The 60948-nt window shown below is 52.2% G+C and overlaps 1 protein-coding gene across 5 annotated transcripts; it reads right to left on the bottom strand.

Moving 5' to 3' along the window:
• Positions 1 to 18942: 18942 nt before the first annotated feature.
• Positions 18943 to 59990, bottom strand: SEC14L2 (SEC14 like lipid binding 2). Of its 5 annotated transcripts, XM_073312518.1 has the most exons (13): positions 59766 to 59841; positions 56956 to 57119; positions 47210 to 47285; positions 40350 to 40393; positions 39496 to 39555; positions 39183 to 39371; positions 38336 to 38431; positions 35366 to 35426; positions 34656 to 34739; positions 29256 to 29362; positions 28860 to 28999; positions 28220 to 28389; positions 18943 to 21542 (listed from the first exon to the last, which is right to left on the bottom strand). In XM_073312518.1, exons 2-13 carry the CDS (start codon positions 57031 to 57033, stop codon positions 21388 to 21390), a joined length of 1260 nt encoding a protein of 419 aa, XP_073168619.1. In that variant the 5' UTR covers positions 57034 to 57119; positions 59766 to 59841; the 3' UTR covers positions 18943 to 21387. The 5 variants fall into 5 exon arrangements, with proteins under 5 accessions (XP_073168619.1, XP_073168620.1, XP_073168623.1 ...); XM_073312519.1 differs by lacking the exon at positions 56956 to 57119 and having other exon boundaries at positions 59766 to 59990; XM_073312522.1 differs by lacking the exons at positions 56956 to 57119; positions 59766 to 59841 and adding an exon at positions 59286 to 59402.
• Between the last annotated feature and the right edge of the window lie 958 nt (positions 59991 to 60948).

Below are 60948 nucleotides of genomic sequence, written 5' to 3' on the forward strand. Positions count from 1 at the left end.
ACCCCGATCTGCGCCCCCGGAGGCGAGCCGAGGCCCCAATCTGCGCCCCTCGGAGGGAAGCCGAGACCCCGATCTTAGCCCCTCGGAGGGGAGCCGAGACCCTGATCTGCGCCCCCCGGAGGGGAGCCAAGACCCCAATCTGCACCCCCGGAGGGGAGCAAAGACCCCGATCTGCGCCCCGAAGAGGAGCCAAGGCCCCGATCTGCACCCCCGGAGGGTAGCCTAGGCTCCGATCTGCACCCCTGGAGGGGAGCAAAGACCCTGATCTGCACCTCCGGAGGACAGCCGAGGCCCTGATCTGCACCCCCGGAGGGCAGCCAAGGCCCCAATCTGCACCTCCGGAGGGGAGCAAAGACCGTGATCTGCACCCCCGGAGGGGAGCCAAGGCCCCGATCTGTGCCCCCGGAGGGGAGCCCAGACCCCGATCTGCACCCCCGGAGGAGAGCCAAAGCCCTGATCTGCACCCCCGGAGGGCAGCCGAGGCCCCGATCTGCACCCCCGGAGGGCAGCCGAGGCCCCGATCTGCACCCCCGGAGGGCAGCCGAGGCCCCGATCTGCACCCCCGGAGGGCAGACGAGGCCCCAGTCTGCACCTCCAGAGGGGAGCACAGACCGTGATCTGCACCCCTGGAGGGCAGCCGAGGCCACCATCTGCACCCCCGGAGGGGAGCCAAGACCCCGATCGGCGCCCCGGAGGACAGCCGAGGCCCCGATCTGCACCCCCGGAGGGCAGACGAGGTCCCGATCTGCACCCCCGGAGGGGAGCCGAGGCCCCGATCTGCGCCCCCAGAGGGCAGCCGAGTCCCCGATCTGCACCCCCGGAGGGGAGCCGAGGCCTCGATCTGCACCCCCAGAGGGGAGCCAAGACCCCAATCTGCGCTCCGAAGGTGAGCCGAGGCCCCGATCTGCGCCCCGGAGGGGAGCCGAGGCCCCGATCTGTGCCCCCGCAGGGCAGCCGTGGCCCCAATCTGCACCCCCAGAGGGGAGTCGAGGCCCCGATCTGCACCCCCAGAGGGGAGCCGAGGCCCCGATCTGCGCTCCGAAGGTGAGCCGAGGCTCCGATCTGCTCCCCAGAGGGGAGCCGAGGCCCCGATCTGCTCCCCAGAGGGGAGCCGAGGCCCCAATCTGTGCCCCGGATGGGAGCCGAGGCCCCAATCTGCACCCCCAGAGGTCAGCCGAGGCCCTGATCTGCACCCCCGGAGGTCAGCCGAGGCCCTGATCTGCACCCCCGGAGGGGAGCCGAGGCCCCGATCGGTGCCCCGGAGGACAGCCGAGGCCCTGATCTGCGCCCCCGGAGGGGAGCCGAGGCCCCGATCTGCGCCCCCGGAGGGCAGCCGAGGCCCCGATCTGCGCCCCCGGAGGGCAGCCGAAGCCCCGATTTGCACCCCCGGAGGGCAGCCGAGGCCCCGATCTGCACCCCCGGAGGTCAGCCGAGACCCCGATCTGTGCCCTGAAGGGGAGCCAAGACCCCGATCTGCGCCCCGGAGGACAGCCGAGGCCCCGATCTGCGCCCCGGAGGGGAGCCGAGGCCCCGATCTGCACCCCCGGAGGGGAGCCGAGGCCCCGATCGGCGCCCCCGGAGGGGAGCAAAGACCGTGATCTGCACCCCCGGAGGACAGCCGAGGCACTGATCTGTGCCCTGAAGGGGAGCCAAGACCCCGATCTGCGCCCCCGGAGGGGAGCCGAGGCCCCAATCTGCGCCCCCGGAGGGGAGCCGAGGCCCCGATCTGCACCCCGAAGGGGAGCCGAGGCCCCGATCTGCGCCCCCGGAGGGGAGCCGAGGCCCCGATCTGCGCCCCCGGAGGGGAGCCAAGACCCCAATCTGCGTCCCGGAGGGTAGCCAAGGCCCCAATCTGCACCTCCGGAGGGGAGCAAAGACCCCGATCTGCACCCCCGCAGGGCAGCCAAGGCCCCGATCTGCACCCCTAGAGGGGAGCCGAGGCCCCGCGGTGCACCCCCGGAGGGGAGCCGAGGCCCCGATCTGCGCCCCCGGAGGGGAGCCGAGACCCTGATCTGCACCCCCCGGAGGGGAGCCAAGGCCCCGCGGTGCACCCCCGGAGGGGAGCCGAGGCCCCGATCTGCGCCCCCGGAGGGGAGCAAAGACCCCGATCTGCGCCCCGAAGGGGAGCCAAGGCCCCGATCTGCACCCCCGGAGGGTAGCCTAGGCTCCGATCTGCACCCCTGGAGGGGAGCAAAGACCCTGATCTGCACCTCCGGAGGACAGCCGAGGCCCTGATCTGCACCCCCGGAGGGCAGCCAAGGCCCCAATCTGCACCCCCGGAGGGGAGCCAAGGCCCCGATCTGTGCCCCCGGAGGGGAGCCCAGACCCCGATCTGCACCCCCGGAGGAGAGCCAAAGCCCTGATCTGCACCCCCGGAGGGTAGCCGAGGCCCTGATCTACACCCCCAGAGGGCAGCCGAGGCCCTGATCTGCACCCCCCGGAGGGGAGCAAAGACCCCGATCTGGACCCCCCGGAGGGCAGCCAAGGCCCTGATCTGCACCCCTGGAGGGGAGCTGAGGCCCTGATCTCCACCCCCCAAGGACAGCCAATGCCTTGATCTGTACCCCCGGATGGGAGTCAAGGCCCTGATGTGCACCCCCGGAGGGAAACCGAGGCCCTGATCTGCACCCCCCAGAGGGGAGCCGAGGCCCTGATCTGCACCCCCCGAGGACAGCCAATGCCTTGATCTGCACCCCCGGAGGGGAACCAAGGCCATGATCTGCATCCCACGGAGGGGAGCCAAGGCCCTGATCTGCACCCCCTGGAGCGGGGCGGGGGGGAAGGAGTCCTGTCCGGAGCCAGGGTCCTGCGGGGGGAGCTAAGCACCCCAACAGCCAGGGGTCTCCAGTGGACCCTGAGCCACCCACCTTCCCGCTGCAAGGCCTGGGCCCGCAGCATTGGGTCAGGGCCCTCTCTAGCAGAATCATTGGCAGTAGCCTTCCCTGGGGCTGACCCCACTTTCCAGGCAGGAAAAAATTCGGAAACCACACCTTGACATGTCCTGCCCCAAGGGAGGGTCTTTCCAAAAGTTAAAATCGGGGAGGGGGTTGAGAGCCCTCGTAGCTGAATCTAGACTCTCTGGGTTTATGGCTGTGATTGTGCTAAGACATCAGTGCATTATATAGGGCAGGGGTGAGCAAACTTTTTGGCCCAAGGGCCACACTGGGGTTGCAAAACTGTATGGAGGGCTCGGTAGGGAAGGCTGTGTCTCCCAGCCTGGCCCCTACCCCCTATCTGACCCCTACCACTTCCGGCCCCCTAACTGCCCCCCTCAGAACCCCTGACCCATTGAACCCCCCCTGTTCCTTGTCCCCTAACTGCCCCCTTCTGGGACCCCCGGGACCCCACCCCCATCCAACCACCCCGCTCCCTGTCCCCCCAATCCCCATCCCCTGACCCCCCCTGCGCAGAACCTCTGCCCCATCCAACTGCTTCCTGTCCCCTGACTGCCCCCCTGGGCCCCGGCCCCCTTACCATGCTACTCAGAGCAGCATGTCTAGTGGCCACGCCGCCAGGACAGAGCTAGACACACTGCCGGTCTGCTCGGTAGGAGCTCGCAGCCCCGCCGCCCAAAGCACTGCCCGCTCGGCGGTGTAGCTGAAAGGGTGGGGGGCAGCAGGGGAGGGGCTGAGGGCTAGTCTCCCCGGCCAGGAGTTCAAGGGTCGGGCAGGACGGTCAGCCCATGGGCCGTAGTTTGCCCACCTCTGATATAGGGGGTTGTTCTTATAGACAGAGTGGCCCCATTTCCTTATAATGGTTATTTCTTTGTAATAGAGCTCTGGCCTGCTGGGAATGAATGACAGTGCAGAGCTAGGATGGGGTTGTGAATTACAGGATACCACTGGCATATATGTTATCTTGTGCTCCTCTCTGAATCAGATTGTAATTTCCTTTCCGGAACTCAGCTTCGATCTAGACCACGTGAGTCAGAAAGAGAGGAGTGTGCATGCCAGAGCTGAATGCATTATTGTCAGAAGAATGGCTGGGGCTGGGGCTGGGGCATGGAGCCGTCCCTTCTTAGTTACCTGTGCAAGTACCGCCAGACCAGCAGAAGTCAAAACTTAGTCCCATCTCTAGATGCCAATTTTTAAACAGGGCTCCAGAGGTGACCCCGGCAATTACAGGCCCGTAAGCCTGACTTCAGACCCGGGCAAACTGGTTGAAACTATAGTAAGGAACAAAATTGTCAGACACAGAGATGAACACAATTTGTTGAGGAAGAGTCAACATGGTTTTTGTAAAGGGAAATCATGCCTCACCTATCTGCTAGAATTCTTTGATGGGGTCAACAAGCATGTGGACAAGGGGGAGAGAGGTGAATAGTGGTGTCCCACAGGGGTCTGTACTTGGCCCAGTCCTATTCAACTTATTCATAAACGATCTGGAAAAAGGGGTAAACAGTGAGGTGGCAAAATTTGCAGATGACACAAAACTACTCAAGATAGTTAAGTCCCAGGCAGACTGCAAAGAGCTACGAAAGGATCTCTCAAAACTGGCTGACTGGGCAACAAAATGGCAGACAAAATTCAATGTTGATAAATGCAAAGTAATGCACACTGGAAAGCATAATCCCAACTATACATATAAAATGATGGGATCTAAATTAGCTGTTATCACTCAAGAAAGAGATCTTGGAGTCCTTGTGGATAGTTCTTTGAAAACATCCACTCAATGTGCAGTGGCAGCCAAAAAAGCCAACAGAATGTTGGGAAACATTAAGAAAGGGATAGATCATTGGACAGAAAATATCATATTGCCTCTATATAAATCCATGGTACGCCCACATCTTGAATACTGTGTGCAGATGTGGTCGCCCACTTCAAAAAAGATATATGGGAATTGGAAAAGGTTCAGAAAAGGACAACAAAAATTATTAGGGGTATGGAACGGCTTCCATATGAGGAGCGATTAATAAGACTGGGACTTTTCAGCTTGGAAAAGAGACAACTTGGGGGGGAGGGGAAATAAAATCATGACTGGTGTGGAGAAAGTAAATAAGGAAGTGTTATTTACTCCTCATAACACAAGAACTAGGGGTCACCAAATGAAATTAATAGGCAGCAGATTTAAAACAAACAAAAGGAAGTATTTTTTTTCACACAATGCACCATTAACCTATGGAACTCCTTGCCAAAGGATGTTACAAAGGCAAAAACTATAACAGGGTTCAAAAAAGAACTAGATAAGTTCCTGCAGGATAGGTCCATCAATGGCTATTAGCCAGAATGGGCAGGGAAGGTGTCCCTAGCCTCTATTTACCAGAAGCTGGGAATGTGAAACAGGGGATGGATCACTTGATGATCCTGGGGGTTGCTGTTGCTGTTCTGTTCATTCCCTCTGGGGCACCTGGCATTGGCCACTTTCAGAAGACAGGCTACTGGTCTAGATGGACCTTTGGTCTGACCCAGTGTCACGGAGTCACCGGATTAGTGTTCTGGAATGACTCCATACAAAGCCAGTCAGGGCTCTGGGGGAGCATGCCTCCTCTCTGTGAGCCTATTGTCACCCCTTGTCACCTGGTCACATCCCCCGCCTGGGTCTCAGATTACATATGGGCAGACAGCTGGACAGCCTCACCTGCCCCGAGGGCCTCAGCAAAAATCACACACCCAATTCCCACCACCGAAATCTTGATGCAGTACACAGGGAAATGGAGGTACACACAGTGTTCGTATCGGACAGTAAAACTCACATGCAACGTAACAAGATGAATAAAACCCCACTCATCACATCTCTCCCGTCTCTGAGACCGAACTGAGCGGGGCCACTTTAGCCAGTGACCTGGGGAAGTTACGGCCCAGCACTTGTTTAACCTGGCTAAAAACAGAGATATCATCAATCTATGCCCGGGAAAAATTCTCCATCCCTTTGAATAACTGGTCCACCAGGCGCTGGAAGGTGGCAGGTGCCCAGGGCCATCCCTACCTATACGCAAACTAGGCAGCTGCACCAAATTGCCCCAAATTTCCCAGTGCCCTATGCAGCTGTGTGTTGCATCCAGCTCCAGTGGCCAGCACAATCCCTGGACAGCTGAGCTGGCCCCTTGTGCACTGCACACAGCAGGGCCCAGGAAAGCTGCCTCCCCCCTGGCCCCACCTGTTCCCCTCAGCCCCCGCCCCTGCTCCACCCCCTCCCCTTCCCACCCCTGCTCCGCCCCAGCCCTGCCCCCACTCTGCCCCTCCCCCCATCCCATCCCCTGAGCTATGCATCCCTGGGGATTGCAGCAGGGGTCGGGGCTGCCCGGCACTCACCAGGCAGTGGGAAGTGGAGCGACCTGGCCCCGGCCCCAGCCTGCTAAGCTACACCAGCTCCCAGCCGTGCCGCCAGTGAGTGCTGGGGGGCAGCTCTCCCCTTCCCCAAAGCCTGGGAGCCAGTGGAGCAGAGCGGAGCAGGCTGCGGCCGGGTCACTCCACTTCCCGCCACCCCATGAGTGCGGGATCAGGCCCGACACCTGCTGCCTTCCTGCACTGGCTGCTCCTGCCTCCCAAAGCCCTTGGGCGCAGACCCACCCCCAACCCCTGCAGAGGCCTGGGATGCCCCCCACCTCGGAGGCCTGGAGCCACCGTCCCTCCCACAGGCGGGCTGCGTATAGCACCACAATCTATAGGGACAGCCCTGCAGGTGCCCCTTTTAGGCCAAAAGGTAGGACCAGGAACTCATATAGTCCCAGAGGGATGATAAAAGTAGATTGCAGCCTGGCATCCGGATCCAAAGGTACTTGTCAGTAGCCCTTGGTGAGATCCATAATAGTGAGATAACAAGCCCGCCCTAACTTGTCTAGGAGCTCATCAGGCCTAGGCATGGGGTAGGCATCAAACTTGGTGATGGCATAAAGCTTTTGGTAGGCCACACAAAACCAGATTGACCCATCCTTCTTGGGGACCAACACCAAGAGAGAGGCCCAAGGACTGGATGATGTGACGTGATTGGAATAACAGAGACTTGGTGGGATAACTCACATGACTGGAGTACTGTCATGGATGGTTATAAACTGTTCAGGAAGGACAGGCAGGGCAGAAAAGGTGGGGGATAGCACTGTATGTAAGGGAGCAGTATGACTGCTCAGCGCTCCAGTACGAAACTGCAGAAAAACCTGAGTGTCTCTGGATTAAGTTTAAAAGTGTGAGCAACAAGAGTGATGTAGTGGTGGGAGTCTGCTATAGACCACCGGACCAGGGGGATGAGGCTTTCTTCCGGCAGCTCGCAGAAGCTACTAGATCGCATGCCCTGGTTCTCATGGGTGACTTTAATTTTCCTGATATCTGCTGGGAGAGCAATACAGCGGTGCATAGACAATCCAGGAAGTTTTTGGAAAGCGTAGGGGACAATTTCCTGGTGCAAGTGCTAGAGGACCCAACTAGGGGGGGAGCTTTTCTTGACCTGCTACTCACAAACCGGGAAGAATTAGTAGGGGAAGCAAAAGTGGATGGGAATCTGGGAGGCAGTGACCATGAGTTGGTTGAGTTCAGGATCCTGACACAGGGAAGAAAGGTAAGCAGCAGGATACGGACCCTGGACTTCAGGAAAGCAGACTTCGACTCCCTCAGGGAACGGATGGGTAGGATCCCCTGGGGGACTAACATGAAGGGGAAAGGAGTCCAGGAGAGCTGGCTGTATTTCAAGGAATCCCTGTTGAGGTTATAGGGACAAACCATCCCGATGTGTCGAAAGAATAGTAAATATGGCAGGCGACCAGCTTGGCTTAATGGTGAAATCCTAGCGGACCTTAAACATAAAAAAGAAGCTTACAAGAAGTGAAAGGTTGGACATATGACCAGGGAAGAGTATAAAAATATTGCTCGGGCATGTAGGAATGAAATGAGGAGGGCCAAATCGCACCTGGAGCTGCAGCTAGCGAGAGATGTTAAGAGTAACAAGAAGGGTTTCTTCAGGTATGTTGGCAACAAGAAGAAAGCCAAGGAAAGTGTGGGCCCCTTAATGAATGAGGGAGGCAACCTAGTGACAGAGGATGTGGAAAAAGCTAATGTACTGAATGCTTTTTTTGCCTCTGTCTTCACTAACAAGGTCAGCTCCCAGACTGCTGCGCTGGGCATCACAACATGGGGAGTAGATGGCCAGCCCTCTGTGGAGATAGAGGTGGTTAGGGACTATTTAGAAAAGCTGGACGTGCATAAGTCCATGGGGCCGGACGAGTTGCATCTGAGAGTGCTAAAGGAACTGGCGGCTGTGATTGCAGAGCCACTGGCCATTATCTTTGAAAACTCGTGGCGAACCGGGGAAGTCCCGGATGACTGGAAAAAGGCTAATGTAGTGCCAATCTTTAAAAAAGGGAAGAAGGAGGATCCTGGGAACTACAGGCCAGTCAGCCTCACCTCAGTCCCTGGAAAAATCATGGAGCAGGTCCTCAAAGAATCAATCCTGAAGCACTTGCATGAGAGGAAAGTGATCAGGAACAGCCAGCATGGATTCACCAAGGGAAGGTCATGCCTGACTAATCTAATCGCCTTCTATGACAAGATTACTGGTTCTGTGGACGAAGGGAAAGCAGTGGATGTATTGTTTCTTGACTTTAGCAAAGCTTTTGACACGGTCTCCCACAGTATTCTTGTCAGCAAGTTAAGGAAGTATGGGCTGGATGAATGCACTACAAGGTGGGTAGAAAGTTGGCTAGATTGTCGGGCTCAATGGGTAGTGATCAATCGCTCCATGTCTAGTTGGCAGCCGGTGTCAAGTGGAGTGCCCCAGGGGTCGGTCCTGGGGCCGGTTTTGTTCAACATCTTCATAAACATGATCTGGAGGATGGTGTGGATTGCACTCTCAGCAAATTTGCGGATGATACTAAACTGGGAGGAGTGGTAGATACGCTGGAGGGTAGGGATAGGATACAGAAGGACCTAGACAAATTGGAGGATTGGGCCAAAAGAAATCTGATGAGGTTCAATAAGGATAAGTGCAGGGTCCTGCACTTAGGATGGAAGAACCCAATGCACAGCTACAGAGTAGGGACCGAATGGCTAGGCAGCAGTTCTGCGGAAAAGGACCTAGGGGTGACAGTGGACGAGAAGCTGGATATGAGTCAGCAGTGTGCCCTTGTTGCCAAGAAGGCCAATGGCATTTTGGGATGTATAAGTAGGGGCATAGCGAGCAGATCGAGGGACGTGATTGTCCCCCTCTATTCGACATTGGTGAGGCCTCATCTGGAGTACTGTGTCCAGTTTTGGGCCCCACGCTACAAGAAGGATGTGGATCAATTGGAAAGAGTCCAGCAAAGGACAACAAAAATGATTAGGGGTCTGGAACACATGACTTATGAGGAGAGGCTGAGGGAACTGGGATTGTTTAGTCTGCAGAAGAGAAGAATGAGGGGGGATTTGATAGCTGCTTTCAACTACCTGAGAGGTGGTTCCAGAGAGGATGGTTCTAGACTATTCTCAGTGGTAGAAGAGGACAGGACAAGGAGTAATGGTCTCAAGTTGCAGTGGGGGAGGTTTAGGTTGGATATTAGGAAAAACTTTTTCACTAGGAGGGTGGTGAAACACTGGAATGCGTTGCCTAGGGAGGTGGTGGAATCTCCTTCCTTAGAATTTTTTAAGGTCAGGCTTGACAAAGCCCTGGCTGGGATGATTTAATTGGGGATTGGTCCTGCTTTTGAGCAGGGGGTTGGACTAGATGACCTCCTGAGGTCCCTTCCAACCCTGATATTCTATGATTCTATGTCTGGACCACCCCTAAAGCCAGCATGTCCTTGACCTCTCTCTCCAGTTCCTGGGCTGTTTTCAGGACATTTCTGTCCTACCTTAATCTAGATGGGACAATTCTGTGCTGACTTCATTTTGGTCACCTAGGAATAAAACTAGGGTTCTATTTTCCCGCTGCTTGGAAACCCTGCTTATTAAATTGGATAATGCCATTGATCTAGTTACAGTGTAACAGTGATATAGAGTTAAAACTAACATTAAGACTGATGCCCACTATACATGTAGAACTAAAAAGTGACTTTGTAAAAATGACATGGGTTTCCAACTCTACTATTTCTCCATCAGGGTGGAGCACCTTGTGAGGAGTCTTCACACCAGCTCAAGGTCACAGACTCACGGCTAGCCTATATTAGTTATTTTAAATAATATTTTTGATAATCTGACAATAATTTAAACAGTTATTTCTTTAAAAACTCCCTTGTAAGTTATGGCATATCGAAAACAACTTTCTGGGTCACAAAAAAGAAAACGGAAAGATGAAATAGGATTAGCTGTACAAGCACAGAAGGGTTCTATACTTAAGTTTATACATCATGAAAACAACAAAGTTGATCAAGATCATCAAGTAACTACCAAAGAAAATTTTTATGCAGACAAAGCTCAAGAAACGCAACAACACACAGAACAATCATTTGAAACAGATGCAGATACAAAACAAGAAATTACAACAGTTGAAACTGTACTAGCATGGGATATGGATGCATGGTCGCAATCTTTAAACAACGAATTACGTGCCATTATACTTGAGAAAGGCCCTGTGAAAAGAAAAGGTCTTGAATATCCTAAAGACATTAGAGGTAGGAAATTGACAGAAAACAATTACTACAAAAGACTTTCTAATGGTGAAATTGTCAACAGATGGGGGCTTGTGTACTCTAAATGCAAGGATGCTGTATTTTATTTCCCATGCAAGATTTTCAACAGTTGCAATTTTAAGATAGCAGCCATGGGTATTAATAATTGGCAAAATCTTAGTCACACATTACTGCAACATGAAAAGGCACAACACCACGTTGAAAGTATGCACAAATATTGTGAGCTGAGTGTAAGGTTAAAAAATCAGACAACTCTTGATGCCCAACACCAAAGATTGCTAGGGTCAGAGAAGCAGCATTGGTGTCGTGTTCTTGAACGTCTATGATCTATTGTTGAATAGCTATCAACAAACAATCTTGCTTTCAGAGGAAGCATTGAGAAATTATTCCAGCCCAAAAATGGCAATTTTTGGGGCCTTGTACAACTGCTGGGAAAATTTGACAGAGTGATGAGTGAACATCTCCCAAGAGTAACTGAAAATGAAATACATGACCACTATTTAGAACCAAGAATTCAAAATGAACTCTGTCACGGAGTCACCGGGCGATGCTCCGGAACTACTCCATACGAAGCCAGGCAGGACTCTGGGGGAGCCTCATTTCTGTGAGCAGCCTGTCTCCAGGGCAAGAAGCTTACACAGCTTCGACTTTCCTGGGTCTGACCTCGAAGCATTCAGCATCCCCTTCTCACACTGTGCGCTTCCCACAGCGAGTCCGCACAGACGGGGCTCCTGAGGAAGCCAGCAGTCAGATGTGACTCTCAGCCAGCCAGTAAAACAGAAGGTTTATTAGATGACAGGAACACAGTCTAAAACAGAGCTTGTAGGTACAGGAAACAGGACCCCTCAGTCAGGTCCATCTTGGGGGCCAAGGAGCCCAGAGCCCCATCTGGGCCTCCCTCCATTTCCCCAGCCAGCTCCAAACTGAAACCCTCCCGCCCCTCCTCTGGCCTTTGTCTCTTTCCTGGGCCAGGAGGCCACCCGATCTCTTTGTTCTCCAACACCTTCAGTTGGCACCTTTGCAGAGGTGGGGCCCAGGCCATCATTTGCCAGGAGACAGGGTGTCGGCCATTCTCTGTGCAGCCACCATCACACTGGCCCTCTAGGGCTCTGCAACAATCACACACCCTTATCCCACCACCTCGATACTTAAGAAATGCCTAGGGGAAACTGAGACACCCACACAGTATTGAGAGAGAACATTAAGAACATTCCCACTTCGTCACAAACTCATCATGCTAATGAGTGATAAAGTGAAAGACAAAATTGTTTCATTGGTTACTCCGGGGAAATATTTTTCCATAATTCTAGATTGTACTCTGGACATAAGTCATCAAGAACAGATGTCGTTAGTATCACAGAATCACAGACAGACTATCAGAGTTGGAAGGGACCTCAGGAGGTCATCTAGTCCAACCCCCTGCTCAAAGCAGGACCAATCCCCAATTTTTGCCCCGATCCCTAAATGGCCCCCTCAAGGATTGAACTCACAACCCTGGGTTTAGCAGGCCAATGCGCAAACCACTGAGCTATCCCTCCCCCCAAAGTAGTGAGATTTGTCGACATTAGTGATTAAGCTTACAGTTAGGGAATTGTTTATCACATTTTTAGAAGTAGAGGATACTACAGGTTTTGGACTTCTTCAAGCTCTCCTTGATGAATTAAAATGAATGGGATTGTCCGTAATGGCCATTAGAGGACAAGGCTATAATAATGGTGCCATATGAGAGGATGCATTTCTGGCGTGCAAGCTAGATTGCTGGCATAGAATCCATGAACCTTTTTTGTTCCGTGTGCATGCCACAGCCTTAATTTGATTTTGTGTGATATGGCCAAGTCTTCTGTAGAAGCTATTTCTTTTTTTCGTTTGCTGCAACGCATTTATGTGCTCTTTTCAGCTTCCACTCGATGATGGCAAATATTCAAGGCACATGTCAATGGTATTACCGTTAAGCCTCTGTCTGAGACACGCTGGGAAAGTGGAGTAGAAAGTGCAAAAATGTTGAGCTATCAATCTGAGGAAGTTTACGAAGCACTGGTTACTATTTCGGAAGAAGCCAGAGATCCAAAAGCTAAAAGTGAAGCACAGTCATTGGCCTCTGAAATATCCAGATTCAAGTTTCTAACATCTGTCGTAATCTGGTATGACATTCTAGTTAAAATCTCACGTGTAAGCAAAATAATGCAGAGTCCAATGATGCAGCTTGATTCAACACTTACCTTACTAAACAACACACGAGACTTTTTAGTGAAATACAGAGAAAACGGATTCAAGAGAGTTTGCACAGGCACTCGGTGTAGAACCAAAATTTCTATGTCCAAACATGACAAGAGTTTCAAGGAAAAAATGGCAAGCAGAATATGAAGGAGCAGATGAGCCCATAGAAGATTCAGAAAAAAAATTTTGAGGTTGAATTTTTTAATGTTGTGATGGATAAAGCAATATCTGCCATTGATGAAAGGTTTAATACCTTGCGAGCACACCATGAACAGTTTGGATTTTTGTATGACACAACTAAATTCAATGAAATAGGAAAACAAGAGCAGCTAATGACAAAATGCAAGAACCTAGAGAGCCTCCTGAAGCACGGTGATTGAAGGAGGACTTGTGGCACCTTAGAGACTAACGAATTTATTTGAGCATAAGCTTTCGTGAGCTACAGCTCACTTCATCGGATGCATTCAGTGGAAAATACAGTGGGGAGATTTATATACATAGAGAACATGAAACAATGGGTGTTACCATACACACTGTAACGAGAGTGATCACTTAAGGTGAGCTATTTCCAGCAGGAGAGTGGGGAGAGGAGGAGAAACTTTTGTAGTGATAATCAAGGTGGGCCATTTCCAGCAGTTGACAAGAATGTCTGAGGAACAGTGGGGGGTGGGAGGGAGAAGGGGGAAAGAAACAAGGGGAAATAGTTTTACTTTGTGTAATGACCCATCCACTCCCAGTCTCTATTCAAGCCTAAGTTAATTGTATCCAGTTTGCAAATTAATTCCAATTCAGCAGTCTCTCGTTGGAGTCTGTTTTTGAAGTTTTTTTATTGAAGAATTTCCACTTTTAGGTCTGTAATCGAGTGACCAAAAAGATTGAAGTGTTCTCCAACTGGTTTTTGAATGTTATAATTCTTGACGTCTGATTTGTGTCCATTTATTCTTTTACATAGAGACTGTCCAGTTTGACCAATGTACATGGCAGAGGGGCATTGCTGGCACATGATGGCATATGTCACATTGGTAGATGTGCAGGTGAATGAGCCTCTGATAGTGTGGCTGATGTGATTAGGCCCTATGATGGTGTCCCCTGAATAGATATGTGGACACAGTTGGCAACGGGCTTTGTTGCAAGGATAGGTTCCTAGGTTAGTGGTTCTGTTGTGTGGTGTGTGGTTGCTGGTGAGTATTTGCTTCAGGTTGGGGGGCTGTCTGTAGACAAGGACTGGCCTGTCTCCCAAGATCTGTGAGAGTGATGGGTCGTCCTTCAGGATAGGTTGTAGATCCTTGATGATGCACTCGAGAGGTTTTAGTTGGGGGCTGAAGGTGACGGCTAGTGGCGTTCTGTTATTTTCTTTGTTAGGCCTGTCCTGTAGTAGGTAACTTCTGGGTACTCTTCTGGCTCTATCAATCTGTTTCTTCACTTCAGCAGCTGGGAATTGTAGTTGTAAGAATGCTTGATAGATTTTTTGAATGTGGTGAGCTGTAGCTGTAGCTGCACGAAAGCTCATGCTCAAATAAATTGGTTAGTCTCTAAGGTGCCACAAGTACTCCTTTTCTTCTTACAACTACAATACCCACCTGCAGAAGTGAAGAAACAGATTGATAGAGCCAGAAGAGTTCCGAGAAGTCACCTACTACAGGACAGGCCTAACAAAGAAAACAACAGAACGCCGCTAGCCGTCACCTTCAGCCCCCAACTAAAACCCCTCCAATGCATTATTAAGGATCTACAACCTATCCTGAAGGATGACCCAACACTCTCACAAATCTTGGGAGACAGGCCAGTCCTTGCTTTCAGACAGCCCCCCAACCTGAAGCAAATACTCACCAGCAACCACATACCACACAACAGAACCACTAACCCAGGAACCTATCCTTGCAACAAAGCCTGTTGCCAACTGTGCCCACATATCTATTCAGGGGACACCATCACAGGGCCAAATCACATCAGCCACACTATCAGAGGCTCGTTCACCTGCACATCCACCAATGTGATATATGCCATCATGTGCCAGCAATGCCCCTCTGCCATTTACATTGGTCAAACTGGACAGTCTCTACGTAAAAGAATAAATGGACACAAATCAGATGTCAAGAATTATAACATTCATAAACCAGTCGGAGAACACTTCAATCTCTCTGGTCACCCGATTACAGACATGAAAGTTGCGATATTACAACAAAAAAACTTCAAAACCAGACTCCAGCGAGAGACTGTTGAATTGGAATTCATTTGCAAATTGGATACAATTAATTTAGACTTGAATAGAGACTGGGAGCGGCTAAGTCATTATGAAAGGTAACCTATTTCCCCTTGTTTTTTTCTACCCTCCCCCCCTCCCCCAACGTTCTTGTTAAACCCCGGATTTGTGCTGGAAATGGCCCACCTTGATTATCATACACATTGTAAGGAGAGTGATCACTTTAGATAAGCTATTACCAGCAGGAGTGAGGTGGGGGGAGAGAAAACCTTTTGTAGTGGTAAACACGCATTTTTTCATGCTTTATGTGTGTAAAAAGATCTTCTCTACTTTCCACGGTATGCATCCGATGAAGTGAGCTGTAGCTCACGAAAGCTCATGCTCAAATAAATTGGTTAGTCTCTAAGGTGCCACAAGTCCTCCTTTTCTTAGTGGTAGGTGGATGGAAGAATTTTTCCATCTGCTGCCGTGCTCTAGCTGTGGCCCTGTGGCATGCCAGCTGTCGTGTAGCCCTGCACATGCCACAGCCCCTTAAAGCGGCTAGGGCTGAGCAGAGCGCACACGCATGAGCCCCCCCACAGCCGCCGAGCGTCCCCTCGCGTCAGCCCCGCACAGCCGCCGAGCGTCCCCTCGCAGAGCCTGTGCGAGACCGGACTGCACCGGGGCCCCGGATCATGCTCCCTCCAGCCCACGATGACAGTGGCGCGGAAGCCCTGGCCCTGGCCCGCCTGCTCTGGGCCATGCTGGGTCTGGCGACCACCCTGAAAGCGGGGAGCCCACTGATCCGGTACCGCCAAGCTAGTGGAGGGGGAAGACACCTGATTTCAAAACAGAGGGAACAAATGCTGGGTTGAGGGAGGGAAGGGAACAGACTATGGTGAGGAGTCTGGTGAGAGCGGGACTGGCCAGGCTCGGGCCCTGGAGCCTGGGACTGGCCGGGCTCGGGGCCCGGGCCGTGGGGGTGGAGGAGCTGATGCTGGCCGGGCTCGGGCCCTGGGATATGGGGCTGGGGGAGCTGGGGCTGGCCGGGCTCGGGCCCTGGGATATGGGGCTGGGGGAGCTGGGGCTGGCCGGGCTCGGGGCCTGGGATATGGGGCTGGAGGAGCTGGGGCTGGCCGGGCTCGGGGCCTGGGATATGGGGCTGGGGGAGCTGGGGCTGGCCGGGCTCGGGGCCTGGGATATGGGGCTGGGGGAGCTGGGGCTGGCCGGGCTCGGGGCCTGGGATATGGGGCTGGAGGAGCTGGGGCTGGCCGGGCTCGGGGCCTGGGATATGGGGCTGGGGGAGCTGGGGCTGGCCGGGCTCGGGGCCTGGGATATGGGGCTGGGGGAGCTGGGGTGGCCGGGCTCGGGGCCTGGGATATGGGGCTGGGGGAGCTGGGGCTGGCCGGGCTCGGGGCCTGGGATATGGGGCTGGGGGAGCTGGGGCTGGCCGGGCTCGGGGCCTGGGATATGGGGCTGGGGGAGCTGGGGTGGCCGGGCTCGGGGTGGGGGCGGAGTGGCTGGGGGAGGACACGGGGACCTGGCGAGGAGACAGCGGAGCTGACCGCTGCCCCTGCTGCCCGCCCAGGTAAGGGACAGGAATTTTCAGACGGTCCCTAATTTACCCCCTCCAATCGCTCCCCTGCGGCCCCGCCCATCCCGAGCGTGGGGGACTTCCGGGCGGAAGAAAGCTGCCTGCCGAGAGTTCCGGCCCTGGCAGCCACGTGACGGGGAAACGCGGCGTGGAACGGTCGCGGGCCACCCCGGAAGCGATGCGCCTGATAGTGCGCACGCGCACATATTTTTCCAGCGGGGGGGCTGGTGCAGCGCTGCCCTGGCGCTAGCGCCCCTCCTCCCCCCTGTACTGACCCCCCCTTAAAGACCCCCCCACTGAGGTTGTTTGGAGGGGCCCCAGTTGCACGGAGCCCCTCCCCCCACAGCTCTGGGCCTGCGCGTGCGGGGCCGGGCCGGGCCGGGCAGTGAGTCCGCAGGCTGGCTTGGGAGGGCGGGGCAGTGCCGGGGGGAGGGGGCGCGGGTGCTTGGATGGGGGCGGGGGCGGGGGCGGGGGCTGTGGGGGGGTGGGGGTGAGAGGATGCCATTGTGGGGGGGATGCTGGCTGTGGGGGGGGGGGTGAGAAGATGCCATTGTGGGGGGATGCTGGCTGTGGGGGGGGGTGATTGGATGCCATTGTGGGGGGGATGCTGGCTGTGGGGGGGGTGGGGTGGGGGTGAGAAGATGCCATTGTGGGGGGGGGGGGTGAGAAGATGCCATTGTGGGGGGGATGCTGGCTGTGGGGGGGGGTGATTGGATGCCATTGTGGGGGGGATGCTGGCTGTGGGGGGGGGGTGAGAAGATGCCATTGTGGGGGGGATGCTGGCTGTGGGGGGGGGGTGAGAAGATGCCATTGTGGGGGGGATGCTGGCTGTGGGGGGGTGGGGTGGGGGTGAGAAGATGCCATTGTGGGGGGGATGCTGGCTGTGGGGGGGGTGGGGTGGGGGTGAGAGGATGCCATTGTGGGGGGGATGCTGGCTGTGGGGGGGTGGGGTGGGGGTGAGAAGATGCCATTGTGGGGGGGATGCTGGGTGTGGCGGGAAGTCGGATGTTGCTGCAGTAGTAGCTGGTGCCAACCCCAAACATTCACAATGAGGCCCCCCTAAGCCATGAGATTGGCTTAAACCCCCATGATATTAAACCAACGTGGGGGCTCTCTTGCTGCAGGGAGAGGGGAAGGACTCTCAGCTGGTGCGAGCACAAGGGCCAGGGCTGAAGGCAGGGAGCACAGAAGTCTGGCCACCTTGATCGTTTATGAACCCACACCCCCAAATGAACAGATGAGACAGTGATCTGTTCAGCCATTTACTAATAAAGCCTGTGAACACCGAGAGATAGCACAAAATATATGACAGGTTTCAGAGGAACAGCCGTGTTAGTCTGTATTCGCAAAAAGAAAAGGAGTACTTGTGGCACCTTAGAGACTAACCAATTTATTTGAGCATGAGCTTTCGTGAGCTACAGCTCACTTCATCAGATGTTTACCGTGGAAACTGCAGCAGACTTTATATACACACAGAAATCAATTTATTTCTGTGTGTATATAAAGTCTGCTGCAGTTTCCACGGTAAACATCTGATGAAGTGAGCTGTAGCTCACGAAAGCTCATGCTCAAATAAATTGGTTAGTCTCTAAGGTGCCACAAGTACTCCTTTTCACAAAATATATATTATTCCATCCTATAATTATCCATTGTTATTTCAAACCATCTCACCTTCAATGTTTACCTTGGCACATGAGGATTTGAAAGGGCAGGTGGGCTGGGAGCTAGTGGCTGTGATGGAGGCTCCAGATGGCTCCATCTTTTTCCCTTTCCTATGTGAATTTACTCTCATTGTTCAGAGTAGCAGCCATGTTAGTCTGTATCCACAAAAAGCAAAGGAGGACTTGTGGCACCTTAGACTAACCAATTTATTTGAGCATAAGCTTTCGTGAGCTACAGCTCACTTCATCGGATGCATACTGTGGAAAGTAGAGAAGATCTTTTTATACACACAGAGCATGAAAAAATGGGTGTTTACCACTACAAAAGGTTTTCTCTCCCCCCACCCCACTCTCCTGCTGGTAATAGCTTATCTAAAGTGATCACGCTCCTTACAATGTGTATGACAATCAAGGTGGGCCATTTCCAGCACAAATCCAGGTTTGTAAGGAGAGTGATCACTTTAGATAAGCTATTACCAACAGGAGAATGGGTTTGTGGGGGGGGGGGGGGAGAAGGGGAAGAAAACCTGGATTTGTGCTGGAAATGGCCCAACTTGATTATCATACACATTGTAAGGAGCGTGATCACTTTAGATAAGCTATTACCAGCAGGAGAGTGGGGTGGGGGGAGAGAAAACCTTTTGTAGTGGTAAACACCCATTTTTTCATGCTTTGTGTGTATAAAAAGATCTTCTCTACTTTCCACAGTATGCATCCGATGAAGTGAGGTGTAGCTCACGAAAGCTTATGCTCAAATAAATTGGTTAGTCTCTAAGGTGCCACAAGTCCTCCTTTTCTTTTTACTCTCATTTTGTAACCTTTCTAGCCTGGAGCTTCTGTAAAGGTTGCAGAGCCAGCAGCCTCCAGATAGCCTTGCCACCTGCTAACAATCATGCTATGCTCATCATCCTGTAAACATCCCTTCTAAAGACACACAACCTACAGAGCTAGTCATTCCCTGGAAGAAGAGACCTGGTCCCCCTTTAAGACTAGAGTTCCTATTACCAGTGCAACCTATGTAAGGCACTGATGGGCCGACATAAGCTGGGCTGTATCACCCAGTATGGCCCACCTAGGATGGTCAGAGCCCGAGGCACAGATGGGGTGATACAGTCTAGGCTGCTTAGCCTCATAATGCCCACCCATCACATATTAACTTATTATTTTTCTCTACTGTCCATGATCCAAAGAATAAAAAGTGCCATATCTTTTCCAGCCAACTGAGTGAGTGCTGCAGCCTTCCTTCAAAACTTGGGAGGAATTTGTCCTTCATGAAATCCACCGGTTCCCCCTCTATGGTCAGTGCTTTCCCATATTGACACCATGCTTGGCTGTTCCAGAGATGTCCTCAAAAATCAGAGCTGCGCAGGGACTGTATCCCATCTTTGCTGTCTCTGGGATCTGCTGCACATACAATTTGCACTGGCTGTTTCTCTGTGTTCCAGAACACAGTGCAACTGCATGAGAGACCTCCACTTGCTTGTGGATGCTTGAGCCATCTTGGTTCCAATCTAGAGCTGGCTTTCTGATGTGTCTTCGGCTCAGGCCTTTCCACTTGCTCCATTTGCACCCTAATGCAGTGTACAGTCTGCAGTGTATACCTGCTCCTGGCCTCCCCATGCAGTCTTTTTCCTACCCCACCCCCAGTGCCGCTCCCTTTCCCCCGTGGATGGGGATCAGGTCCCGCAAGCTGAGGGTTGGGAAGTCAGTGAAATGAGCAACAGCTGCATTCAGAACCAATGTCCTCATTGCACGTAACTCTGGGCCAGCTGAGGGGTCAGGAATTCAGTGGCCCTGGATCACCCCACCATCTCTTGATGCTGACCTGGAAAATGAGATTGCTGAAAGCTTTGCTGGGTGTGTCTCTCATGGGAACCTCCCCTCCTAGTGCCCCAGGATGGGCTGGAGGTGGCTTTACCATTGGCAGGGGCTAGGCTTCCTGCTGGGACTGCGGGAGTGAGAGGCCAACCATGAGTTTCCTTCCCACAGGGGGAAGATAGGTCAGGCCACCTTCTAAATGCCTGGGTCCTCCTTAAAGTGCGGTGACGTGTTTATGCCTCAGACCAGCCCTGGGGGCGGGGAGGGGGGCATGAAAGGTGACATTGTCATCTCTGGGATTTGCTCTGTATTATTGATTTTAACATGAAGGGGAAGATGCCCCAAACAAGCCCTTACATCCCACTTTCCCTCCCCCTTTGTCTGTGCTTCCCAGGCCCTGCCCCTTCTCCCCACTGTGATTTGCTTTCTCAAGTTGCCCCACTCCCTTGTAGCTGATTGGTCTTTATGGATCCCTGCCCCTCTAGGGCACACTGGGCTATGGAGCCCAGTGCAAGCCTCACTACAGTGCTATGGGTAGCAATACCCCCTGGGACCGTGGAGCCTGGATCTGCTGGCCCCAGGGAAGCTCCAGCCCTTCGTAAGGTGTGAATGTTAATGAGCAAGGCAGTGAATTACACAAACAAGTGTTGGGGAAGTTTTCAGAGGGGTGGGGAAGAAGGGGCACCCTGTCCTCCTGAAAAGCTCTGCTGGCCTAGATGGCCAGGGCCCTGCCACCAACACCAGCTGCTACCACCCCAAGACTTCGGCTCTCAGCTGTTTCACCTCATTATGCTGTAGGGGACATGCCAAGAAGTGCCCCTTTTCCACCCTGTTTTCAGCTCAGCCCAGGTGGAGGGCAAACCTACTGATAATAGAAGGGGTTTCCCTCCAGAACACCCCATGACCCTCCCACTAGCTCCAGATGCTTAAAGCCTGGAGTTCAGATCAGGGACAGATTAACCTGGCAGATGCTGGCTAGATTGGCAGCCTGAACTGGTGCATGTCAGGGCACAGAGTGCTAGATCCTAGACCCTGGCCATGCTGATATTGACTCCCCAGCTCAGTTATGTTCATTCTCGGCAACTGCAAAGAAGAGATGGGAAACCTTCCACGCTGTAGTATCCATTCCCCTGCCTACAAACACCCCCTCTATGCCCCACGGCCAACCCAGGGCGAGGGAATGCCCGAAAGAACACTCCAGAGAAGCTGCCTGAACGTTCTAATGGCAACTAGCAGAAGTTCTCTGGAGAATGGTTCCACTTTCACTTCCCCATGGGAGCTGGCTGGCTGGGTCTGGGAGAAGCCCTGGGTTTGCTTATGAGAAAGAGCTGGGAGTGGGGCTGGTGATGGGGGTCAGACGACGAGGGGGCTCTAAGAGCTGTCACTGGCGGACATCGTTAAGGTCCAACTCATTCATGGTCTCCTCCAGGTGCTGGATCTGCTCCTCCGACTTCTTGTCTGGCAGCAGAACCTCCACTGTGTAGCTGACTTTCTTGGCATGGAGGTAGCTGTAGGTGTTGTCAAACCGCAGAACGTCTGAAGGAGGAGGGGAGAGAGGTTATTCCACATTCAGTGCGAAGAAGAGATCCATGGGCCCTGCCCCTAGCTGGACAGAACCAGACCTGTGAATGTGTGTAGTTATTTTGCCCATTAGTGGCTGGAGGATACAGATCTGGGAGATATCAACTCCCCAGAAGAAGGTTGCATTAACACCCTGTTGGTAGTAAATATTCATAGAACAGTTTTTAAACTAAGAGCTGGGGGAAAGCCGACAGGTGTGGAGGAGCACATGGTTCGGCCGGAGGTATCCCTTAGGGGAGGATCTATTAATGGAAATTCTCTATGTCCTAGTAAGGAGGAGAGGATGGAATATGATAAAATATGGGTAGGAGCTGATGAGAAACAGTCAAATTAAAAAGATTCCTATTCAACTACATCATGTAATAGCAGACAGCTAAAAAGTGACACGTTTTTAAAGTACTTATATACCAATGCTGGAAATCTAAATAATACGATGGGTGAACTAGAGTGCCTCGTATCAAATGAGGATATTGATATAATAGGCACCACAGACACTTGGTGGAAAGAGGATAATCAATGGGACACAGTAATACCGGGTACAAAATATACCGGAAGGATAGAACAGGTCATGCTGTGGCGGGAGTGGCATTATATGCGAAAGAAAGCGTAGAATCAAATGAAGTAAAAATCTTAAATGAACCCAACTGTACCACAGAATCTCTATTAATAGTAATTCCATGCTCTAATTATAAGAATATAGCAGTAGGGATAGACTACCGACCCCCTGACCTGTATGGTGATAGTGACTGGGACATGCTCAGGGAAATTAGAGATGCTATAAAAATAAAAAAAATAATAATAGGAGATTTCAACTATCCCCCTATTGACTGGGTCCATGTCGCCTCAGGACGGGATGCAGAGATAAAATTTCTTGATGCCTTAAACGGCTGCATCTTGAAGCAGCTAGTTCTGGAACCCACAAGAGGAGAGGCAATTCTTGATTTAGTCGTAAGTGGAGCACAGGATCCGGTCAAGAGGTGACTATAGCTGGACCGCTTGGTAATAGTGACCATAAAATAATTGAATTTAACATCCCTGTGGCGGGGAAAACACCACAGCAGCCCAACATTGTAGCATTTAATTTCAGAAAGGGGAAACTACACAAAAATGAGGAAGTTAGTTAAACAGAAATTAAAAAGATACAGCACCAAAAGTGAAATTCCTGCAAGCTGCATGGAAACTTTAAAGAAACCATAATAGAGCTCAACTGAAATGTATACCCTAAATTAAAAAACTTAGTAAGAGAACCAAAAAAGAGCCACGGTGGCTGAACAACAAAGTAAAGGAAGCAGTGAGAGGCAAAAAGGCGTCCTTTAAAAAGGTTTCAGAGTAGCAGCTGTGTTAGTCTGTATTCGCAAAAAGAAAAGGAGGACTTGTGGCACCTTAGAGACTAACCAATTTATTTGAGCATGAGCTTTCGTGAGCTACAGCTCACTTCATCGGATGCATCGAAAGCTTATGCTCAAATAAATTGATTAGTCTCTAAGGTGCCACAAGTACTGCTATCCTTTAAAAAGTGGAAGCTAAATCCTAGTGAGGAAAATAGAAAGGAGCATAGGCTCTGGCAAATGAAGAAGAAAATATAATTAGAAAGATCAAAGAAGAATATGAAGAACAGCTAGCCAAAGACTCAAAAAGTAATAGCAAAATAAATTTTAAGTACATCAGAAGCAGGAAACCTGCTAAACAACCAGTGGGGCTGTGACGAAGTAGGGAGTGGGGAGGATTGACCTGGGGATTTTGCATGGGAGTTTTGCAGTTACTGTCTGCATTGGTGATGGGATATCAGGATGTGACTTCACTTGGGGGACGATACCTGAGCATGTAACCTGAGCCCAGGAGGGGGATGGGGCCAGGTGACACCTTCTGCCCGGGGAAACTGGACAAAGGCTGGAGGAGGAGCCAGGGTGTGTGGCTGGAGGAGAGGCTGGAGGGGGGTTTTCAGTTTGGAGCTGGCTGGGGAAATGGAGGGAGGCCAGAACTGGGTCTGGCTCCCTACCCCCCAAGATGGACCTGACTGAGGGATCCTGTTGTCTGTACCTACAAGCTCTGTTTTGGACTGTGTTCCTGTCGTCTAATAAACCTTCCGTTTTACTGGCTGGCTGAGAGTCAGGTGGAATCTCAGGAAGTGGGGGAAGTGCAGGGCCCTGTCTCCCCCAAATTTCATGACAGGGGCCACTGGACAATCGAGACGCTAAAGGGGCACTCAAGGATGACAAGGCCATTGCGGAGAAACTAAATGAATTCTTTGCATTGGTCTTCATGGCTGAGGATGTGAGGGAGATTCCCAAACCTGAGCCATTCTTTTTAGGTGACAAATCTGAGGAACTGTCCCAGATTGAGGTGTCATTAGAGGAGGTTTTGGAACAAATTGATAAACTAAACAGTAATAAGTCACCAGGACCAGATGGTATTCACCCAAGAGTTCTGAAGGAACTCAAATGTGAAATTACAGAACTACTAAGTGTAATCTGTAACCTATCATTTAAATCAGCTTCTGTACCAAACGACTGAAGGATAGCTAATTTGATGCCAATTTTTAAAAAGGGATCCAGAGGTGATCCCAGCAATTACAGGCCGGTAAGCCTGACTTCAGTCCCGGGCAAACTGGTTGAAACTATATTAAGGAACAAAATTGTCAGACACATAGATGAACACAATTTGTTGAGGAAGAGTCAACAAGGTTTCTGTAAAGGGAAATCATGCCTCACCAATCTGCTAGAATTCTTTGATGGGACCAACAAGCATGTGGACAAGGGTGATCCAGTGACTACAGTGTACTTAGATTTTCAGAAAGCCTTTGACAAGGTCCCTCACCAAAGGCTCTTAAGCAAAGTAAGCTGTTATGGGATAAGAGAGAAGGTCCTCACATGGATTGGTAACTGGTTCACAGATAGGAAACAAAGGGTAGGAATAAATGGTCAGTTCTCAGAATGGAGAGAGGTGAATAGTGGTGTCCCACAGGGGTTCTTACTGGGCCCAGTCCTATTCAACATATTCATAAATGATCTGGAAAAAGGAATAAGACAGTGAGGTGGCAAAATTTGCAGAGGACACAAAACTACTCAAGATAGTTAAGTCCCAGGCAGACTGCGAAGAGCTATAAAAGGATCTCGCAGAACTGGGTGACTGGGCAACAAAATGGCAGATGAAATTCAATGTTGATAAATGCAAAGTAATGCACATTGGAAAACATAATCCCAACTATACATATAAAATGATGGGGTCTAAATTAGCTGTTACCACTCAAGAGAGATCTTGGAGTCCTTGTGGATAGTTCTTTGAGAACATCCACTCAATGTGCAGCGGCAGCCAAAAAAGCCAACAGAATGTTGGGAATCATTAAGAAAGGGATAGATCATTGGACAGAAAATATCAGATTGCCTCTATATAAATCCATGGTACGCCCACATCTTGAATACTGAGTGCAGATGTGGTTGCCCACTTCAAAAAAGATATATGGGAATTGGAAAAGGTTCAGAAAAGGACAACAAAAATTATTAGGAGTATGGAATGGCTTCCATTTGAGGAGCGATTAATAAGACTGGGACTTTTCAGCTTGGAAAAGAGACAACTTGGGAGGGAAATAAAATCATGACTGGTGTGGAGAAAGTAAATAAGGAAGTGTTATTTACTCCTTCTCATAACACAAGAACTAACAACAACTAAGAAGAAGTGGAAGGTTGGACATATGACCAGGGAAGAGTATAAAAATATTGCTCGGGCATGTAGGAATGAAATCAGGAGGGCCAAATCGCACCTGGAGCTGCAGCTAGCGAGAGATGTCAAGAGTAACAAGAAGGGTTTCTTCAGGTATGTTGGCAACAAGAAGAAAGCCAAGGAATGTGTGGGCCCCTTACTGAATGAGGGAGGCAACCTAGTGACAGAGGATGTGGAAAAAGCTAATGTACTCAATGCTTTTTTTGCCTCTGTTTTCACTAACAAGGTCAGCTCCCAGACTGCTGCGCTGGGCATCACAAAATGGGGAAGAGATGGCCAGCCCTCTGTGGAGATAGAGGTGGTTTGGGACTATTTAGAAAAGCTGGACGTGCACAAGTCCATGGGGCCGGACGAGTTGCATCCGAGAGTGCTGAAGGAATTGGCGGCTGTGATTGCAGAGCCACTGGCCATTATCTTTGAAAACTCGTGGTGAACCGGGGAAGTCCTGGATGACTGGAAAAAGGCTAATGTAGTGCCAATCTTTAAAAAAGGGAAGAAGGAAGATCCTGGGAACTACAGGCCAGTCAGCCTCACCTCAGTCCCTGGAAAAATCATGGAGCAGGTCCTCAAAGAATCAATCCTGAAGCACTTGCATGAGAGGAAAGTGATCAGGAACAGCCAGCATGGATTCACCAAGGGAAGGTCATGCCTGACTAATCTAATCGCCTTTTATGATGAGATTACTGGTTCTGTGGATGAAGGGAAAGCAGTGGATGTATTGTTTCTTGACTTTAGCAAAGCTTTTGACACGGTCTCCCATAGTATTCTTGTCAGCAAGTTAAGGAAGTATGGGCTGGATGAATGCACTATAAGGTGGGTAGGAAGCTGGCTAGATTGTCGGGCTCAACGGGTAGTGATCAATGGCTCCATGTCTAGTTGGCAGCCGGTATCAAGTGGAGTGCCCCAAGGGTCGGTCCTGGGGCCGGTTTTATTCAATATCTTCATAAATGATCTGGAGGATGGTGTGGATTGCACTCTCAGCAAATTTGCGGATGATACTAAACTGGGAGGAGTGGTAGATACGCTGGAGGGGAGGGATAGGATACAGAAGGACCTAGACCAATTGGAAGATTGGGCCAAAAGGAATCTGATGAGGTTCAATAAGGATAAGTGCAGGGTCCTGCACTTAGGACGGAAGAACCCAATGCACAGCTACAGACTAGGGACCGAATGGCTAGGCAGCAGTTCTGCGGAAAAGGACCTAGGGGTGACAGTGGACGAGAAGCTGGATATGAGTCAGCAGTGTGCCCTTGTTGCCAAGAAGGCCAATGGCATTTTGGGATGTATAAGTAGGGGCATAGCGAGCAGATCGAGGGACGTGATCGTTCCCCTCTATTCGACATTGGTGAGGCCTCATCTGGAGTACTGTGTCCAGTTTTGGGCCCCACACTTCAAGAAGGATGTGGATAAATTGGAGAGAGTCCAGCGAAGGGCAACAAAAATGATTAGGGGACTGGAACACATGAGTTATGAGGAGAGGCTGAGGGAGCTGGGATTGTTTAGCCTGCAGAAGAGAAGAATGAGGGGGGATTTGATAGCTGCTTTCAACTACCTGAAAGGGGGTTCCAAAGAGGATGGCTCTAGACTGTTCTCAATGGTAGCAGAGGACAGAACGAGGAGTAATGGTCTCAAGTTGCAGTGGGGGAGGTTTAGATTGGATATTAGGAAAAACTTTTTCACTAAGAGGGTGGTGAAACACTGGAATGCGTTACCTAGGGAGGTGGTAGAATCTCCTTCCTTAGAGGTTTTTAAGGTCAGGCTTGACAAAGCCCTGGCTGGGATGATTTAACTGGGAATTGGTCCTGCTCTGAGCAGGGGGTTGGACTAGATGAACTTCTGGGGTCCCTTCCAACCCTGATATTCTATGATTCTATGATTCTAAGGGTCACCAAATGAAATTAATAGGCAGCAGATTTAAAACAAACAAAAGGAAGTATTTTTTCCATACAACGCACAGTCAACCTGTGGAACTCCTTGACAGAAGATGTTGTGAAGACCAAGACTAGAACAGGAGTCAAAAAAGAACTAGATAAGTTCATGAAGGATTTAAAAAATAACTAAATAAGTTCAATGGCTATTCGCCAGTATAGGCAGCGATGGTGTCCCAAGCCTCTGTTTGCCAGAAATTGGGAATGGATGATGGGATGGATCACTTGATTACCTGTTTTCTTCATTCCCTCTGGGGCACCTGGCATTGGCCAGTGTCGGAAGACAGGATACCTGGCTAGATGGACCTTTGGTCTGACCTAGTATGGCCGTTCTTATATTCTTATTTAAATGGCCACGTATTAAATAGTTCTATATAAAGAGATTAGATACAACTTTGCAGGAGTCTGACTGCTCCTTCTTTGTATTTAATTCAGCAGAATTGGTTCCCAGGGAGAGCCCAGGAAACTCCTCCTGGAAATCCTGCTGAGATACTAGTTTACAGAGTAATCCCAGCAAAGGCTACTTATCACCTGAATGGGTTTCTGGTTGAACTGGCTGATTCTGTTACATGGGTAAGATCAGGCAGACTAATGAGCGAAGCGTTTTATATCTGTGATGCAAGCTGATGTGGCCTTTAGAGTTATTCAGGCTTAAATAGATTCATTTTTCCCACGTCATCCACCCATTCCCCAGCCCACATGAAGTGGTGTCAGTGAGACACCTTGGGCCAGAACAGGGCAGAAACTCGCTCTGAGGGTGGCATTTCCAGCTGGCAGATTAACCTGCAGCTGTAGGGAAGCTCAGAGATTGAGACACTAATTTCAGGGCCAATTACCTGGGGAATTCTCTGTATTTTCTTTCCATAAATGCTGGCAGAGATGGTGCCCCTTAGGTCCCAACTCCTCCCCCCAGCAGATTCAGCATGATCTCTGTGGCCAACAGATGGGGAAGCTCCCAGCAGCAAAGAAGAGGGAGCCACTTACAGATACCGGCCACGGAACAGGTGAGGGAGCCGTCCTCGGGCACCAGGTGGGCATTGTAGCGTTGGTTTGGAAGCACCTCTGTCATCTCGCCAGCTCGCTGCCGCTCCCCGATTCTAGTCTTCAGATAGACCCCAAAGCCCACGTCGGCCCCTTCGGACATGAACTGCCACCTGACGGGATGAGGCCGTAGACACGGGGCTCCCATGACCCTTTCCCCTCATAACCACCCCACCCCAATACAATGAGGCTGGTCTAGACCATGGTACCACCCTGCAGCCTGTGGAGCTGACCCAGACCTTGCCATCCATCCTCTCCTAATACAGTGGGGCTAACCCTTGCTTCAGTAACTACCCCCACGCACACTCAGTGGGCTCACCCTGACCGGAGTGTCATGCCCGGGTAGTTGGTGTGACCCAGAACTCATTAAGCTTAGATAGCTCATCTGACCCAAGCCTTGGTACCTTCCTACCCCACCGCCGTCTGTGTAGGTGGGCTGGCCCAGGTGGCTGGGGTGACCCATGTCTTGGCACTGCCCCCCGCCCCAATTCATCCTCACACCGCCCCTGTTATCTGCTTGCCCCAGGCAGGGCCCATGTGTTGCTGGTAGCTCCGGGGACAGCTCTACACCAGCTCTCCCTACCTGAGGACGCAGCCTGGGAAGAGGATCTCATACTCCACCTGGTGGGAGGAGCCCCGGTTCACTACCACCAAGTGCTCATACTGCTGCTTCAGCTGGTCCCGCACGTAGTACTTCTTGGGGATGTCACCGCCATAGTTAATCTGGAACGAGCAAGAACCAGGCCCTGAGCCACGAGGGCATCGCCCCCGGCATCACCCCCACCCTGGGATCACAGACACAAGATGACCAAGAGGACTCCTGCATTGGAGGCCAGAGGCCTCTCCCCTGCCACGTCTCCCACTGGGGCTCCCCAGCTGGTGGCTGCACTAGAAGAGCTGGGCTGTGACTGGAAGAGCAGTGGCTGACACCCCAGCATGCGAGTGGGGGATGCTGGTGTTCAGGATGGGGTCATTATACCTTGGTCACACACTTGGGGTTCTGGTCTGGATCCCGGAGGGTTCCCCCGTACACCACAGGGATCTCCTCGGGGGCGATGTACTTCTGCAAGACCTCCTTCCAGTTTGCTGGCAGAAGAGAGAGGAGCACAGAGGTTACATCTGCAGGAGCCGTCCTCTGTGGCTAGCGAGCTGGAGTGGGAGTTAGGGGGACCCTCTCCTCTGCTGGGATCACAGGGCGGAAGGGAACACAGGTACCTACAGCACACTGAGCTCCTTGGGGTGGGGGAAACAGAACCAAAGAGGTGAGGGATGGAAAAGATCTGTTTGCGCTTCCAGTCCCTCCCCATGTCTTTCCACCCCAGCATGTGAGCGCTGGGAGTGGTGATGCCATGGAGCTAGGGTGGCACAGTTTCTGGCGTGGTGGAGACTGGCTTGGCGCATAGCAGACCCGCCCCTCAGCCGAGACAAGGAGAGGAGGGGTGGAGACAAGTAACGCTCTCTGCGCTGCAGGAATCCTGCCAAGGAGCTGAGATAACCAAAGGAAATGGAACCAACGTCAGCCTTGTAGTTTGACCATGTCTGGCCAGCTGAGCTGAGAAGTGCAGGGAGCTCAGCACAGAGCACGCGGGGGTTAGGAGCCAAAGGTTAGTCCCTGGCAGCCATCTCCAGTGCCCACATGTGCCCGCAGCACAAGCATGACAATGCTCCCACAGCTGCTCTTAAGGGGGCATTTCTGTGTCAGTGACACACAGAACTAAAGGCCAGAACAGTGATGGCTGCCGAGCTTGTCCCTGCTCCAGAACAGGCCAGGCCTGACCCAAACGTTTGGCTCCACTCTCCGCCTCGTGTCATCAAGTTACAGCCTGGGTCCAGAGCCAGCCTGGGCTAGCAGAAATCGAACACCATCCTCATGGCCAATGGCTGGAGCGAGCTGGCGGCTCTCAGCCCAGCCCCGTCTGACACAGGTGTGTGTATAGTCCTGTGACAGTGGGGACAGATCAGAGGCACTGGCCAAGGTGCCTTATTAGCATAGGACGGTGTTACCCCAACAGTGCCTGGCTCTGGCTCTCTGTCTCTGCCTGGACCCCTGCCTAACCCAGCCTGCCGGTTTAGAGAACACCACCCATCTCCTCACACGCCACTGGCTCCCTTGGGGCCAGTCTTAGCAGACAGGCTAATGACTGAATGGGCCATGGAGAGTGACCACCTGGCTCCCACTGGAGGGGCTACGCCTTCAGCTCGGAGGAGAAAGGCAGTGAGCTCTTAGGAGGAAGGTGCTGGAGTGGGACTCAGGAGAGCTGGCTTCAATTCCCAGCTCTTGGGCAAGTGACTGAGTTTCTCTGGCTCTCAGTGTCCCTGAGAATGCCCCGCTTGGGTTTGGCTTGTTTGTTCAGACTGTAAGCTTTGGGCCGGGGCCCTGCTGGTCATTAAATAATAAGAGTGAAGCTCGAGGTGCATTGGCCACAGTTGTGGACTCCACTCCCTGTGGCTCTCAAGCCAGTGTCACAACATGAAACGCACTGTTTGGATTGCCATCCGCTGATGCACATTGAATGGGGCTCAAATGAATGATGGCTTTTTGTTTCATAGAATCATAGAATATCAGGGTTGGCAACAAAAATGATTAGGGGACTGGAACACATGACTTATGAGGAGAGGCTGAGGGAGCTGGGATTGTTTAGCCTGCAGAAGAGAAGAATGAGGGGGGATTTGATAGCTGCTTTCAACTACCTGAAAGGGGGTTCCAAAGAGGATGGCTCTAGACTGTTCTCAATGGTAGCAGATGACAGAACGAGGAGTAATGGTCTCAAGTTGCAGTGCGGGAGGTTTAGATTGGATATTAGGAAAAACTTCTTCACTAAGAGGGTGGTGAAACACTGGAATGCGTTACCTAGGGAGGTGGTGGAATCTCCTTCCTTAGAGGTTTTTAAGGTCAGGCTTGACAAAGCCCTGGCTGGGATGATTTAACTGGGAATTGGTCCTGCTTTGAGCAGGGGGTTGGACTAGATGACCTTCTGGGGTCCCTTCCAACCCTGATATTCTATGATTCTATGAAGGGACCTCAGGAGGTCATCTAGTCCAACCCCCGGCTCAAAGCAGGACCAATCCCCAACTAAATCATCCCAGCCAGGGCTTTGTCAAGCCTGACCTTAAAAACTTCTAAGGAAGGAGATTCCACCACCTCCCTAGGTAACGCATTCCAGTGTTTCACCACCCTCCTAGTAAAAAAGTTTTTCCTAATATCCAACCTAAACCTCCCCCACTGCAACTTGAGACCATTACTCCTTGTTCTGTCATCAGCTACCACTGAGAACAGTCTAGATCCATCCTCTTTGGAACCCCCTTTCAGGTAGTTGAAAGCAGCTATCAAATCCCCCCTCTTTCTTCTCTTCCACAGACTAAACAATCCCAGTTCCCTCAGCCTCTCCTCATAAGTCGTGTGTTCCAGTCCCCTAATCATTTTTGTTGCCCTCCGCTGGACTCTTTCCAATTTTTCCACATCCTTCTTGTAGTGTGGGGCCCAAAACTGGACACAGTACTCCAGATGAGGCCTCACCAATGCCGAATAGAGGGGGATGATCACGTCCCTCGATCTGCTGGCAATGCCCCTTCTTATACAGCCCAAAATGCCATTGGCCTTCTTGGCAACAAGGGCACACTGTTGACTCCTATCCAGCTTCTCGTCCACTGTAACCCCTAGGTCCTTTTCTGCAGAACTGCTGCCAAGCCATTCGGTCCCTAGTCTGTAGCTGTGCATGGGATTTTTCTGTCCTAAGTGCAGGACTCTGCACTTGTCCTTGTTGAACCTCATCAGATTCCATTGCTTCCTGTGCAGGAAACGGCATCACCAGTGGCATAAGCAGTGCCAGCCTGGGAAAAGGGTTTGTTAGCCCAGTGGCAGCACAGAGCCAGCTGGAGAAGTGGTCACACTGGGTTTTGTTTCAAGAAGAAAGCTAAGAAGTGAAGAAGGAAATACACAGGTCACAATATTAAGGTGCCCCTGGCTCACCTGACTGTTTCCCTTTAATAGCAATGGACTAATGATCTCACATTTCTTTATCCTTTTAACACAAGGGTTCCAAGTAGGGCTGTCAATTAATCACAGTTAACTCACACGATTAATGCAAAAAAGTTCATGCGGATTAAAAAAAAATCATGATTAATTGCAGTTTTAATCACACTGTTAAATAGAATACCAATTGAAATGTATTAAATTTTTTTGGATTTCTTTTACATTTTCAAATATATTGATTTCAATTACAACACAGAATTCAAAGTGTACAGTGCTCACTTTAGATTACAAATATTTGCACTGTAAAAATGATAAACAAAAGAAATAGTATTCACCTCATACAAGTACTGTAGTGCGATCTCTTTATTGTGAAAGCGCAACTTGCAAATGTAGGGCTTTTTTGTTACATAACTGCACTCAAAAACAAAACAATGTAAAACTTTAGAGCCTACAAGTCCACTCAGTCCTACTTCTTGTGCAGCCAATTGCTAAGACAAACAAGTTTGTTTACATTTATGGGAGATAATGCTGCCCACTTCTTATTTACAATGTCACCTGAAAGTGAGAACCGGCATTCGCATGGCACTTTTGTAACTGGCACTGCAAGGTATTTACGTGCCAGATATGCTAAACATTCGTATACCCCTTCATACTTCGGCCACCATTCCAGAGGACATGCTTCCATGCTGATGACGCCCATTAAAAAAATGTGTTAATTAAATTTGTGACTGAACTCCTTGGGGGAGAATTGTATGTCTGCTGCTCTGTGCTTTACCCACATTCTGCCATGTATTTCCTGTTCTAGCAGTCTCGGATGATGACCCAGCACACGTTGTTCATTTTAAGAACACTTTCACTGCAAATTTGACAAAATGCAAAGCAGGGACCAATGTGAGAGTTCTAAAGATAGCGACAGCACTCGACCCAAGGTTTAAGAATCTGAAGTGCCTCCCAAAATCTGAAAGGGATGAGGTGTGGAGCATGCTTTCAGAAGTCTTAAAAGAGCAACACTCCAATGCGGAAACTACAGAACTCGAACCACCAAAAAAGAAAATCAAACTTCTGCTTGTGGCATCTGACTCAGATGATGAAAATGAACATGTGTTGGTCTGCACTGCTTTGGATTGTTATCGAGCAGAACCCGTCATCAGCATGGACGCATGTCCTCTGCAGTGGTGGTTGAAGCATGAAGGGACATGTGAATCTTTAGCGCATCTGGCACGTAAATATCTTGTGACGCCGGCTATGACAGTGCCATGAGAATGCCTGTTCTCACTTTCAGGTGACATTGTGAACAAGAAGCGGGCAGCATTATCTCCTGCAAATATAACAAATGTGTTTGTCTGAGCGATTGGCTGAACAAGAAGTAGGACTGATTGGACTTGTAGGCTCTAAAGTTTTACATTGTTTTGTTTTTGAATGAAGTTATTTTTTGTACATAATTCTACATTTGTAAGTTCAACTTTCATGATAAAGAGATTGCACTACAGTGCTTGTATTAGGTGAATTGAAATATACTATTTTTGTTTTTTACAGGGCAAATATTTGTAATAAATATAAAGTAAGCACTGTACACTTTGTATTCAGTGTTGTAACTGAAATCAATATATTTAAAATGTGGAAAAACATCCAAAAATATTTAAATAAATGGTATTCTATTATAATTTAAAAGCATAATTAATTGTGATTAATTTTTTTAATTGCTTGACAGCTCTAGTTCCAAGGGCTTTACAGACTATGTACAGTACATCACTGCACCAGCCTCTGGGGAGGACAGCTGTTTATAATCATTCACAGCACCACTAAGCAGTCCTGCAGGACATGTAGTGAAGGGGGCGTGGGGGAGATTTAGGGAGACAGGGTGTAGCCCTGCAAACTGAAACTTGGCCAGGAGGGTGGATCAGTTTACAAAGACACCCGCAGGCAGTTAAAACACACCAGCTCGATTTTACATTTCATCTGAAATATGGTACTTCCAGCAATGCGCTGCCCCCTAGTGCCACGCAGGGGCAAGCTCTGCCACCAAGTCACTCACACCCGCCTGAGTCTTCCTGGGAGGTCTCCCATCCAGCTGCTGATCAGCCCCAGCCCCGCTGAGCCAGTGAGATGTACAAAGACGCTTTGAATGGGTTCATTTATCCTGCCCAGCATCATGATCATCATGAGGCCCTCCATGCCCAAACAGAACAACTGTCTGTGAATGGTGGGACTGGGGCATCAAGTAGGCCACAGGAAGCAGCAGTCTGGTGATGTCCCTGCACTGAGCAGAGGGGATCAGACTCGGGCTGGGCAGCAACTTCCCATTAGAAAAGGGGCTCTGGGACTGGGGGCCTGGTCATTTTGGGCCCATGAGCTAGGCTGGAAGCAGTGGTGCAAGGCAGGGAAAGAGGGCAGGGTCAAACTCACCTCCTAGGACGACAATCTTCTTGCGGGTGTCTTCGCTCAGGAAGTGCTTGATGAGGTTGTAGGCCACAGGGAAGAGCTTGGGAGCTGCAAGGATGGTACAGAGAGAACATAGCATCATGGGCAAGAAATCCTTCACACCATCCTCTCACCCTGGCCTTCCACCTCCAGCACCACCCCCTGCCAGGGATCTGCAATGCCTTCCTCACGCCTCTCACCGATCCCTGCCATGGAGTGCCAGTGTTGTACCAATGTGATAGAGATGGGAGAACAACATACCACATGGCCAACAACATGGTGCATCTCTTGGGCTGACAGTGGTGTTTCCTACTGGGCCATGGCACAAACAACCATGCTTCCCCAGCTGGGTATCATAGAATCATGGAATATCAGGGTTGGAAGGGACCGAGGATGTCATCTAGTCCATGCCCCTGCTCAAAGCATGGCTAATCCCCAACTAAATCATCCTAGCCAGGGCTCTGAAGCCCTGGACCCCAGGTGGCAAAGGTAGAGGGTCTGCACAGAGCACCCTCCAGACTGGGTGTTCTGTGTTTCTCTCCCTTGGGGGGCAGAGACATGCATGCAGCATCTCCTGCAAATGCAAGTCTGCTGTCTCAGCTCACACATGTATATTGAGGCGTGTGCATGCAACTGCACAGTTGGGCGGGGAGGGGAAGCATGCAAGCCTTGTCCTGCATTGCGGTTAAACCCACCTTTAATTACAAACAGGCGCTTCAGGGTCTCAGGATAGTTCTCCTCGAACATGGACAGAAGCTGTGAATCCAAAAGACCTTCTCAGTCAGGGAGACAGAAACCTAGCCCAAGCCCTCCCTGCCTCCAGCCAACCCTAGTACCTCATGTCTGGGACCTTGCCTCAGCTCCCGCCAGCAGCCCTGGGCTGTAGAAGCAAACAGCTGTTCGGGAGGAGACAGAACCAGACCCACACCCCTCCCCAGAGCCAGATCAGAAACCTGCACAAAGCTTGCAAAAAGAAAAGGAGGACTTGTGGCACCTTAAAGACTAACCAATTTATTTGAGCATGAGCTTTCGTGAGCTACAGCTCACTTCATCGGATGCATACTGTGGAAACTGCAGAAGATATTATATACACAGAGACCATGAAACTATGCCTCCTCCCACCCCACTCTCCTCCTGGTAATAGCTTATCTAAAGTGATCATCAAGTTGGGCCATTTCCAGCACAAATCCAGGTTTTCTCACCCTCCGCCCCATCCCCCCCCCACAAACTCACTCTCCTGCTGGTAATAGCCCATCCAAAGCTTGCAATGATTTCAGATAAGAGACAGCCCTTCCCAGTCTCTTCCTTCCCCTCCAGGGCTTCTGCACCAAGGGACAGTTGTTCTGGTTGCTTTAAACCCCAGTGACCCTCTCGTCCCCCAATCTGAATCTCCCCCCGCCCATGCCAGAAACAGAGAGCAACAGAAATCAAAGAGCAAAGGCCAGTCATAAATACAGAGAAAGGACCAACAAGCAATTCAAATCCCAGCTCCTCAGGAAAGAGGGGTCAGTCTAGGACATAAACTCACTAGCTCTACTATCAAGGGGGGAGGGGGGGAGAAAAGGGGCCAGTGCACCTGTGACTGGCCAGTTGACCCCTCCCTGTCCCCAGCTGGGCTTAAGAGAGGGCACCTGGGCCCTAGAGGGGAGGGGACTGGGAGAATTGGCCAGCTGGCTGGGAAGCAGCAGGTAGAAAGAGCTGTGTGGAACAACACTGCTAGCGAGAACTGGCCACAGCTCAGGGCCCCTGAGGCGTTTAAGGCTCAGGCAGTGGCTCCTTGGCAAATGGGGAAGATCCAGCTTATCTGGGGAAGTCGAGCCTGGGCTCAAGAGGGTTGGTGGGGGAGGGTCGATCCCCCCTGGCAGGGAAGCCTGGGGAGTGGGACACTGGGGAGCTCTCTTGGGGACACCTGATGGGGGCTGTGGAGACTGGCCACTCTCAAGTGGATGGCCTGGAGAGCGGGGCCTTGCATCGGGGGTGAAAGGAACTGGGAACAATGTGCTGCTATGGAGTGGGTGGGTGGATGGTGGTGATTCCCCTGGAGTGGGGAATGGAGAAACCACGGCACCTTTGTGTTTACTGTGCACACTGGAGAATGGCTTTAAGGGAACTACTGCACTGGTGTATGTGAGCAAGCGTCACCCAGAGGTGGGCTTGGTAGTGCACACTGAGAGACAATATTCCTTTCAGGGATACTGAAAGGGAAACTGAGGCTAGGCGTGCCTGTTGTGTCACAACCTGCCCGTGAAGGGTTCCCACGGCAGGGTCACCAGATGACGTCTGCAGAGAGGAGGAAATTTACCCCTGTGCAGAGGGCTATAGCACCTGTAGGGCTGAAGCGAGACTCATGCAGTGCCCAGGCCTTAAGCAATAGCCCTCTGCATGGGGTGGAATTTGACCCCGAAAGAATAACACCATTAAAGCCTTTCCATGCTTATTAGAACCCCACAACCATAGGGGAAAGCATATCTCACGATTTCTACAGCAATCTCATGGTTTTGGGGCCCCGACATGATTTTTCAAATGGTGGGGGATTGGCCAGTATTGAAGGCTAAAACAGAATCATTCCAAACTAGCTATGCTGGAAGACACTGTCAGTATGACCAACCAGTCAAGAGTGAGATCTCCCAAAATCATGAGATTTAAAAAAATAACTTGGAATTATTTGTATTTGCTTTCTGTGTTTCTTTGAGCCTTTAGGGTTCAGGTTTTTGAGGTTTTTTTCCACTGCCATAAGGGCCAGAAACTATTATTTTGGTAAATGAGAGCTGAGATTCTCACATATTCCCAAGACTCCAGGAGCTGGGGCTTTAAGAAAAACCACCAAAGACTACAAGAAACCCAATAAAACTGTGAGAGTTGGCAACACTGGAAAACTACCCAAACTCCATGGATTTTGTAGGAACAAGAGAAGCAACCAAAGTCAGCCTTAAGCACCTCAAATCTAGAAGATTGGAGAGCCAAGGTAAGACATCAAACACTCCACTGAACGCATCCAGGAAGCCCTTCTAAAACTATCCAGCCCAACCTTCCAATCCAGACACTTATCCAAGATGTGGGTGTGTGCGCACTGCAATCAGGAGGTGTAATTGCAGCATGTAAGGCATACCCAAGCTAGGTTTGATCTAGGTACATCAAAGCTAGTTTGCCCAGGCCCCTGGGGTACACACTGGAGCAGCTGCCAGCTTCACTGCTATTGCTACTCGAGCTAAATCAAAGCTACATCTGCATATGCTGCAATCGCACCTGCTGACTGCAGTGCGGCCATATCCTTTCTCAGCTGGGCTAGTTAACCTGATAACCAAAAGAAAGGCCCTCAGTGCAAACATCTACTGCGGTATCTGTGATCCTGTCATATCCTCAATAAGAGAATAATGCTGGGTCTGGCCAACGCCAGTGTAATCCGTGAAAGTCCAGTTGGATTCCTTCCCGAGAAAGGAACCACCAACCACATCTTTTAGCCTGTAGACGCTTGTTAACAAAGAGGGGAAGATCTATTTGCCTGCTTCATAGACCTGAGGACTAACCATGAAAATCACCATGAAGTGAACTTGTGGGGGGCAAGCATATGATCTGAGGAAACCCATGCACCAAACCATTCTGCAGGAAGGAGAATAAGCAATATGTAAACAGAGACCCCCCTCCCCCAAGCCCTACCTCCTCACCTCTCCGTACGCCTCCACGGCTGGCTTCCAGAGATGCTTCAGGCCCAGCCCCTCGCAGTCATAGATCATCATGACCGTCTCAACCCTCTTCCCCAGCTGCAAGAGAACAGAGCAAGAGGATTCAGATGGATGCCATTCCGGCCGTCTGCAGGGTAACGTCCCAGGGAAACACACTGCCATCTTCAATCAAGACTCTGTTTTACTGTGTGACGGGTGGTTTTCTCCTATTCACTTCCTGCTTGGGCCCTGAGGCATAGTGCCTTCCTGCATGACCCCCTGCATGACCTGTCATCCTGGCAGAGTGGTGTATGTGGCTCAGTAGGGGATGCTCTCCCGTCCCAGCGTGGGCCCCAATGCTCCAGGGTGGTGACGGGGCACTGCAGGAGACCCTGTCCTTCAGGGGGCCATCTGACATTCCAAAGCTGTTCCAACATGCTGGGCTGTTAACACCCGAAGTCCTGAGCATATTCCAACACAGGCAGGTAACGTATATTCTGCCTCCCTGAATTCCACCCACTGTTTCAACTGGACACTGTTTTCTTCTTCACTACCTGCTCTGAGATGTTCTGCAGTGTTGCTGTGTGCTGTTAAACAGCTGCTCTCTTCCATCCCAGAGGTGGCTACATTTCAGTGGTGGGCAAAGTGACCCTGGTACAGAGAGCCTGTAATGCATTTCAGTTACTAGGATCCTAGCCCAAGTCCGAATGCAGGTTTCTCCTGAGCCCTACTCCAGTTTAGGACCCTAGATCTCAAGACAGAAAGTCCCCGGCCGCTCCTACAGGCTCCTTCCTGCCCTGGGCTCCCCAGGCCCAGATGACAATGATTCATGGAGGCAGTGAGGTCTCACCTTCTGGGTCTGCTTGTTACACTCCTGCAGCAGCATCTCACAGTCACGGTACTTGTTTTTGAGCAGATCTTGTTTGGAGGCTGATAAGAGGATGCCTTTGGCATCGAGGGGCCCAATGATCTCATACCAGACGGGACAGCCATCCTGGTCATACCCACACATCCCCCCAGACATGTACTTCTGAATCACCTGCACAGAAGAGACACAGGCCTTAGATTCCCTCCACTAAGCTCAGCTGTTCACAGGCCACACCCAGAACAGGTGCGGAAATCCAGCCCTGAAGACAGGAGGGAGAGGGCAAATGGGGACTCACCTCCGGGGGGTGCCAGCTGATGATGTTGTCAGCATCCATGTGCTTCCGAACCTCAAGGTACTGTTAAAACAAACCAGAGGGGAGTGGTTGAGAATGGGGGGGGGGAAACAGTCTGGGTCACTTTCAAGCAGGGACAGGGACAGGAAATACAGCAATCTGTGTACGTCTTCCACCCTCCTCTGATAAACACTGACATTGTGGAACAAAACTCAGCAAGGCTGGGAGCGACGTATGGATTACACAGCTGCAGCATCGGGAAAGATCCTACATGTAAGTGACAGCTTCTGCCCAAGAGGAACTCAGGACTGGAACTGGGGAGGGAGCAGGGGGCTGCACATCAAGACTGTGGGGCATCAGCAGAGCTGGGTGTGTGTGGAGGGTGAGGCTGGAGCAGCAGGCTGGGTTGAAGTGCACCCTCTGCACTGTGCTGGGGACTCAGGGCTGGAACAGCAGGTGGTCCCTTCTGGCCTTAAACCCCCTGTGACTAGAGGGGTGGACTGGGGTGAGGGGGTGGGGCAGCAGGAAGTGAGGAAGAGAGGGAAGGAATGTATATCTTGTTTAAAATATAAGATAAGAGCAATCAATTAAATAAATACTTCAAAGACTTCTGGTGTGAGCGGGACTCTGTGGAACCAGAGGCTGGGAGTGCCCGCCATGTAGCTAGGGGGCCTGGGCAGGTTTATCAATGGCTGCACACATGGGATCATGGGCTTGGATCCTGTTGGAATCAGCATGTGTGTACAGAGGGGTGGGCAGTGCAGGGGCACAGGGCTTGGGGACTGTTTTTGTTCTCTCCCCCACCCCCTCTTTGGGATGTAGAAACCCCAGGAATGGGGGTTGGGAGGCTCTCTTACCTTGCGGACCATGGCCTCGGATTTCTGCAGGTCGAAACATCGAGCTGCAACAGAACGGGGAGGTTATGCTCATGGCCAGGCCCATTCTGTTATTACCCATCTGAAAAGCTTGCCCCAAGGAGTTCCTGCTGGTGAACGATGCCAGCAGGGCAGCACTGGAGGCTGGAGCACAGCGCCAGTAAGGTACAGGAGTAGCAGGGAAAAATCAGCCCCCGAATTGTTCCTGGCCCCTCAACCAGAGGGACTGAACTCCTGGGATCAGTCCACGTGACCCATTCAGTCCATGGCTTCTCAGCTGAGCTGCCACTATTGGAGTGAATAGCACCAGCTAGGGTGGCAATTTGTTTTATGTGGATATCTGCCTGCTGCACACTGGGCTGAGACCCACCAACTCATTGCGCACAAGCCACCTGCCTACCATCAGATGCTGATGAGTTCCAATCCCCACCACCACTACCTGGGCTGCATCCAAACCAAAGACCTGCAAGAGAAAAGCTCCTTCCCATTATTATTCTGCAGCCAGTGATGCCAGCAGGGAGTTGTGCAGAAGTCACTGACTGCTGGACAGTTCTGCTGAGGTTCCACAGGATGGAATAGACTCCATCTCCCTCAGCTGAGTTAGCTCCGCAGAGCTAGCAGGAACCAACAGGTGGCCATGCTTTCCAGTCATGGAAGCCAGGAGCTCTGAGTCTGATACATGCAGGGACCAGCAAGGGGCCTGGATTAGGATGGCATGCCCCTTTAAGAGCTAGAGGCTTCGGACCAGCCAACCTTAGTTACCAAGTAGACACACCTGAGCAGAAACCAGGCGATTCCCCTATAAGATACTCCTGGGGAAATTCTGCACCACTGCATATGAACAGAATTTATGTCCCGCACAGATTTCTGTGCTTCCCTGCAGAAAAATGACTTTCTGCCAGGGAAGCTGTGATGGAGTAGGGAATATTAACCTGGTAATTTTGCATGGGAGTTTTACTAGTTTACTGTCTTCTGCTAACACAGGGCGTGCCTCTGTTTCCCTGCGGTACTGCACCAATACTAGATGGTGATGGGAAATAGGGGTGTGACTTCACTGAAGGATGATCTTGATGGCCAGCACTGGTGGCTGCCCTTCATAACCTGAGCCCAGGAGCGGGTTGGGGCCAGGTGACACCTTCTGCCTGGGAAACTGGACAAAGGCTGGGGGTGTGGCTAGGTGAGGCAGCAGGAAGGGGTTTCAGTTTGGAGATGGCTGGGGAGATGGGGGGAGGCCCAGAACCTGGGTCTGGGCTCCCCACTCCCCAAGAGGCATCTGACTGAGGACCCCCCCTGCAGAGTCCCTTTGCACCCAGAAGCCCCCAACAATCCCCTGTACCTACAAGCTATGTTTTCTGTACCTACATGCTATGTTTTAGAGTGTGTTTCCGTCATCTAATAAATCTTCTGTTTTACTGGCTGGCTGTTGGTCATGGTGAATTGCAGGAAGTGGGGCGTGCAGGGCCCTGACTGCCCTACACTCCATGACAGAGGCAAAGGGAAGCCACAAGAGCGACTCTCCTCAGTAGTATGTGTCCGGTGCCCAGGGCAGCCGGCAGAGCGGTAAATCACTGCAGGGCAGGAGGTGGGACTGGGGAAGACCTGGCTGGTGCCTCCTACCCTGCGCTGGGCTGGGCAGGACAGAATTTCCTCTTCCTCTGCATCAGACCCACCCCCAGATTTCTCCCCCAGCTGTAGGAAGCTCTGCAAACTGCCCCCCCTCCCCCACCAACACACACCCACGTGCGCTTCCTGTACCTATTGCTCCTCAGCTGCAGGGGGGGGTCCCTGAACAGGGAGCTGCTAACCCATCCACCCAACCCCCGTGCATCCAGACCCCCTCATACCCAGACCCTCCCACTGAGCCTCACCTCTCTGCACTCAGAACCCACCCCAATGAGCCCCACTCACCCTGCACCACCCCAACAACCCACCCGTACCCCCACCCTACCAAGCCCCAACCAGCTGCACCTGGATCCCCACCCCACTGAGCCCTACTCCCCCAGCATGAGGACCCCCACACTGAGCTCCCTACACCCAAACCCCCGTGCTGAGCTCTATCCCTCCCAGACACCCTTCCTGCTGAGACCCAATTACCTTCACTTGGACCCCCCTGCAGAGTCCCTTTGCACCCAGAAGCCCTCAACAATCCTTTGTCCATCCAGATCCCCCCTACACCCGAATCCCCCAGTGAGCCGCCTGCACCCAGATTGCCCTACACAGAACCCTCTCTACTCACACCTGGATTCCCCCACATTAAGGCCCTCCACACTTGGAGCCTGGCCTTGCTGTGCCTGCCTGCCCACATCTGGTGAACCTGGCACAGAGGGGCAGGGCCCTGGGGTGGTTTCTGGGACAGGCCCAGTCCTTGCACTGTGTCAGGGTTGGGTGCAGCCTCACTGCTGAGTCCGTGTCCCAGAGGCAAGCTGCACAGTGATCTCCCACCTCTATGCAGCCAGTGGCCTGTGCTCCCCAATGCCATGCTGGAGCCCCCTCTCCCCCCACCCCCAGCCAGCAGGCTCCGCTCCTTAGGAGGAGAAGCTGGAACCTAACCCCAGTGTTAGGATGTAGATATTCAGGCCTGTCTGTAAAGGCCTGTACTCTAAGAATTTAGGTGTATTCTTATCACTCGGCTAGTTATAGAGGTACAAAAGAGATAATCAAAATCACTGTCTGCCGGTGTAAGGTCCTTCTCTCACTGTGACAGTCTGGGGCCCTGTTCTTAGGCTAAGGCCTTTGGCTAAGCAGCAGAGGCAGCCATAAGCTGGGAAGCGACCGGTCACCTCCTCACATTCCAACCTAGTCACATTGAAATAAGGTGCTATTGGGCTGTTAGGATACACTCCTGTCCTGATAATGCCTATCGCCTCCAGAGAAAGGGAAGTGCCTGGAAGCTGTAAGAGGAAACTTAGTTTGATAGCAACCTGTGTGGCAAGAACTCACTTATCAATAGACACAGCTGGGAAACCCTTATGTCTTTATAGATGTAGTTGTGAAATCCTCACTTCTGTATTGTTTTGTCATTATAGTTCCCACTTTGCTATTGTTTATTTGCATGGTCTCTGTCTGGTTCTGTGATTGTTTCTGTCTGCTGTATAATTAATTTTGCTGAGTGTAAACTAATTAAGGTGGTGGGATATAATTGGTTAAATACTCATGTTACAATATGTTAGGATTGGTTAGTTAAATTTCAGTAAAATGATAAGTTAAGGTATAGCTAAGCAGAACTCAAATTTTACTATATAGTCTCCAGTCAATCTGGAAGTAAGGGGGGGGAATGGAAACAGGGAATGGGGGGGGGGGAATTGGAATCATGTTTGGCTAAGGTCAGGAATGGGAACAGGGGCACAGGTGTAAGGCTCTGTGGTGTCAGAGCTGGGAAGGGGGACACTAAGGAAGGAAACTGGAATCATGCTTGCTGGAAGCTCCCCTCAATAAACATTGAATTGTTTGCACCTTTGGACTTTGGGTATTGTTGCTCTCTGTTCATGCGAGAAGGACCAGGGAAGTAAGTGCATGAAGGAATAAGCCCCCTAACACCCAGGCTCAAGGGAAGGAGACTGGCCTGTGGTGCAGGAGTGCACAGATCAATGGCTTTGCAACACCCCTCCCCCCTTAATAGCTCCCTTTATGATCTCTCTTGGAGGGGCTGCTAGGGCTTAAATCCCCTGGGTTCTGTGCCAGAGCAGCTTTACCTCACCTCTGCGGGAGAGAGGGTGAACAGTGAGCTCCTTTTTTCACAGAAAGCTCCTCACAGAAAGCTCCATTTCTTGCCCTGTCTCCAATCACAGTGCTTAGCTGCTTTGTAAAGTCCAACAGGCAGAGCCTTCGTGGGAGCTTGTCAAGTGGGCGAATCTGCCCTAAGAAAAAGCCCTGCAGCTATCTCCCAAGCCCTGCCGCGTTTGCCGGGGCAGTGTCCCCAACTGTCTGGGCTTTATCCCTGAGCTCATGCGAGTCGGTGTCTTGTCAGCAAGTCCCAGCCTCCAGAGTCGAGTGATTAGGTGAGAATCACACCTAAGTAAGGTTTCAGAGTAGCAGCCGTGTTAGTCTGTATTCACTAAGAGAAAAGGAGGACTTGTGGCACCTTAGAGACTAACCAATTTATTTACGCATGAGCTTTCGTGAGCTACAGCTCACTTCATTGGACGCATTCAGTGGAAAATACAGTAAGTTTCTGGCCCTTGGGTTTGTGGAGAATAGCCCGACACTCAGACCCCAATGTCCTCTAAAGGCTCTGAAAGCAGACGGCAAAGCAAAAGAAGCAGAAAGTTGATTGGATGCAGGGGTGGTGCAGACGGGTTGGTCCTGCCAACGTGTTGGACGCTGGAGAGTCAAAGGGGATGAGGGAATATCTTTTGTTAGATCAGCGTCTGTTGGTGGGAGAGACATTTTTGAGCTTGCATAGAGGAAGAGCTGTGTGGAAGCCTGAAAGCTTGTCCCTCACCGCAATACATTGATCCAGGGAGATATTACCTCAGCCACCTAGTTGCTCAGAGAGCTCATGAAGTCTAGTGATTTTGAAGGCAATTGTGTTTTTTAATTTAGTATTTGTTTAACACATGGGGTTGGCACCAGTGCTGTAGGGTACGGAACCAGTACTGCAGAATACTTGGCTTTGTAGAAACATGTGTTAAGACCCAACCTCATTCGTGGATCCACCCAAAAGGACCATTATGTGACAGCCGCCATCTTGACCAGCCCACAGGTGGCCTCCTGAGCTAAGAGCATGAGCTGCTGCAGCTTGAGCAAAAGAGCCTCAGCCCCCTAGCTGGGGCTATATCAGACTCAGATTAGCTGCAGGTCAGGCAGAGGAGGGGGCCCTCACACACTCACCAGCTTGCGTCTAAGGTTACTGTCCCAGTCATGCACTCTTCTCCCCCTCCACACCCCCATGACAGCAGATGGATTTGAACCCATGACCTCTGGCATAGGAAGCAGGAGTCCTAAACCAGCTGGCTTACTCTGGTGTCTGAGTGGATCCCAGAGACTGCAGGGGAAGGAGTTCCCTTTGCTATAATGCTGGTCCCAACACTGAGGTTTGTAAAAAGCCTTGTATTTTAATGACAGAACAATGTAAATCTGGGGCTAAGCGGCCTGGGCCCATGCTGTCCAGCTGGGTGCTTACAGAGCTGACCCTCCACCCATAAACTAAAAGCAGCCCACTGCTTGGACGGACTGATCCCCCCCCCCCGCCCCTCCTGCTCTCAGTGCTGGGAGTACTCCACACACCCTTAGACCAGAGCAGTGATCTCAGGGCCTTGTGGGTGTGTTTAGGGTCCTGGCTTCATGGGGCCAAGTAGAAAGATCCTGATCTTGGAGGGCCTCTCTTTGGGGCCTGCTACAGTGAGAGCCTGGGAGGTCAGAGCCGATGGGGGAGATATGCAAAGGTAGGAAGGGTGGATGGGCCAGTCAAGGAGAGGTAGGCACCTGCAGCCCTCTGTGCTTTTAGACGCCTCCCCCTAGCACAGAGGCCAAGCAGACAGGACCCACAGAGCCCCTTGTACTGGGACTTGCCCTGGATCTGGCATTGCCTGGCCTCTGTGCAGGGGGATAGAAATCTCCCAGGTCAGGGCTGGACAAGACTCTGAATTTTGGACTTTTCAATACAGATAGCGGGAGAAAGTGGGAGGGAGGGAGTTCTCTGTGATAATAGAGCTCACAGTTCACTGCCCCACCCCCCCGCCAAGATAAGGCCCCTTATCCGGCCTGTGATATCGGCCTGATCTGTACCAACCCACCCAGATTCCTGCAGATGGCACAGAGCCATCCAGAATGCACCTGCAGGGGAGGGGAGGGCCAGGCCAGGGAAATAAAAGCTCCTTGACAGGACAGGGCCATCTTCACGCTGCAGAGAGATGTGCACCCTGGCAGCCAAGGCCCTGCTCTTCTCCCACAGGGACAGGCCCTTTCCCTGCCTCCCCATATGGATGCGCTCCCTGCCCATTTGTGACTCAAAGGCAAAGATGTCATGGCTGCCACTGGGATGCTGTTAGTCTTTCTTCCCTGCTTGGCTGTAACTGTGGGGTGTCCCACTGGTGCCCCCAGCTGGGAATCAGACCTGGGGATCCCTCCAGGACTCAGGCCCCATGTGAGAGGAGCAGCAGGGCTGGAAACACTCAGGCCTGGGTGTTCAGGAAGCCATGTGCCCCCACAAGCCAAGTCAGCCCATTCATGCTCCAGACAGAGCAGGCTGGCTCTGCCATGGCCAGGGCCCAGACCTCTCACAGAGCTGAGCTCTTAGCCCTTTCTCCTCTGGGTTCCCTGCTGCAGGGCTGGCTCGAGCCACAGCTAATGCAACCAAGAAACGCGGCTAGCTCCCTGTGCCTGCTCACAGGGTTTGTGTATAACCCAAAACCGCAGCTGCCCCAGACAAAAGAGCAGCTTCTCCCTCCTCTGATCCAGTTCCCACACCTGAACCATCTTCCACTGCACTCAGACGACATCCCAGGGCTGCTTGGAGCCTGGGGTCTGAATCCTACAGCAAAAGCTCATGAGTGCCCCTGTGGTGCTAAGGGATTGCCCCTTCCCCCTCCTCCCCGGGGCTCAGCAAGGGCATTCTCCCCCTCCCTGCCATTCCCTCCTCTTGTGCCCAAGGAGGCATTTCCCCCCTTCCCTGCTCAGTGGTGACACGCCCCACTCCCTCTACTTGACAAACCTAAAACACCCCAGGCAAACTCAGGCCCGTCCATTTTCTTCCTGTCTCACAGGAGTGGGAACAACAAGAAAGCTCTAGCAGTGGCTCAGTGCCTGCGGCTGATCTTGGCTCAAGGGGCTGGGTGCTGGGGGGCAGCTAGGGCTAGCTTGGCTCCACACCGCATCTCCCCCCTCCCTCCAGCCCCCATTACCTCTGAGCCAGCGCAAGAGGAAGTAGTCGTCCTGATGGGGAAGGTAGGGCAGCACATCCTGGAGGTTCTCGCGGAACTGCAGAGAGAAGAGGAGCAGGGACGACATCATGGGCACTTCCCAGTGCAGGACCAGCAAAGCTGGAGGCACCAACTGGGCACTGCAGGGTTTGCAAGCTCAGTGCAGAGGCCAGGACTTCTCACTCAGCCCCCCATGACCCGCCCCGTTCATCCCCAGGTGCTGGGCCCTGAGACTCCCAAGGTTGATCCCACGGCTAGACTTTAGTCAAGGCAGAGGCAAGGAGAAGGTAGACTCCCAAGGGGCACGGTTGCATGCAGCTGCCCAGGAAGTGCCCAGCTGCCAGTCCACAGACAGCCCCATGCCTGCCCTGCCATCTGGCCAAGGCCTCTCACACGCCTGACCTGCTTCCCTCGGCCACCAAGACCAAAGGGCAAAACGACTGCTGAGCAGGTCTACAGCAGGACGTGTCTCCTGCATGGGCCTTGTGCTCCTGGAGCTGGGGGCTACAGAACAGCAAAAGGCCTGAGCCCAATGTTTGAGCCCCAACTGGAGATGCTCAGACTGCAGTGACTTCCAGGGGGGGTGGGAGGTGGGGTGTCTCTCCCTTTCTGCCATCGCTTATGCTGCAGGCAGGGCTGGCTGCAGGCACTGAAGGAGTATTGAGGGGCGGAGGCAGGGCGCTGTCTAATAAGGAGCTCTTCAGCATGGCAGCATACCCAGGCCCCTAGAGATCAGGGCTCCAGGGAAGACGCTGTGGAGTGGAAGAGACCCATTAGGTCTCATCTAGTCCAGCTCTCTGGGCTGGAGACAGAGTTGTTCTCTGTCCAGTCTAGCTGCAGGGTCCCATGGGAGGCATTCCCACCACCTCCCCGGCAGGCCTGTCCACAGCCCCACAGATCTTGCTGGCAGGGTGTTTCCCTGCTGCTCCTTTCCAAGGCGTCACTCCAAGGGGGCATTCTTCTCCTTCCACCCCACCCCACGCAGCAGCCTATACAGTACAACTGCCTGTGTGGCTGATGTCTTTCAGACAACTGGCATCCCCCTCCTGCCCCCACAAGTTAATATTTCAGTCCTGTGACCCACACCCACCCGAGGTCCTGTGCACTGGGTGTCAGGCTGGGACTCCAGTTGCTTTCAGCTTGGGTCTCTTGTTCGCAAGGGCATTTCAGTGCTTTCATCGATCACGCTCAGCACACAGCTCTGGTTTTCATGCTGCCACTGCCAGATCAAGGCCGTAGTCCTGATCGTCAAAGCCATGAGCCAGTGAGGAGCCAGCTCCATCAAGGACTGTTCCCCAGCAATCGCTCGTGCCAGAAGGGTCACGGCACTTGGGCAGCACAAGGGGGTTGTTACTGCTCCTGGGAATAGCCCTTGCATAAGGGGACTCCCCGGCCAGCATAAGAGATGTGGTGGGCAAAGGGGGCTTGGCCTCAGCCCTGGGGTTCTTGTAATTTTAACTGGGGGCTGCCCAGGCCCAGACCGCCCTGGGAATAGGGGCAGACCAAAGGCAGTTCAAAGGCACAAGCAGGAAGCGAGCAAAGAAGAAGCAGGGCCACTGGTCACTCAGCCCACTGCGCTCCTTAGGAAGTGCTGGCACAGAGCCCAGGCCCCAGGCAGGGGCGAGATGGGGTCTGGTCTGGCTGTGGAACCAAGCTCTCCATGAGATGAGCCTAACCCAGGGTCTGACCGTTCATAGGGGAAGTGTAAGGGATGAAGCCTTCCTGCCCTAGCCAGACTGCCAGTCACCACAACACTCCCCCACCCAGAGCAACGCTTCCCCAAACCACCCCAGAAAGAGCTTCCTGTAGGGGCCAAAGATACCATGAAGTCTACTGGGGACCTCCCTACACCTGGCCAGCTAACCAGCTCAACCCTGGACACGGCTGTGAGGGGAGCCAGGTGGGGTGGTGGAGCACGTCTAATGCCTTGCAGTGCTGGGCGCAGGGCAGCACATCCCACCCCGCGAGAGGGGATGCTTGTCATGCTCAACAAGGCTCCTTCTGGCCAAGTGAGGAACAGCATAGCTGAGCTGGAAGGGAAATGGGGGTCAGTGATACAGGGTAGCCCTGATCTCAGTCTCCCAAAAGGGGAGGCATTAAAGCAATCTTTAGGGGGTCTAAAGAGGTCTCTAGGGTTCCTGAAGGGACCCTTCAGGTACTGGCATAGGGCACAAAGACACATGGATGGCAGCATGTGGGCAATTTGTGTAGGATGCAGCATTTCTCTCCTTGGGTTGGCAGTCCTGTTCTGAATCACAGAGCTGATTCCTGTCCGATATATGGAGAACAAGGGCTTAGTGGCTGGGAATCGCTATGCACGCACCCCCGGCAGGCTGCTGTGCAGTACAACATTGCCACCAGTTTGAGAGGCAGCAGGGGAGCCCCAGCAGGTGCCTTGGTCAATGGCAAACCCAACACGGGGGTGCAAAGGACAGGGGAGGAATCAGTCCCAAATAACAGATATGCGAGTTAAGCCTGAGCCTGCAGATCAGCTGATCCCCCCCCCCCCTTCCACGACACACACCGGGGTCAGCCGCACCAGGGCAATGAATAGCATAAATCTCAGAGGGGCACAGCACTCTAGGTCCTTCCCTTCACTTCTTAATGGGGCTGGTTAGATTATTGTGGTCTGAAATTAGGTGTAATTAAATCTGAGATTAATTCCTTTGCCTTGAGAACAGCACCCCGGAGGAGCATTGCGAAGGGAAGATAGGATGAAAGCCCATCAGTAGCTCCGGGAAACAGGAGAGGAGAATTTCTAAAGATCTGTTGTCAATTAATGCTGTGCCCAATCTCTGATTCCTCGAACCAAAGATATTGCACAAAAGAGATTTCAGTTACATGCAACTATGCATCAGATCAGACCCTCTGCAGAGAATATAACACTTCTCAGTTTGCAAAACTTCCCCGACCTTCCCAGTGCTTAAAATCCATCTCTCTCTAATTCGACTGTCCATCTAAAATACCCCCTCCATCCTCACTGATCTCATCCTAGTCTGCCTCTTATAATATAAAAACAAGAGGACCCCCCAAGACATTAAAAGGCAACACAGCTAAAACTGATAGGAGGAAACACTTAAAATGTCTAATTTATCTCTCTGGAGCTCGCTGCCACAAGACATGGGTGAGGTAAAGAGTTTGATAGGGTTTTGAAAAAAGAATAAGGTGTTTATAGTGATTATCAGAAAGAATAAAAATGTGTAAAGGAGATCAACCTTCCTGCTCCAAGATGTAACCGCACACCCATAAATCTGTGGCTAGAAATGGCCCCCAAATGGGCTTGTTATTCTTAAGGTCCACATTTTTGAGACTGTCCCTGATTTTGGGTGTCTGACTTGAGACATGGTTTTCCAAGTGCTGAGCACCCCCAACCTCATTTGAAACCAAGGGAGCTTCAAGCCCCCAGCATCCCTGGAAATTTGGCCTCAGATCTCTCAGCGCCTACAGTCTGGGAGGGAACTTTCTGGGAGGCATTATTGTCCCTTATGGAAGGGTTTTGATACCTGCCTCTGAAGTATCTAGTGCTGGCCACTAGTTCAGTGTCCTGGCTCTAGCAGAGGTTCCTTGGGTCTGTTCCAGGCGGGCAACTCCTCCGTCCTGCTACAGCCTGAGTCAAAAAGGCAGAGGAGTCTCCAAATTGCCCCTGACATTAGGACACATGGCAGGTTCCAGCTTCACCTCAAAGGGAGAGATTTGGACATCCCCAGCCTGTCTTTTGGGGTCTTGGTTTGTTTGAAGTTTGTGTCTACACATTTAAAATCAAATGTAAGCAGTAGCACAAGGTGTTGGCTTGACAACCCTGCAGGCCCTACGTTTAGCCACAGAAGAGGTCAAACAGCCAGCAACAGGATAAATTGCCCCCTTAGAATCATAGAATATCAGAGTTGGAAGGGACCTCTGGAGGACATCTAGCCCTGGTCTACACTAGGACTTTAGGTCGAATTTAGCAGCGTTAAATCGATGTAAACCTGCACCCGTCCACACAATGAAGCCCTTTATTTCGACTTAAAGGGCTCTTAAAATCGATTTCCTTACTCCACCCCAACAAGTGGATTAGCGCTTAAATCGACGTGGCCGGCTCAAATTCGGGGTACTGTGGACACAATTCGATGGTATTGGCCTCCGGGAGCTATCCCGGAGTGCTCCATTATGACTGCTCTGGACAGCACTCTCAACTCAGATGCACTGGCCAGGTAGACAGGAAAAGAACCGCGAACTTTTGAATCTCATTTCCTGTTTGGCCAGCGTGGCAAGCTGCAGGTGACCATGCAGAGCTCATCAGCACAGGTGACCATGATGGAGTCCCAGAATCGCAAAAGAGCTCCAGCATGGACCGAACGGGAGGTACGGGATCTGATCGCTGTTTGGGGAGAGGAATCCGTGCTATCAGAACTCTGTTCCAGTTTTCGAAATGCCAAAACCTTTGTGAAAATCTCCCAGGGCATGAAGGACAGAGGCCATAACAGGGACCCGAAGCAGTGCCGCGTGAAACTGAAGGAGCTGAGGAAAGCCTACCAGAAAACCAGAGAGGCGAACAGCCGCTCTGGGTCAGAGCCCCAAACATGCCGCTTCTATGATGAGCTGCATGCCATTTTAGGGGGTTCAGCCACCACTACCCCAGCCGTGTTGTTTGACTCCTTCAATGGAGATGGAGGCAATACGGAAGCAGGTTTTGGGGACGAAGAAGATGATTATGAGGAGGAGGTTGTAGATAGCTCACAGCAAGCAAGCGGAGAAACCGGTTTTCCTGACAGCCAGGAAGTGTTTCTCACCCTAGACCTGGAGCCAGTACCCCCCAAACCCACCCAAGGCTGCCTCCTGGACCCAGCAGGCGGAGAAGGGACCTCTGGTGAGTGTACCTTTTAAAATACTATACATGGTTTAAAAGCAAGCATGTGAAAGGATTACTTTGCCCTGGCATTTGCGGTTCTCCTAGATGTAGTCCTAAAGCCTTTGCAAAAGGTTTCTGGGGAGGGCAGCCTTATTGCGTCCTTCATGGTAGGACACTTTACCACTCCAGGCCAGTAACACGTACTCGGGAATCATTGTAGAACAAAGCACTGCAGTGTATGTTTGCTGGCATTCAAACAACATCCGTTCTTTATCTCTCTGTGTTATCCTCAGGAGAGTGAGATATCATTCATGGTCACCTGGTTGAAATAGAGTGCTTTTCTTCAGGGGACACTCAGAGGAGCCCATTCCTGCTGGGCTGTTTGCCTGTGGCTAAACAGAAATGTTCCCCGCTGTTAGCCACAGGGAGGGGGGAAGGTTGAGGGGGTAGTCACGCGGTGGGAGGAGGCAAAATGCGACCTTGTAACGAAAGCACATGTGCTATGTATGTAATGTTAACAGCAAGGTTTACCCTGAAAGAGTGTAGCCACTGTTTTATAAAATGTGTCTTTTTAAATACCGCTGTCCCTTTTTTTTCTCCACCAGCTGCATGTGTTTCAATGATCACAGGATCTTCTCCTTCCCAGAGGCTAGTGAAGCTTCGAAAGAAAAAAAAACGCACTCGCGATGAAATGTTCTCCGAGCTCATGCTGTCCTCCCACACTGCCAGAGCACAGACGAATGCGTGGAGGCAAATAATGTCAGAGTGCAGGAAAGCACAAAATGACCGGGAGGAGAGGTGGCGGGCTGAAGAGAGTAAGTGGCGGGCTGAAGACAGGGCTGAAGCTCAAATGTGGCGGCAGCGTGATGAGAGGAGGCAGGATTCAATGCTGAGGCTGCTGCAGGACCAAACCAGTATGCTCCAGTGTATGGTTGAGCTGTAGCAAAGGCAGCTGGAGCACAGACTGCCACTGCTGCCCCTCTGTAACCAACCGCCCTCCTCCCCAAGTTCCATAGCCTCCACACCCAGACGCCCAAGAACGCGGTGGGGGGGCCTCTGGCCAACCAGCCACTCCACCACAGAGGATTGCCCCAAAAAAAGAAGGCTGTCATTCAATAAATTTTAAAGTTGTAAACTTTTAAAGTGCTGTGCTTAAAGTGCTGTGTGGCATTTTCCTTCCCTCCTCCACCACCCCTCCGGGCTACCTTGGTAATCATCCCCCTATTTGTGTGATGAATGAATAAAGAATGCATAAATGTGAAGCAACAATGACCTTATTGCCTCTGCAAGCGGTGATTGAAGGGAGGAGGGGCGGGTGGTTAGCTTACAGGGAAGTAGAGTGAACCAAGGGGCGGGGGGTTTCATCAAGGAGAAACAAACAGAACTTTCACACCGTAGCCTGGCCAGTCATGAAACTGGTTTTCAAAGCTTCTCTGATGCGTACCGCGCCCTCCTGTGCTCTTCTAACCGCCCTGGTGTCTGGCTGCGCGTAACCAGCAGCCAGGCGATTTGCCTCAACCTCCCACCCCGCCATAAACGTCTCCCCCTTACTCTCACAGATATTGTGGAGCACACAGCAAGCAGTAATAACAGTGGGAATATTGGTTTCGCTGAGGTCTAAGCGAGTCAGTAAACTGCGCCAGCGCGCTTTTAAACGTCCAAATGCACATTCTACCACCATTCTGCACTTGCTCAGCCTGTAGTTGAGCAGCTCCTGACTACTGTCCAGGCTGCCTGTGTACGGCTTCATGAGCCATGGCATTAAGGGGTAGGCTGGGTCCCCAAGGATACATATAGGCATTTCAACATCCCCAACAGTTATTTTCTGGTCTGGGAAGAAAGTCCCTTCCTGCAGCTTTTGAAACAGACCAGAGTTCCTGAAGATGCGAGCATCATGCACCTTTCCCGGCCATCCCACGTTGATGTTGGTGAAATGTCCCTTGTGATCCACCAGAGCTTGCAGCACTATTGAGAAGTACCCCTTGCGGTTTATGTACTCGGCGGCTTGGTGCTCCGGTGCCAAGATAGGGATATGGGTTCCGTCTATGGCTCCACCACAGTTAGGGAATCCCATTGCAGCAAAGCCATCCACTATGACCTGCACATTTCCCAGGGTCACTACCCTTGATATCAGCAGATCTTTGATTGCGTGGGCTACTTGCATCACAGCAGCCCCCACAGTAGATTTGCCCACTCCAAATTGATTCCCAACTGACCAGTAGCTGTCTGGCGTTGCAAGCTTCCACAGGGCTATCGCCACTCGCTTCTCAACTGTGAGGGCTGCTCTCATCTTGGTATTCATGCGCCTCAGGGCAGGGGAAAGCAAGTCACAAAGTTCCATGAAAGTGCCCTTACGCATGCGAAAGTTTCGCAGCCACTGGGAATCGTCCCAGACCTGCAACACTATGCTGTCCCACCAGTCTGTGCTTGTTTCCCGAGCCCAGAATCGGCATTCCACAGCATGAACCTGCCCCATTAGCACCATGATGCATGCATTGTCAGGGCCCATGCTTTCAGAGAAATCTGTGTCCATGTCCTGATCACTCACGTGACTGCGCTGACGTCGCCTCCTCGCCCGGTATCGCTTTGCCAGGTTCTGGTGCTGCATATACTGCTGGATAATGCGTGTGGTGTTTAGTGTGCTCCTAATTGCCGAAGTGAGCTGAGCGGCCTCCATGCTTGCCTTGGTATGGCGTCCGCACAGAAAAAAGGCGCGGAACGATTGTCTGCCGTTGCTCTGACAGAGGGAGGGGCGACTGACGACACGGATTACAGGGTTGGCTTCAGGGAGCTAAAATCAACAAAGGGGGTGCCTGTACATCAAGGAGTATTTCAGGCAGGACTTCATGGAGGGTTCCAATAAGAAATGGTGCACCTAAGTTATTGTCCTTATTGGAACAAGAAGGTTAGCCTGGCCTCTGATTGATACATGGCTAGATTTACCTCGCTGCACCTTCTCTGTGAGTGACTGCAGTGTGATCTAGAAGAATGAGTCCCCTAGACAGGGGAGGGGGGGAAGCAAATGAGTACAAAACAAATCTGGTCTATTTCTTGTTTTGATCCACTCCATCTCTCTTTTACATCTTTGGCTGCCCAGGCGCTCCCAGCCGATGTGGCCAGGAGCACCTCGGACATGACGATGACGGCTACCAGTCGTACTGTACCGTCTGCTGCCACAAGGCAAGGGGTTGCTGCTACTGTGGAGCAATGCCGTACCGCGTCTGCCAGCACCCAGGAGACATAGGTATGCCGTGGTATGGCGTCTGCACAGGTAACTCAGGGAAAAAAGGCGCGAAATGATTGTCTGCCCTTGCTTTCACGGAGGGAGGGAGGGAACGGGGGCCTGACGATATGTACCCAGAACCACCTGCGACAATGTTTTAGCCCCATCAGGCATTGGGATCTCAACCCAGAATTCCAATGGGCAGCGGAGACTGCGGGAACTGTGGGATAGCTACCCACAGTGCAACGCTCCGGAAGTCGACTCTAGCCTCGGTACCGTGGAAGCGCTCCGCCGAGTTAATGCACTTAGAGCATTTTCTGTGGGGACACACACACTCGAATATATAAAACCGATTTCTAAAAAACCGACTTCTATAAATTCGACCTTATTCCATAGTGTAGACATACCCTTAGTCCAACCCCCTGCCCAGAGCAGGACCAATCCCATCTAAATCATCCCAGCCAGGGCTTTGTCAAGCCTGACCTTAAAAACCTCAAAGGAAGGAAATTCCACCACCTCCCTAGGCAACGCATTCCAGTGTTTCACCACCCTCTTAGTGAAAAAGTTTTTCCTAATATCCAATCTAAACCTCCCCCACTGCAACTTGACACCATTACTCCTTGTCCTGTCATCTGCTATCACTGAGAATAGTCTAGATCCATCCTCTTTGGATCCACCTTTCAGGTAGTTAAAAGCAGCTATCAAATCCCCCCTCATTCTTCTCTTCCATAGACCAAACAATCCCAGTTCCCTCAGCCTCTCCTCATAAGTCATGTGTTCCAGACCCCTAATCATTTTTGTTGCCCTCCACTGGACTCTCTCCAATTTATCCACATCCTTCTTGTAGTGTGGGGCCCAAAACTGGACACAGTACTCCAGATGAGGCCTCACCAATGTTGAATAGAGGGGAACGATCATGTCCCTCGATCTTCTGGCAATGCCCCTACTTATACATCCCAAAATGCCATTGGCCTTCTTGGCAACAAGGGCACACTGTTGACTCATATCCAGCTTCTCGTTCACTGTAACCCCTAGGTCCTTTTCTGCAGAACTGCTGCCGAGCCATTCAGTCCCTAGCCTGTAGCGGTGCATTGGATTCTTCCGTCCTAAGTGCAGGACTCTGCGCTTGTCCTTGTTGAACCTCATCAGATTTCTTTTGCCCCAATCCTCCAATTTATCTAGGTCCCTCTGTATCCTATCCCTACCCTCCAGCATATCTACCTCTCCTTCCAGTTTCCTCCCCTTCCCCCTCACTACTATGCAAATGTGCCAGGAATTCACCTCTTGGTGTGAGGGACTGTTCAGTCTCTTGCCCAGGCACAGACATGCCAAACCCACAAAAAAAACCTGCCAAAATTGGGCTTATTTTTGGCTTAATTGGCTTGTGAGTTGCTTGTTGACTAGTAGCTTGTTGCTTCTTCTTTTTTTTTTTTTGATCAGCTCCCAGCAAGCAGGGGCAAGGGTGGGAGAGTCAGGGTTGCACAGGAGGCCCACCACTGTCCCCAACTGCACGCCATGGGGATCTAATCACATAGAGTGTTGGGGTTTTTAGGGATTGGCTTTCTGGGGGCTTGTTTTGAAACGGGATTAGCTTGATTTTTGGCTTATTGTGAAAGTCAGGGTGGTTATTTACCGCATGAAAGTTGGCAACTGTGGCCAGGCAGTCCTTCATACCTCTGCTGAGGCTGAATCATTCTGGGTTTCATGTGGACACTTGTCCGCTGGAAACCAGGCTGCAACCCACCGATGCATTTCACAGGGGGCCCTGCGCGGCCGTCAGACAACAGTGGCTCTCAATTGTTAATGAGCTGGGATCTTGGGATCCATGTTCCATGATCCTTTAAAGGAAGATACACGTCGTTGTTTGGGATGATGCAACAGATCATCAAAACCAACTGAACTGCATCCAGAAATAAATCAGTGTGCAATCGGATTCTCCCCTGCCCTGCCCCTCGTGAGATCACTGACACGTGTGAAAGAGGGCTGGGGGGGTGAAATGCTGCCCAGAAACTTTGCACAGGAGTCAATGGCCATGCAAGGTACAAGAATCAGGCTCCCGAGTCTAACACCACAAACCTTTCCTATGCCAGCCATCATAGCCCTGTGAAATCTGTGGAGCTGAGACTTCCTCTGATGAATGCAGATTTCAATGGGGAAGGTAGCCATCTTTGAATGCTGTTTCAGGGTGACTTTCAGGTGATCTTTAGGGCAGCTATGAATGTAGTTCTACACTAAGTTACTGTCACTTGGATTTGTTTACTTTCTAGACAGATAGGAGGACCTGCTTGTGTACATGATGATTAGTTGTGATCCTTCCCTCACTCCCACACAAACACACCACAGAAAGCTCCTGGGATGTCCCACTCTTAACCCATGGCCTCCCTCTCCCTTGAATGCCAGGAAGTGGGGTGAGGGAGAGGTTTCCCTGCCAGCCACCATCCCTCATTTTCTTTTTATTTTAACTTGAAAGTTCCATTGAAACTGACAGGAGGAGTCACGAAAACCAGCTGAGAAGAATGCAAAATAGAACTGTTGATAGCACACGGCACTTCTAGGGCTGCCAAGGTTCCCCAAGCACTAATGAATACCCGCCAGAGAAGTAGGGAAATAGAATTGTCCCTATTTTAGAGCTGGGGAAACTGAGGCACAAAGGTTAAGTCACTTGCCATAGTCCACGCAGGTAGAGCTAGGAACAGACTCCAAATCTCCCAGGACCCACTTGCACACCTTATCTACAAGGTTATTCTTTATCCTTTAGAGGAACAGATTTAAATCCCTATAGCATATGCGCTCTTCAAATGCAGTGGGGGCTGGTTCTCCACCGCCTGGTGCCATCATTAGCACCTATGCCCAGAGCATGTAAAAATGGTACTTCCCGCTCATGCTGCACACCTGGCTCAAGGCAGTGGGGTCCACAGGAAGGGGCGCAGAGGAGCACACTGGGGGTGGGTGCAGTTTGCCTTCATGCACAAATCCCTGCCTGTACATACACTGAAGTAGGTGCTATACGACAAAGCCACGTTTTGCTCCCCCAGACTGACAAACGCCCATTCAAAGCCGACAGCTCTTGCCTCCGAACACACTGGGGAAGAGGTTCTCCCAGCCCAGCTGAGCAAACTCCCTTGCTCCCTACAGGGAGCTCTGAGCCAGTGGTTGCCACCAGCAACGCTCAGGCTTCCCAGGTATTTGTAATAGTGGCGGGGGGCTGTATGTAAGTATGGATCCAAGAATGCTGGATTGCAGAACAGGGGCCTTTTCCTTTAGCACCCCCTCAGCCCTCTCTCCCCTTCCTGAGGCCAGTACAGATGGGTCCGAGTTAGCATCAAAGGAAGAGCAGTTTCACAAAAGGCCCCCACAGGGGCATGTTGGGACAGAGACTAGGAAAGAGCAAGTGTGTGCAGAAGGGCAAGGGGAAGAAAGATGGGAAGCAGGGATGAAAGGCTCACAGGAGGCAGGAAAGGCTCACGGTTTACAAGGAGGGGAACAGAGAGGGGGCAAAGAAGCAACCATGTGAGTTAAGCCACTTCTTCCTGGCTGGCCTTGCAAGAGGTGCTATGACATGGGGAAGGAGCACAGGCTGTGGAGGGGCTCAGAGCTACTCCAGCCCAAACCTTTCTCTCCAGGAGCTGCAGGGAACAAGACCTTAGGCTTCGCTGTGCAAAGGCCCAGGCACAGGGAGGAATCGGCACTGCGGGAACGGTGCGGGCTGCGGGGAAGCTCCCAGCCGCTCCGTGAAGGAGGCGCCCTGGGGAGCAGGGTGCTGGTACCTTGGGCAGCGACCCCGCCGCTCTGCGCTCTCATTCAGAAGCTGCTTAAGGAACAACTGCTGAGCAGTCAGCCCGCGGCCGTGAGCCTTTTCCGCCAGACACAGGCCAGGGTACTCCCTCGCGCCCAGCCCCCTCTGCTAGCCGCCAGGCAACCAGGTGCCCGCCTAGGGCCCAGCAGCGTCCCCGTCCCTGCTCCGGGCCCATCTCGGGGTACGGGGGGGCCCTGCTCCTACTCACCCGGAGAGCTTCCTCTGCCCCGGCTGCGCAGGCTGGAGGGAGCTTACCAGGGGCTCGGCGGCCCCCAGCCCGACCACGCTCCCGGAGCGGGTCCCTCGGCCAGGGCAGCCGGGGCTGCACTCACTGCCCCGGAGCCTCCCGCGCGAGTCAGCTGCCGCCGCCGGCCTGGGCTGCTCCGGGCACCCGACTCCCCCGGGGCTGGGGCCGAGGAGCGGGAGGGTCCTGCGGAAGCTGGGCGCAGGGAGATCCGAAGTCTCGCTTACGGCCTGCGGGCGAGGCCAGGCAAACAGCCTCGGGGCAGAGCGGCGCTGTCTCCAGGCCCTTGCGCCGCTCGGAGACCCCTGCTCCGGCCTCGGTGCTTGTACAGCGCCCAGCACCGGGATCCCCGCGTCTCGAAGGCGCGGCGCCCGCGGGGAAGACCGACACCGCCCCGGCGGGAGGAAGTGACCGGCGTTGCCGAGAAGAGGGACCAGATCTCACCTTGGCTAGCGCCTCCGCCTGCGCGGGGCTCAGGTCTCCCACCCGGCCACTCATGGCCCCGCCGGCGCCGGTCCGCGGCCGCAGCCTCCTGCGCCCCGGCAGCCCGGTCCCGAGCGGAGCCTCCTGCGCCAGGCTGCGAGCCCCACCCCTTAAAGGGGCCGCTCCCCGCCGCCCGCCGGGCCTCGGACACGCCGGGAGCGCGCAGGCGGCCGGGCTGGGCCGGTTTTGCGGGCAGGAGAGAGGGCAGTGTAGCCGCAGAGGCGTTGGGCAGCCGCCCTTGTGCGTGGCTGGCACGGTCGGGTAAGTCCCCTGCCCCTTGACGACCCGCGATAATAGACGTAACTTCTGTGCCTCTGGCCTTGGACTCTTGCTCTGTTGCCCAGTTTGCCCTCTCGGTCTCTGACTCTGCCCTGCCTGGGCACAGCTGCTGCCAAAAGCTTTGATGGTCCCTGCAGGAGTGTGTTTGCACTGAGAAGAGGTGGCAGATTTTGATGCCAAGTTTTGGTTTTGTTCCTTTGGATCAAAATTATGAATTCACCCAGAGATCCCCCAGTGTCTGCGCCACCAACACACAGGACATGCCCCACTCCCCAGACACAGCTGCCTTTGAAAACCTTTGTCCCAGGCCAGAGTTCTCCCCCTCCCCTTTGTCGTTTTTATTTTGCAGGCACACTGTTCCCTTGCAGTCTCCAGTCAAAGAACCCAAGGAACAGGAGGTCTCTCAGCAGCCCCTGAGCCGTGCTGAGCACCCACAGCTCCCACTGACTCCAGGCCAGGTTCCTTCAGGGTCGGGCACTAGGGTCCTGACCCTTGGTTGGCGGCTGAGCTAAAGTCCGTGCAGCTTAGAGGAGGGGGAGAAGAGAAAAGCAGCCCTATGCCACATTCCTGCCTGAGTCTGAGGCCCTCCAGGGAGCAGGGCAGCCCCTGGCACAAGCTAGAGCAACCAGGGGGCTGCTCTAACTTGTGCTTAGCTGCAGTGGTACCCAAAGCCCCATTCTAGAAGCCAAGAAGAGTGCAGAGGGCACTTCCACCATTGTAGGTTGTGACTGCTCTCTATGGCAGGAGCTGTCTTCTTTGTTATTGCTCTGTACAGCACCTGACACAATGGGGTTCCTTGACTGGGGTTTCCAGGCGCTACAAATAGTTACAAATATCAAAACACCCTCTCCCACAGTTATGCCCT

The sequence above is a fragment of the Lepidochelys kempii genome, chromosome 15 (assembly GCF_965140265.1).
Source record: "Lepidochelys kempii isolate rLepKem1 chromosome 15, rLepKem1.hap2, whole genome shotgun sequence".
NCBI classification, from domain to species: domain Eukaryota; kingdom Metazoa; phylum Chordata; order Testudines; family Cheloniidae; genus Lepidochelys; species Lepidochelys kempii.

Bases quoted from the DNA above. Each gene is read 5' to 3' on its own strand.
- SEC14L2 (XM_073312518.1), bottom strand. From the start codon at position 57,033: ATGCATCGGTGGGTTGCAGCCTGGTTTCCAGCGGACAAGTGTCCACAT. The intron at 39,556-40,349 runs GTAAGAGAGCCT...TTGTTTTAACAG, and splicing joins CCGAGGCCATGGTCCGCAAG to TACCTTGAGGTTCGGAAGCA. The intron at 39,372-39,495 runs GTGAGTCCCCAT...TCTTCTGTGCAG, and splicing joins TCAGCTGGCACCCCCCGGAG to GTGATTCAGAAGTACATGTC.